This window comes from Dipodomys merriami, unplaced genomic scaffold, assembly GCF_024711535.1.
Source record: "Dipodomys merriami isolate MVZ:Mamm:240054 unplaced genomic scaffold, mDipMer1.0.p SCAF_1294, whole genome shotgun sequence".
In the NCBI taxonomy this organism is placed as follows: Eukaryota; Metazoa; Chordata; class Mammalia; order Rodentia; family Heteromyidae; genus Dipodomys; species Dipodomys merriami.
In genome coordinates, this window is record NW_027202598.1 from 118249 (window position 1) to 190337 (window position 72089).

A 72089-nucleotide genomic window follows, 5' to 3' on the forward strand; every position below is an offset into this window, starting at 1 on the left:
GGCTGTGTACCCGTGAGGCGAGGTGGCCGTGTGTTCCAGCTTCGTGCCAAGAGGTTGCCTTATCTCGGCCTATCTTCCTTCCCAGAATTGAACACAGAGGCAAGCAGGATAATTTCCAGGGGGAAATGAGGCCTGGGAAAGCACCACCAGGAATTCAGAGACAAGACAGCCGGACAGCTTCCTAATGAATGGCTCCACACATCCTATTTTCTTCACTTTTCAGTCCCTCATAAACGAACAGTTATTAGGAAAGAAAACTAATAGGTGGGGGTGGGTGGTGGAAGGGAAAAGAGCAGCTCCCTTCCTCTGAGCTTTTGCACAAACAATGAGTATACTGCGGGAACGGAGCCAAGAGTTTCCTCAAAGAAAGGAGGAAACTTACACCGGGGAGGGAAGTAAATTTTAAAAAGAAACAGAGCATGGGTCAAAGCACCCCCCCTCCCCCCCATGCATGCATGGGAAACCAACAGAATCATCTCTTAAACCCTACTACAGGCTCAAGGTAGAGAGTTTACTTTGTTTCTTTTTCCTCTGTGTGTTTTCAAGGTTTCACTTTCATTTCTGGGCACATAACCATTGGGCCTTGCCTCGGTGGGTGTTTCTCCCCCTAAAAGTATCTATCCTGTCTTTTGGGTCTTACTGTGTGTGAGTGTGTGAGTGTGTGAGTGAGCGAGTGAGTGAGTGAGTGAGTGAGTGAGTGAGTGAGTGAGGCAGCCAGGCAGCCAGGCAGCCAGGCAGCCAGGCAGCCAGGCAGCCAGCCAAGCAGCCAGCCAAGCAGCCAGCCAGGCAGTCAGTCCAGAGATCTAATGTCTCCCCTATTTTAAACGTACCTTTTGCATATGTGAGAGAAAACACACGAAACTGGTTTTCTATAGGAACATATATGTGAATACATTCACCATGGAGTGAAAAGATAGAGTCGCTTCCAAATGATATGTACAGCAGAACACCAACACATCGAGATGACTTCTGCAAGAAGCCAAGGCCCACTTTTGAAATCCCATAATGAGGAAGCCTCAGTCAGTGGCCTGGTTTGAGTCCAGGCCTCCACTTAAAAACGACCTTTACTTTGTGTTTTTATTTTTCCCTGTTTTCTTTTCCTTTCTATGACCTCTCCCCCCAACGCCCCAACCCCTTCCCTCCATAGGTCTCTCTTTCTCCTTTTCTTTCTCTGTAGTTTGAGCCCGAGAGTTACTTAATTCTCGAACTTCTGGGTTTTCCTTAGATCTGGTAACCTGTTGGACATAAAAATTTGGGAAAGCCTCAAAACAGTCACCCCCACCCCACGAAAAATAATCATGCTTGTCGCCAAAAGCTGTTAAATGAGAAAACAGTGGTCAAGTGAAGCAACAAATGAAGGCTGTAATAGCAACCATGTTTCTAGACTACTGTACCAAGTTTTTTTTTAAATATATATTTTTTAAATATATTTTTATTGTGAAAATACTGTACAGAGGGGTTACAATTACATGGGTAAGATAATGAGCACATTTCTTATAAGCATTGTAGCCTCCTGCTTTTTTTCCCCTTCCCATCCCTTCGTATCCTCCCCCCCCCCCCGCCGTCCCCCCACCAAAGTTGTAAAGTTCGTTTTTCGACATAACGACTTGTATATCTCATTGTTTCAATGGGTCCTCCTGTAACCCTGTTTTAACAATTTGTTTTTTCCCTTCCCCTCCACATATATCAACACCAGGATTTTTTTTTTTATTAAGCAAAACAACTCAGTTATTCAGCTGTGAGTATGTCCATACAAACAAGATGCAGGAGCCTTCCATGCTGGACTGGCCAAAAAAGGGGGGAGAGCTAGGAAGGTGGCTTAGTGGTAGAGTGCTCGCTCCCCTTGCAAGCATGAGGCCCTGGGTTCGATTCCTCAGCACTATATAAACAGAAAAGGGGAGCAGTGGCACCCTGTGGCTCAAGTGGCAGAACAGTAGTGAGCCTTCAGATGAAGAGCAGAGAGACAGCACCCAGACCCAGAGTCCAAGCCTCACACCCGACGACAAAAAAACTGAAAATAATAAATATATATATGTTTGTATCACACTACATATAAGCATAGATAGATATATATGTATGTATGTGTATAAATATATGTGTATATGTATGTATATGCATGTGTGTGTCTGTGTGTGTGTGTCTGGAGAGAGAGAGAGAGAGAGAGAGAGAGAGAGAGAGAGAGAGAGAGAGAGAGAGAGAGAGAGAGAGAGAGAGAGAAAGCCAGAAGTGGTGATGTGGTTCAAATGATACAGTGCTAGACGTGAGCAAAAGAAGTTGAGTGTGATTCCTAGAAATGTTGTTTGATGATACTTTTTGTCCTATTCATGACAGATAAAACTTTCACTAACTTATGTTATGTGTTAGTATAATTACTTCATTTGATGAAATAGCTAATATATATTTTTTACCTTTCTGAGAATATAATTTTAATGAAATAAACTGTAAAATTATTCATATGTGAAAAAAAAGAAGAAGTTGAGTGACAGTGCTGAGGCCCTGACTTCAAGTCTCAGTATTGCCCACCCACCCAAAAAAATAAAGAAAAAGGAGAGAGAGGGGGGTGGGGAGAAGAAAGAGAGAAAGTAAAAAAAGGAAGGAAGGAAGGAAGGAAGGAAGGAAGGAAGGAAGGAAGGAAGGAAGGAAGGAAGGAAGGAATGGTCAATGACCTGTTTTTCTTACCTGTAGAGAAATGCCCCAAACATCTAGAAATTCAGGTTGGGGCAAAGATAAAACAGCTATCTGTACATAACTCAGCTGCCACATCTCCCCCCCCCCCCGCCTGTCTAACCCTGAAAACACCCATGAAGTCAAGGAGCTGTGTAGGTCTCTCTCCCTTCAAGAGCACCCACACTGTATTAGAGTATGTCCTTGTCTGTCTGTCTGTCTGTGTGTCTGTGTGTCTGTCTGTCTGTCTGTCTGTCTGTCTGTGCCTTTTTTGGGGGTCTGGTTGTCTCTGCTTGCCTGCTTGCTTACTTACTCCATAAAAACTCCACCAGAGTGACTCCTCCAGAAATTCTTATTCAATGATCGAAATCAAGGGTCCTAAGGGAAGAGTCCCTACATGGAAGGGTAAAAAGTCACTAACCCTCACCTGTGTTTGGTGACAAGAAGAACTCCATACCAAGAGTCTACCTTAATACATGAGGGCAGGGCAGGGAAGGAATAATTTATTCAGGTGATCTAGTCAGTCACAGTAATGGGTCTCTGGTTCCCCGTCCATGTCTCCCTCTGTGTGTGTGTGTGTGTGTGTGTGTGTGTGTGTGTGTGTGTGTGTGTGTGTGTGTGTGTGTGTGTGTGTGTGTGTGTGTGTGTGTGTGTGTGTGTGTGTGTGTGTGTGTGTGTGTGTGTGTGTGTGTGTGTGTGTGTGTGTGTGTGTGTGTCTCAGATCTAGTTGGACTTGTGGATCTCTCACTTGCTCTCCCTTCCATCTCTTACTCTGTGTGTGATTCTAGAGAAGACAGAGAAAAGAGAATAGAGGGGAATTTTACCTTGCTATTGGGTGTGAGGTGGGGTGGAAAAAAAAAGGATTAAGAAGGCCACAGATTGGATTCTTAGAGTGAAAAACCATGGTGAAAATGGAATCGGAAGGAAATTTACTCACCAATCATGTAATCATTGTCCTAGTTCTCCAGACAGGTTGTAATCTTCTTTTCAGTACTGGTGCTCCAGCCACTCTAGAAAGCATACATGTAAGCTTCCACTGGCGCTAGACTTTACGTACTAATTGTAGTCTTGCGCGTCTTTTCACAACCCAGCCTCTCAATGCCATAATAACAGATAACTGGGGAGCCACTTTAAAAAAAAATAGCTTCCCATGGGCTGGGAAGGCGGCTCACTGGTAGAGCTCTTGCCTTGCATACCTGAGGCCCTCGGTTGGAATCCGCAGCACCACATAAGCAAAAAGAAAAAAGCTGGGAGTGGCGCTGTGGCTCAAGTGGTACAGTGCTTGCCTTGAGTTGAAGAGCTGAGGGACAGCATCCAGGACCAGAGTTCAGGTCCCCTGACCGGACCCTCCCCGCCCACAAAAAAAAAATAGCCTCCCAGGAAACACAGGAGCCATTTAGTCAGCTTGCCCCGCCCACACCCAGAAGGGAAGATAGAGGGTGGGTGTTGCTAGTAGTGAGGCAGAGTTCCACAGGTAACTGAGGTAACTTTTGTCTTGTAAATGTAGTCATGGCAACGAGTTACAGTGTTGCTTAGGACCTTTTAGAAGAAACTGGAATTCCAAGGACTGTTATCAGGAAATCTAGGCAGGAAGCCTCTCAGAGAACTACCTTTTGCAAAGGCCAAGGCCTAAGTTAATGAGTGGGTAAGATAAGAACACTGCAAGAAAGCAATCTTACGGTACTGTTCTATACATAATATATTAATAGACTTGAAAAATACAAGAAATATCACATGGAAATGATTCATACAAAACAAAAAATTGAAATGAATTCTTTATTTCTTCTTTTCTTCCTTACCTTTTTTTTTTTGGATGTGAGGATTGAGCTCAGTGCCTGGGTGTTGATATTTACATTTTCACTATTTTATTTTTTCCCCAAGGCAGCTACTAGTATACATTTTTGGGCAACAGCTCCACATGTGGTTTCCTGGGAAATCCTTAATCTCACAGTAGACTTAAATACTACCCTGTTAGGCCAGCTTGGAAACGACCTTTACATTTCTCTCAGCCTTCTAAGTAGCTGTGGGTTACAGAGATGCGCCAGCTGCATAAGGCTAATGGGGCTCATTTTGTACAGGGGAAATTGTCTTTGATTTGGAACTGGAAAGCTGTGCTATGTATCTATAACAACTGCAGTTTCAGGTCTGTTGAAGGTTTCCTCAGGGCTGATTAGTACTGTGTAATGCAGGACCACAAGGCGGGCAGAATCACATGAGGTGGCACTGTATGGTGCCAGTAAAATCAAGAAGCTCTCACTACCCACCAAGTGTGATGGGTATTCCTTCCTTCCCCTGCCCTCGCCCAGAACAAGAGAACGACGGTGAGCAAACTCCATCTAGTGTCCACTTTCTGAAAATACCATGGTTGTGAATTCCAGTTTCCTCTCATGAAATGAATGAATCAAGGAAGGGTGGGGGTGGGTCAGTGTAGGAATTGAGATTAAAAATAATCATTGCAGGCACCATGAGACCAAAGTTTGAATTATAAGATTCTAAGGTATTGTATGAGAAAGACAAGAGTTTTGGGTCAAGGAATTATAAATAGAAACGAAAATGCAATCTGTGACTAAACAGGAGAGAAAATGACAAAATATTGCTTTGAGTTTTGAATGTGATTGGTTAATTCTATTTTGAATGGTGAAGGCCAATACTCCATTTTAACTCCAGCTAAACTATTGTATTGTAATTTTTTTTTCTTTTTTGTCGGTCGTGGGGCTTGAACTCTGGGCCTGGGCGCTGTCCCTCAGCTCTTCAGCTCAAGGCGAGCGCTCTACCACCTGAGCTACAGCGCCACTTCCGGTTTTCTGGTGGTTTATTGCAGATAGGAGTCTCATGGTCTCTCCTGCTCAGGCTGGCTTTGAACTGCGATTCTCAGATCTCAGCCTCCTGAGTAGCTAGGATTACAGGCGTGAGCCACCAGCTCCCGGCTTGTAAATCTTTTAACTTATGATTCTGTAAAAATTACAAACAGATGCTAACCCTCACAAAGGACACATTGTTAATTCCTCCAAGGGACAATCTGTCTTTATCTCTTTCTTTACTGTGTGGCTACACCTAAGCGTTTGGGGCACTATCACAGAATGTTTTATTTATATACGACTAGTTTTCTACCAGTTTTGAGCCACAGCACCATTTATGGGTGTCTCCCGCCAATGGTGGCTTTGAATCTTGATACTCCGATGTCTCTAAGCCATCACTGTACCTAGGATTATAGGCTTAAGCCATAAGCACCCAGCTCAGAGACTAATTATGTTTACAGCAAAAATGTACATTTGGAACTGAGAAGCTACAGTATATAAATGACTGAGGTAGCAGCTCTACTACAGATTTCCTCAGGGTGAATTAGTATTATATCATGCAAGAGTGAAAACTGGCAGATATCAGTACTGTCATGCGTGCCTCAGTCAGGCAGAACACGGTGCAACCAAGGTATGGTACCAGGATAATCACTGATATGCCAGAGTCCAGCCATCACCAACGTTCTTCTCCCTCTCTAGGCAATGTTATGGTGAGCGCTCGCCACCTACTGTCCATTTTCTGCAACTACCCAGGTTAGGAATTCCAGTTGTCTGACAGGAAATAAGCCAGAGAATTCTTGTCGGTCCAAAGGTGGGGTAAAAGGCAGGGCACTGTAGGAATGCAACAGAGTTCCACAGAGGTGGAACCACAGAACTCAGTCCAAGATTTGATTTGTCTTCTGGGCTGCCTGACACTCTCCACAGATTATTCAAAGCAGTGGTATTGGTACCAAGCTAGGTAGCAGAGCCAGGAAAATAAGCAATTCCCTCTCCCCCTTAGCCAACCTCCCCTCACACTTCACAGAGAATAGGAAATGGAGGAAATAAAGGGAAAGAGGGGGCAATATGGGTTATAGATTGAGGTATGAAAAGCCACTTCATTTAGCTGATAACTGACATTTAATATGCCTAAATAATAGCAATGATCTTCACATAGTGATGACATATGATTTCAAATTAATTTATTGTCATATGATTTCGTGAAATTTTATCTCTTGAGAATACAGATGGAGAGAAAGGTAAGGGTAAGGAAAATCTCTCTAACCTTATCTCTTCTTGCATAAACATTTAACATGTTCTGGAAAGGGATTACTAGAAAATACAGTACATTTCCAACAGAGAAAGAATTACACTATAAGTTGAAGATATGCCATCGTTGAATACACAGCATTAGTAATGCATGCATGATGCCTAGGTTTGAGATAAAGACATACTAATGACATGTTAAACATACTCACAAACTGTATACACCTAATAATAGGATATCAAAATATATACAACAAATACTGCCACAAATATGGTTTGGGGATTGATGAGGAAGGAGAGAAATAAATAGAACAAATAAGGGCTGGGAGGATGGCTCAGTGGTAGAGCGCTTGCCTTGCATGCCTGAGGCCCTGGGTTCCATTCCTCAGCACCACATAAGCAAAATGAAAAAAGACGGAAGTGGCGCTGTGGCTCAAGTGGTAGAGTGCTAGCCTTGAGCTGAAGAGCTGAGGGACAGCACTTGGCCCAGAGTTCAGTCCCCACAACCAGCCTCCCCCCCCCCGAAAAAAAGAGAAAGTCAGCCCGCCATTACATCACACCTGATCAACAATAGTACATAAGGCTGAGTAAGGCTGACCCCAAATCCCTCTTAACTTCAAATCACATAACTTTTCTTCACTCATTGCCTTTGCAATAAAACACAGGCCAAAGGATCCATGGTAGTCCAGACTCTGTCATCAGGTCACAAGAAGACAGACAGGTAGAGAAATCCGAATCCCACCTTGCTTTTGTATCATTCCTTTTGACTGTGAAAGGGCCTTACATGCCTTCTCCTGGCTCTAGCTACAATCCTTTTCTCCCTCTCAAGGACCAACTGCAAGAGCACACTGAAAAGGCTGTGGGTCTTTCCTCAACATGACCTCCTCAACAGGACCATTAATTGACCCCTACTAAGCATGCTGTGATTTTCAAAATCAATGACTACTTAGATAAATTTAAAGTGCCAATAAGATAGTAAAGAATTTCTAAATATAGTGATACAATACTTAGTAGTTCATGACTTATGACAAAGCAAACCAAAATCTGTTTTTATTTAATTGACATGTTTGTGTTTGGCTTTGCCACTCATGCTTTAAGTTGACCTTGAAGTATGGGATGTCTACAATTATAATTGTTTTTAAGGTGGAGGTATAGCTCATCAGTAGATAATCTAAGTTTCTGTTAGCAAAATGAGTCCCTTCCCATAGCTTTAGTCCATTCCCTCCCTTCTCCATAGCTTAACATACTCCCTTCCTAAGCAACACTAGGCCCACATAGTAAAGGCAGTACATAATCAACTTCCAACCCCCTTTACCTTGGGTTGGCACTTCTCTGGGACCAATACCACCATATAAGGCAACAAGAAACCCTTAGGGTGACCTTCAGATTTGGGCAGTTGCAGGACCCTTATCTACTAGGTGGATAGGAGGCATAAATCCTAGTCTGACATGATGAAGCCCCTGGCCCACACGTGGACACCAGGGTCTCCACCTCCTAGCACCTTCTAGCACCTCCTACACCTCCTAGGTTATATAGGTCACCCCAAAAAATAACCGGTGCTTCTTCTCATTCCTCCCTTGGGAGAAGGAGTCTTGCAGGCACTCTTTCCCCACAAATAAACCTTTCTTTGTTCTCTGTACCTTGCTGTCTGCATGGTTATCTGGCAAAGTATACTTAATATTAATTTTGCCATCAGTTCCTTTCCAAACACTGGAAAACCAAAAAACCAGACATCTATTTCTATATATGTGTACATATATATGAAGGCGTGAAAAGGTCAACAAGTGTATTATCAATCGTTACTTCATTTACAAAGAAATGAAAGCACAGCACAAATACATCCACGACTCTCTCTTTTAAAACAGCTTTGATGTTCTACATAATCCATGCAGATTAATGAAAAATACATATTTTAACATGTACCCTTTCATGTTCCTGTCCACAAACGAATCTATTTGTCAGCGTAAGAATGACATGTACTATCTGACCGGGCACTAGGCAACCTAATTTTTATTTCCTATATATCCCAAACTTAAATCTACCAGGAAGTTATATTGCACCACCACCACCACCACCACAAAAGCTTAGATTTTCTCAGAAACACAGAATCACATTAAAAATTACCTTACAATTTTTCCAAACTTCAGTAGGTGGTATAAATGCTGCATGACTAACAAGCTGGCTATACATAAACTGAGGCCCCGGTGGGGCTTTTGTGTATTTCCTTCAACACTAGTTCCTGAAACCCAGGGATTCCATTCAATGGTAATGCCTGCAGGTTCTGGTCTCCATGGTGATTGGGCCCTGCATTCCCTCACATCTGGGTTTGCATTCCTGGTGAGCCAATCTGTGCGACCAAGCCACATCTACTGACCCAAGGAGAAGCCGTTTCGCTGAAAAGCCTCGGCTCACGCAGGCTGCATGAACCTGTACTGAATAAAGCCTCACGCCATCGTGCTCTCGCTTGCACACTGGCGGCACGGGGGGCGGAGCCCGGCCTGGTGCTCGCGGGGAAGGGTGGCCTCGGGGCTCTGGCTCCGGGTAGCGGGGTCGTGAACGTGGCTGGCTCATGTCTGGGCACGGATCCTGGTCTAAACTTGTGGTAGAGAATCAGAAGCGCTGAGCAGCAGGCACAACTCTGGCCAAGGCCTTGGTGGCACCATCCCAGGAGCTGGATCCGGTGAGTCCAGCACGCCATGCCTTATGGAAACATCTGGTGGGAGGTGGCGGATCCTCCACTGCCCCGTAAGCCCCACTGCACATGCGCAGCCCTGCCTCCTTCCGCGCGCCGCCCCCCCCCCCCCCCCCCCCCCGCATTGCCGGAGGTCAGGGTCCGGAATCGGTCCCCTAGTCAGGGTTGTCAGTGGCCGGTGCAGGGTGTGGTCGATAGGACCCGCTGGGGGAGCCGCCGGGCAGAGAACTGGGTCCTTCCGGGGCTCTGTGTGGACCGGCTCCGGGGGCGTTCGTGGGTCATGGGAACCAGGGTTCGGACCGCAGCACCTAGCAGCAAAGCGGGACAGCGAACAGCATCAGGAGATGGAACGGCCCCCAAGTGTGCTGGACACCCACACATTGTCAAGCCGCCTTCGTTGAGGGAAAGGCAGGGAGAGGCAGAGCGGCTCGGGGACAATCTTTCAAGAAATACCCGACTCGGTATCTCAACCGTCATGGGAAAAGCTGCGTAGATGAAATCGGAGGCAGGGGCTGGGCCACCGCACCCGCACCGGACCGCGGTGCCCGCAGCTTCTACGTCCCTCCTGGCCACCTCCTTCCGCTGCACCCTCCTCCTCTCCTTTGCCCTTTTATTAAGGGATGATAAGGATCACTCTTAGTGGAGAAGGACTGTCCTGAGAGCAGCCCAGGTCTCCAGGGCCAGGCCATTCCACGGGCTGGAGCTGAAACTACTGCGGTGCTCAGAGCTTGGGTGCAGTGAGCGCTGCTTCCCTCCAGAGGGCGCGCTCAGCGCGTGGGTATCATGGGGCCCAGGGTGTAGTGAGCGCCGCTTCCCGCTAGAGGGTGCTCTGGGAGCGTGCACATGCTAGGTTGTTCTGTCAGACTCCCTTCTCAGATAATGATTAGGAGAGTCACAATTAGGCTTGCTTCACATAAAACCTAAAATGAAATAAGTTCCATGCATGTATTGTAATGATAGGACTTGAAAAACAATTAGTATTTACCTGTTTTCTGTATGTTAATGGCTGCTTGGATAGGTGAGGTGAACTAATGTAGGAAAAGTCAGGGTGATAGGGTTAGAATGGGGTAAAGAGAAAAATGAAAAGTAGTGAAAGTAATTTTCATGATAGCGAGTACATATGAACAGACATTCCATGCTAATAAGTAGGTGATGAATGGTTGAATTAATTCAGATCATTACTGTGACTTTAGGAATATCAAGGTATAGAGATGAATATGGTTCTGGGGGGAATAATTTTCAGCATTGTCAGAGACTAAGGCTTTGCAGGTAATGAGTATAGTTATTTTACACTACAAGAGTAATACCAAACCCACAGCAGCTTCACAGGCTATCAATGTGAGAATATTATTACGCATTGTAAAACACAGAGTAAAATGTGTGTTCAAGATTATTACAGTGAGCCAGGAACCGGTGGCTCATGCCTGTAATCCTAGCTACTCAGGAGACTGAGATCTGAGAATCGCTGTTCAAACCAGCCCTGGCAGGAAAGTCTGTGAGACTCTTGATCTCCAATAAACCACTAGAAAACCGGACGTGGTGCTGTGGCTCAAGCGGTAGAGTGCTCACCTTGAGCTGAAGAGCACAAGGACAGTGCCTAAGCACAGAGTTCAAGCCCCAGGACCAAAAAAAAAAAAGATTTCTAAAGTAGGCGATCATAAATAATGATGATATTATACTGTCAAAGCAGAGAGGAAGAATGTGAGACCGGAAACATCAGAGCTCAACATACAGAGTAGCTACCATTACAGGCATGAAACACCAATGCCCAGCTTAATAAGGAATTTATTATTATAGAAATACTTAAGTAATTGTACAAAGAACTTCAGTTCAACATATCAGTTTGTGAGTGCAATGTATCATTACATTTACTAATAGTATTTTATGAAGTTGATGTACAAAGGGTTTTAATTTCCATACTTGAGATCATGAGTACAATGCATGTGATAGATGTCACCCGTTTTATCATTCTTGTCATCCCTTCCCCAGCCCCCATCACCTCAGTTTGTCTAGTTCCATTTTCACACATTCACATTGACTATCATGGCTACATTCATCTACCCTTCCTGTCTTCACTTGTCTACCCCAGTTTCCTTGACATTATCCTTCCTGAATATACTACACTGTAGTTCATGGTTTTGTGCAGGGTCCTATTTTCCTTAGAAACAGCTATTATTCCAAGATCCATGACTTAGTGTGTGGTCAGGGTCAACATTTCACTAGTGTTAGGTTTTTAAAAAGAGGTGACCGAGTAAGAACTGAAACTGCACCACGCACGTGGTATTCAGATAAGGGGTAGGTTTATTTAGTAGACCTGCTTGGACCAGGCAAGGGTGGCACTCCACGTGGCTGGGAAAGGCCTGGGAATGAGAGAGAGCTGGGAAGAGAGGAAAGAGAGAGAAAAGAGCAGAGAGAGGGGTAAGAACAGTAGCACTCACGTGGTATTCAGGTAAGGGGTAGATCTGCTGGGACCAGGCAAGGTTGGCACTCCACGTGGCTGGGAAAGAGAGAGAGCAAGAGAGCAAGAAAAGAGCAGCAAGAGCTAGAAACGAACAGAGAGAAAAAAGAGAGGAGAGAGAAAAAGAGAGAGAGGTCTGGGCCTGGGCTAGCCCTTATCTAGGGTATGGGCGGGGAAAGGTGTGGCCAGGTAAGGGGAAGTGGGATCAGGTGGGAGAAAGGTGTGGCCACATCAGGTTAGGATGTGACCTCAGCAGATGCGGACGTGACCTCTTCCAGGTATCCCAGTTGCCTAGGTAACACAGGTACTGGGTGGAGACTTTGCTGCGAGGAGGGTGGAGTCTGCTGGCCATCCAGGAGCGGACCTTACATTCCAGCCTTTTAATAATCATGAAATAGGGCGCGGATTCTCTCTGGCTACTTCCTGCTGACAAGGGGCGTCGACAATAGGGGTAAAAGGCTGGAATTTGGTCTCCTCCCAGAGAAGGCAGTGAGCAGCAGCTGTCCCTTGGTGGCGTGAGTCCTTAGATGAAATCTGGAGAAGTCTCATGAGCATTGAGGGGCTGGAAAAAAAATACTAGAGAGCAAATAAATGGCAAGAGGAAGGACTTGGGGCTGAAAATGTTGGTAGAAATGTCCCTAGTTACTTCTGACATCTGGCGACTAGGTAGAGAATTCAGGTGACAAAGGCAAGAATATAAATCCCTGTTCAGTTAATAGGTAGACAGGTATAGACATTGGATGGGCAGGCTTCTTACTTCTACTGACCTCCCGGCTCAGGTTAATTTTGAAAGGGCAGGCACAAAGTAGCTGATGTGACATCATCTCCCCTTACTCCTTTCCACGTTCCCTTGTTCCCTAGACTGGCTGAGTCTAGGTGCTCGTTGCTGGGATGGCTTGTCCCAGTTGGTATTCAAGATTTGAACTCAAGGCCTGGGCACTGTCCCTGAGCGCTTCCGCTCAAGGCTAGCACTGAACCACGTTGAGTTACAATAGCACTTCCAGTGTTCAAGGAGGTTTGAACTCAAGGCTTGGGCACTGTCCTTGAGCACTTCTGCTCAAGGCTAGCACTCTACCACACTGAGTTATAGTATCACTTGCAGAGTTTAGCTGGGAGACAGAGTCTTAGCGATTTTTTAGCCCGAGCTGGCTTTGAACTGAAATCTTTGCCACAAAAGCCCTTTATTATTTTCAATTAAAGCAACAAGGAGATCAAGTAGAATAAGTAGAGCTTACCTGGTTCTTATCAAGAATTGCCAACAAATATTCTGAAATGACAAAACTCATTAGATGTGATGAAAATTTTAGCATAGATATGCCCAGTATTTTAGAACCATGTAGTCAGTAGTATAATACACAACACAAAACAAAACAAAAAAGGCAAAACTCAAAACCTAAAATTTTGACAACATTTAGACATCTTTGCTAACAAAGCACATCAGATGGTTGGGCCTCAGTTACTAGGGCCTGTGAAAACAGCAACTTGTTAGCAAGGCACCTTAGAATAGATGGAGTAGTAAACTTAGTGGAAGGTTAAGGGTCAGATGGGGCCAAACCCTTAACCCACCACGTGGCCAAGATGGCGGATTCAAGATGGCGAATTTCTGAAAGAATGCAAAGAAAGCCTGAATAGATTAAGCCTACATTGGCTAGCCTTTGAGAGGGAACCTAGAGGGGGGTCCCTGGGACCCAGCCTGCGTCACACTCTTCAAGGCACAAGCCAAAAAGTTGTAGAAAAAAAGGGTAGAAAGTTGCCCATGAATGGCAGAGAGAGAGCAAAAAGCCTGAAATTAAACTTCTGACCATTTACCATTGCAGTAGCAAAAACTGTGCTTCTGAGAATGGCATAAAAATGAGGCTCTCTGGCTTTCCAGGGAGCGTGGGAGACATTTCAAAGGGGTTTCACGGCTCAGGCGTGATTCGTAGCACCCCATTAAATGAGTAGAAGAGTCAGTCTGGTGAGTGAAGGAGAGCTGACCAGGCAGAAGCGGCGTCCCGACTTCCCCCAGAGCCCTCTAGAGAGAAATGGCCAAGCCCCCAAAGCCAAGCGTCCTCGGCTTCAGAGGTGACCGCCTTTCAGCTAAAGGCCGTAGGAGCTCTCTGGCGTGGCGCCACGTCTGGACAGAGACTGAGTGACAGAGAGCCGTAGAGTAGTTTCACTCACCAGAGTAGAGAAGTGTGGACGTGGATGTGAAGGCAGCAATGGTATCGATGCGTTGATTCCGCCGCAGACAGACTGGTTCGCAAAAGGCCGTCAGAACTGCGGGTATTCCTCAGAGCAAAAAGGGAAGAACAAAAAAAAAGAAAAAAGAAAAACGAGGGAAAAAAAAAAAACAGAGAAATCCCAGCTATCCTGACTTTAAGCCTTTATCCGAGTCACGGCACCATTTATGTTAGGTTTTTAAAAAGAGGTGACCGAGTAAGAACTGAAACTGCACCACGCACGTGGTATTCAGATAAGGGGTAGGTTTATTTAGTAGACCTGCTTGGACCAGGCAAGGGTGGCACTCCACGTGGCTGGGAAAGGCCTGGGAATGAGAGAGAGCTGGGAAGAGAGGAAAGAGAGAGAAAAGAGCAGAGAGAGGGGTAAGAACAGTAGCACTCACGTGGTATTCAGGTAAGGGGTAGATCTGCTGGGACCAGGCAAGGTTGGCACTCCACGTGGCTGGGAAAGAGAGAGAGCAAGAGAGCAAGAAAAGAGCAGCAAGAGCTAGAAACGAACAGAGAGAAAAAAGAGAGGAGAGAGAAAAAGAGAGAGAGGTCTGGGCCTGGGCTAGCCCTTATCTAGGGTATGGGCGGGGAAAGGTGTGGCCAGGTAAGGGGAAGTGGGATCAGGTGGGAGAAAGGTGTGGCCACATCAGGTTAGGATGTGACCTCAGCAGATGCGGACGTGACCTCTTCCAGGTATCCCAGTTGCCTAGGTAACGCAGGTACTGGGTGGAGACTTTGCTGCGAGGAGGGTGGAGTCTGCTGGCCATCCAGGAGCGGACCTTACAACTAGTATGTTTTCCTAGGTGGTCAGCTTTCTACCCAAGATAGAAGTCCTGTGGGTTTTGTTGTTGTTTTTGTTGTTTCCCCAAATCTTTGCATTTTCTTTTTATTTATTTCTTGCTCTTTCTTTTTCCTTTTCTTTTGTCGGTCATGGAAAAACACTCTGGGCCTGGACCCTGTCCCTCAGAATTTTAGCTCAAGGTTAACGCTGTACCACTTGAACCACACTGCCATTTCCAGTTTTCTGAGTGGTTTATTGGAGACAAAAGTCTCACGGCCTTTCCTGCAGGGGCTGGCTTTGAAGCACGATCCTCAGATTGCAACATCCTGAGTTAGGATTACAGGCAGGAGCCACCTATGACCAGTGTGTGTGTGTGTGTGTGTGACCAGTGTGTGTGTGTGTGTGTGTGTGCGTGTATGTGTGTGTGTGCCCCAGTCCTGAGTATTGAATACTGACGCTTGAATTCAGGGCCTGTGTTGTCTTTGAGCTTCTTTTTTTTTTTTGCACTCTGCCACTGGAGCCACACCTCCACTTCTGGATTTGTTTGGGGCAAGTTTCTGGAGTATCACAGATTTCCTGCCTAGCCTGGCTTTCACCCTTAATCTTCATATTTCAGCATCTCTAACACAAAGATGAAACTTTAATAATAGCAAGCTATCATGTGACAGATGCCAATATATTAGGTTTCCTACACAGACTACTGAGTTCTCAGTATCTCTAATGTGAGTTCAGACCTCCAAAACAGCAAGCAATAAACCATCATGACTGTCTCTGGGAATATACAATTTTTAAAAATATTCAATTACCAGCTGGGTGCCAGTTACTCACATCTGTAATTATTGATACTCATGAAGCTGAGATCTGGGGATTGCAGTTTTAAGCCAACCTGGGTAGGAGTCACTTATCTACAATAAGCTAATCAGAAAAAACTGTGTAGTGGCTCCAGTGTTTCAATGTGGCTCAAGTGGTAGAGTGCTACCCTTGAGCACAAAGAGGCTCAGGGACAGTGCCTAGGCTCAGATTTCAAGACTTGGGACTGGAAAAACATTCTTACCAGAGCTCCCACAAATAACTACCTTCCTTTATGATGAAGGTTTACATTAACTATATTTATTCTCTGTACCAATAGCAAATGCCACCTTATCTTCATAAATCAAGACTTGCTTCAAAAATTCTATTTTGTAAAAATAGAAAAATGAAAAATTCATAAATCAAAAGTGGCTTACATTAAACAAACAAGTTTCTGCCGGTCGCTGGTGGCTCACGCCTGTAATCCTAGCTACTAAGGAGGCTGAGATCTGAGGATCTCGGTTCAAAGCCCGCCCGGGCAGGAGAGACCATGAGACTCCTATCTCCAATAAACCACCAGAAAACCAGAAGTGGCACTGTAGCTCAAGTGGTAGAGCGCTCGACTTGAGCTGAAGAACTGAGGGACAGCGCCCAGGCTCAGAGTTCAAGCCCCACGACCGACAAACAAACAAACAAACAAACAAGTTTCCAGAGCTCAGAATTCAGGGCTCAGCAGGAGACTTTGCTCCCACAGACCTAGGACTCACCTGACCAGTGCCTTCTCATATCCAGGAAGTCCAGAAGGATGTTGTAAATGATCATGAGGTTCATTAGGAATGTTACCAGGTAGGGAATAGTGCACTTGATTAAAGTCAGTAGAATTGGATGGGGTGATAAGCTGGGCTCAGAGCTCCTTCACTGACCTGAGAGTCACCTCGGTGTGGTGTGACTGACATAAATGGTCAAATGTAAGCTGTCTCTAGTAAATCAGAAATCTTGACAAAAAATCATTTATCAGAGGTGCAGGTAAGGGAACTACGATATTTTTCTATCAGTGCAGGACAGAAGCAATGGTGTTTTTTAAACATTTATTATTATTGTTGTTATTGTTATTGTTATCTTTAGGTAATTATACAAAGAAGTTCCCATTCTACAAGACACTATATAAATACAAGGTGTCTGACAACATTGTCACTCATCCCTCCTAGCAATGGTGTTTTGAACAAGAAAAAATAATGAGTCAGCAGTGGAAGAATGCTTGCCTTGCAGGCATGAGGCATGAGTGGGGAGGTGCTGGTAGGAGGCAGATAGTGCTGGGCTTGGAACCAGAGTGAGGAGGGGCAGCTGCTAATCATGACAAATCTGGGAACAGCCAGCCAGCGGGGCGACCTAAGGACATTCACCTACCAGGGCCCACGAGAGGGCCACATCCAGGGCACTTGAAAGCAGGCAGGAGGGACCAGGACACTGCAGTCCTGGAGAGAGCCACTATGGACTCCCACTAGTGTGTCCTGTCCCTACAGACTGTCCAACAATGCAGTCTCACTTTATTCAGAAGGAACTGGGGAACCAGCTCAGGCCCCGATGCCCTGCCAGTCCCCACTGCCTTCTCAGGCCACCTCCCTTCTCTATCCTTTCTTCTCCCTCCCTCCTCAACCCACACCAGAATGGAAAACAGAAAACATTATTTTCAAGTCTTGTTTGTTATAAGATTCTTGAACATAAAATAAAGAACACTTGCAATAATATAAAGGGATAGCCCAATTTAAAAATGCTCAGTGCTGAACACCAGAAGTGCTGAGCTCAGAGCTGCTGATGGCTGTTGTACACCTGCCTGAATAGACTAACCAACACTCAATATTGCACAGTAAACTACAATCGTTTATGGGGATTTTCATCTCCATTGTTTCAAAGAAGTTCCTCAGCAATGTGTCATCCCACGATGGATCATGCTGTCATCTTATTTAGTGAGCATGCTGAGAGCTGGAGAATAACAGTTCAAAAGCAGCCTAGGCAGAAAAGTCTAGGAGATTCCAACTGCAAAACAACCAGCTAAAGGCCAAGCCAAAGGCATTTTTCAGGAGTTAGAATACCTCATGCTCTGCTATTGTAATTATGCAATCAAAGGTGTGCACATGTGCATCCTGCCTGGGAACACTGCAGTTTCTAGCTTCTGGGCAGCAGGACAGGGAGTTCATCTCTTCTTTACTTATTTGGTAGAATCTGGCTTTTTGTATATTTCCCTATATTCTCTATGTTTTATTTACTGATCATAGTGATGAAACTCGGGGCTGGGCACTGTCCCTGAGCAATTTGGTTCAAGGATAGTGCTCTGCCACTTGAGTCACAACATCACTTTCTGCATTTTGGTGATTAATTGGAGGTACCAGCCTCATGGACTTTCCTGGGCTGAGTTTGAACCATGGTGCTCAGATCTCAGCAGCTAGCATTACAGAACCATGGGCATAAAACTTTTGTTAGAGGTTAGTCCTTATTGTCTTAGTCAAGATTTTAGCTGAGATGGAGTCAGAGGAGAAGGAGCAAATTCATCTTGACTGTCTGCTTTCAGAAAAACAACTTATTGCATTTAATTTTTCTATAAACTCTGCTCTGTTTCTAAAGAAACTGAAAACTTTTTATTTTTTACTTAATAAGCTGTGTCCCTGAGCTCTTTTGGTTGAGGAGTAGCATTCTGCCATTGGATCCATAGCTCCACTTCTGGAGCTATTTTGGTGTTTTTTTTTTTGTCGGTCGTGGGGCTTGAACTCTGGGCCTGGGCACTGTCCCTCAGTTCTTCAGCTCAAGGCGAATGCTTACCACTTGAGCTACAGCGCCACTTCCGGTTTTCTGGTGGTTTATTGGAGATAGGAGTCTCACGGTCTCTCCTGCCTGGGCTGGCTTTGAACTGCGATCCTCAGATCTCAGCCTCCTGAGTAGCTAGGATTACAGGCGTGAGCCCACAGCGCCCGGCTTCTGGAGCTATTTTGGAAATTAAAAAATAAATTAAACTCGGTGGGGAAGGTGGCTCAGTGGTAAGTGCTTGACTTGCATGCATGAGGCCCTAGATTCGATTCCTCAGCACAAACCACATAAGCAGAAAAAGCTGAAAGTGGCACTCATTTGATATGGATGAGTTGGTGTCCCACAAAGTTTTTGCCCAGGATGGCTTCAAACCACAAATCTACTTCCTAGGTTTACAGGTGTGACCCACTATGCCATGGTTGTGGTTACTATCAATTGTCAACTAGAAAAGGCTAAGAAATGCATTAGAGGTTACTAATGCACAACTCTTGGTGTTTAATAGAGGCTATTTCATGAGAGCAATTATGTGCACTTTGCACATAATGTTAACTTGTAACACCCTGGAAAAAGCATTTGTAGACAAACATTTAAAAATACATGTAGGTGGTACCTTGTAGGACCCAGATTTAAGCAAGATGACAGGCTCCATGGAATGAAAATCGGTGTGCCTAGAAGTGGACTTTAAAAGCAGTTTCCTTTGCAATATCTTTTCTCTTCCTGCTTGATAAGCATCATGATACACTATTATAGCAGCAGAAGTGGATAAGAGCAGAGAGAACTATCTTGAAACATTTACTTCCAATCTAAAGTGGACCTTCCTCTGACATCTGATGACAGGACAATGGTAGGCTTCCACACTTCTGTGGTTACTCAGTAGGAATACACTAAAGCCATCCCTCAATCAGATCCTGTGCTTCGTAATGAAGAAACATGCGATGACCATCTTGCACTCCATTCACCATTTGAGAAAATGAAATCTGGTGCATTTACTAATAGAATGTGTAGTATAATAAAGTTTTTTAAACTGCAACAAATAAAAAATAAATTTATAAATTAAATTGAACAAAAAACACCCTAGAAAGTAGTGGTTTTGAGAAGAATTTGAGAGCTTGGCAGCAGTGGCACATGCTTGTAATCCCACCTTATCATATTACTGGGAGCTGGATCAATGCCTACCAAGGCAGAAAAGTGTTGTCCCCATCTCCAAGAAAACAAACAAACAAACAAAAAAAGAGTCCATGTGTCCTGGATGAAATCCCCAAAGGCTGCTCCTCAGAGGGTGATGTGTGATGCTGTGAGGATGAAATCTAACCTGTAGTGGAGCCCTCAGGGTATTGGTCATGTCAGGAATATGAAATGCCTGTTAAGGAGAATGCCTGAGGCTGGGAAGGTGGCTCAGTGGTACAGTGCTTGCTTTGCATGCATGAGGCCCTGGGTTTGATTTCTCAGCACTATATAAGCAGAAAAAGCCAGAAGTGAAGCTGTGGTTCAAGTGGTAGACTGCTAGCCTTGAGCTGAAGATCTGAGGACAGTGCCCAGGCCCAGAGTTCAGGCCCCACGACTGAAAAAAAAAAAAAAAGGTAAATGTCCTGTGGCCTGCAAGTAAAAATACCATAAGGTGGGAATTTTCCTTTCTGATTGAGTGGAAATCTATAATCTGTGCCATTTTCCCTCTAGTGTATATGAGTTGTTTTTCACTTCATAGTGACTCATGCCTAAGAGTTTTCCTAGAATCGCATAAGAAAATTTAGTCTTAAAATTTTGAAGACTTTTCGATTGTTTACAGCCATGGGGAATTCTGGGAAATGGATGGACAAAAACCTACAAGAGCAAAGGTGGAATCTTAGGGTTATGAAGAACTATTTGGGTTCCAGGTTAATAAAGGTGGACTTGTGATGGATATGTTGAGTATTATTAGCATGAGTGGATTAAGAAGTAGCTAGGAGATTAGGAAAGCACTCCTTGGGTTACATTGTGTTACTGCAAGGAGGATTAACAGTGTGGATAGATCTTCACTCAATGTTGATGAACATTACCATCCCATTCTGGGAGCCTGAGAGAATAAATATCCTAAAAGGAGAATGCCAGGTACATCGATATGTTCTCATTCTCATTCTCTCCTCCATCTACTTCCAAGGAATCACTCAGTATGTGAGAAGGTTTTCTTATAAAAACTTACGTGTACTGAAAAATCCTGAAATTATAGGCAAAATAAGCCTGTCCTGCTTTAATTTGTCTGTATCAGATCTTCTGTCACAACAATGGGAACTCATTAAGACACTGCCACTCTCTGCCTTTTACTGGGAACCCTTTCCCCAGGAGAAGAACCATGACCATGAAGAGACTTGCTCTGGTCAGTTGACAGTATGTCACAGAGGCTGGTAGCCACACCAATGGTTCCCATCATTTCGCCAAGCCTAAGTGGCAAGTTGTAGGTTGAAACAGCATTGATGCTCCCCATAGCCTGGACTATTCCAGCTGCATCAAGCTGTCAGTGGTACTCGGGTCAGTGCTATGAGCCTTATGGCTGACTAGATGTGTTGCTCAGTGAGGATATCTTAGAATCCCCCATCTTGCTCCCATGTCTCACTTCTGGTCCACATGCTTACTCCTTCCAGTCATTCACACTGCCTATGTGCTTGTTTGGTTGAAAGCCTTTACTATTAGTTTGGGTCCAGAACTCTGGTGTACATGACAGGTCATAGTTAAGGCAAGGGCTGTCCAACATGAATAAGTACCATGCTTGGGCCCCTTGCAGAATCTGCTTGGTTCAGACTCCACCATGCCCTATGTAGTGCCACAATGGCACTCTGAACATAGGCTCTCTGAACACACACAAGAGACAGACCATTCTTGCTGCTCTAATGCCTCCCAACCCACCCAGCATTCTTGCTGAGCTGCTCCATGGCCCCAAACCTACCAACAAAGTGCTTCTCTAGTATGATCTTGTCATAGCTGCAGGTCACACAGTGTCACCTCCAGCTATTTCTAAGTAGTTTATTGGAGATAACAGTCTCCTGGACTTTGAGCTTCTTTTAGCTATCATTCTACAATTCCCTTTTCTGATCTTATTATATCTTTCCTGAGTATCCAGTATGCTTATTATGTAATTTGCCTACACTTGAGCTGTTGTCATGACTAACAAAGCCAGGTTCACAAGTCTCCAGTGCATCAGGAATAGATTAGCTGGAAAAGCAAAGTGTTCAGAAATCCAAGGCTAGCTTGATTTCTTCATGGCATGAGAAAAGAAATAGAAATCTGCATTCCTTGAGCTCAGAGAGACTATTTTCTGTCTTTCACATAGAATTAAGTTTGTTTAGTCACTAACTTGCAATTTTTTTTTGTCTATTACCATATTTTATATTCTTGGATTTGGAAATCAGGGAGCAATCTAGCACTGAAGGCATCCCTCCAGCCCCATTGGTTAATGTTATATTTTTTTCAGATAAGAGAGGATCCCACATACTTTCCCCAAGTCCTTCCTGACACTTAGAGCTTCCCAATCCTTGTCTCTCACTGTGCCTTACATGGACTAAACAAATTTAAATAGGACAACTCTATACTTCATGAAGAATACTTACTAGAACTTAACGTTGAGACTTTTATTTTTATTTTATTTGTGAACATACTGTACAGCGGGGTTACAATTACATGGGCAGGATAATGCATACATTTCTTACCAAGCATTGCAGCCTCCTCCTTTGTTTACCCTTCACATCCCTTCTGTTAATTGAGACTTTGTTTTTGAAGCACCTTCTTAAAATTTATATTATTTCATTTTAATATATTTTTATTTTTAATTTTTCATTATACAGTTGATATATAGAGGGATTACAGTTACATAAGTTAAGCATACATTTCTTTTTGGACAATGTCATCCTTTCCCCAATCCCAATTTTCCCTTCCAATCCCCACCCGCAAGTTGAATAGTGCATCTTCAGCATAGTGTCTATTGAATACCATTGCTGCATTTGTTCACCCATTGTCTTATTTCATTCTTAAGCCAATACCAAATTCTGTCATTCCTGGCTATTAAGTGAAGGAACTGAAGTTCAAAGAAACTCAAGATCACATTGCTAAAAGAGCTAAAGTTTACAATTGAATAGATTTAGCTGTGCATGATGGTGTGACTGTTATCTCAGCTGCTAGAAGCAGAGGCAGGATATTGTCAGCACGTTGCCTGTCTAGGCTGCATAGTAACACTGTTGCAAAACATCAAAACCAAATGAAAAAAAAAAACAAGGATCTACCAATGCTAGAGATTATGTGGAGATTTACAGCATTAGTCTTTAAGGAAGGAGACTAAGGACACAGAAATGTAGTTTAACTTGGCTGGGATAATGGTATCCTGATCATGGTATCAGGCTGCTGTTCTTCTTTTTCTTCTTTGTTTTTTTGGTTGGTTGTCCTGAACTCTGGGCCTGAGCACTCTCCCTCAGCTCTTGACCAAAAGGTAAGCCCCTTACCAATTGAGCCACAGCACCACTTCCAGCTTTTTTCTGCTTATGTGGTGCTGAGGAATCGAACCCAGGGCCTCATGCATGCAAGGCAAGCACTCTACCACTGAGCCAATTTCTCAGCCCAGGCTGGTATTCTTCAGCAGATACTTTATGAGTAGGATTTCAGTGATGATGGAACTTTAGTCTATATTTCTATTGTCTATATGTGTATAGCTGGTACTTATATGTATGTATTAAACATGTGAAATATGGTTTAGGATAACTGAAGGCTGACTTTAAATTGTATATACTTTTACTTACATTGCAATAAGATGGAACACTCTATTATTCCTTGTCTAATGTTCAATTTTAATGCAAGCCAAAGCTGGTACTGTGACTTTACTTTCAACTACTTCATGGTGGAGACAAAAATAAAACAGGATTTCAGGTGTCAATAACAGCTTGACAGGTGTCAATAACGGCTTGAGTGTCTCTTAATGTGCCAATCCCTATTGAAGACAGATATTCACTTTGTAAATTCTTCAATTATTCAGCAAGAATCTAGGAAAGCACTCTAGAAGTCTAGGGAAAAAAAAGGCAGTGTGACTAAGGCCCTGCTAAAATCAGTAGCCACTCTGGAGGGACAGGAAGTGTCTTGGGAAAGTGTCTGTTATCTGTTGCACTACCTTAGACTATAGCACTGGGATGCTGTGGCACAAAAGCCATGTTCACATGAACTGTCTAATGCTGTTCAATCTTATTTTATCTGTGGCAATCCTTTTCATATGAAATTTGTTACAAAAATGGGGAGCTCTATAATTTGCAGCAAGTGTGGGGATAGAACCATGGCCTTATTTCCTGAAGTAAGTTGCTGTTGGTGGCTCTGGAGGTGCCTCTGTGATGCCAGGATGGCATGCATAGAATACAGGTGGAGCCTAGATAATTCTCAAGGGTCAGCTGCAGATGAGTTGATAGGCTTGTGAAGGAAGGAAATATTTGGAGGTGAGGTGTGATGCCGCCATGACAGCATCTCTAATTAAGTAGTTTGAAATACATTTCAAAAGAGCTCAAGGCCCTGAGTTAAAGCCCCTCAACTGAAAAAAAAATCACTGATTTTTCTGCCCAAGGTGGCTTTAAACCATGATCCTCTTATCTCAAGCTCCTCATTTGCTAGGATTACAGGCATGAGACACCAGCATCGGCTTTGCCTTTCCTTTTCATATTATGCTATAAAAATTTGTATCATCATTTTATTTTTTTTTTGATTTTTTTTTTTTTTTTTTTGGCCAGCCATGGTGCCTGAACTCTGGGCCTAGGCGCTGTCCTTCAGCTCTTCAGCTCAAGGCTAGCACTCTACCACTTGAGCCACAGCACCACTTTCAGCTTTTTCTGCTTATGTGGTGCTGAGGAATTGAACCCAGGGCCTCATGCATGCAAGGCAGGCCACCGTCCAGCCCTGTATCATCATTTTATTATTGTATCATTATTGAGCTATATTTTTAGTGCAATTGTTTGCATTTTCCTCCTCTTTAATTTTCTCTCCCCTCCTCTCATCCTTCCACTTCTCCTTCACTTGTACTTTACTTTTACCATTCTAAGCTTGAACTCCTTACTGAAGTTTATTGCTCAAGGCTAGCAATATACCACTTGAGCCACTGCTCTGCTTTTGCCGGTTAATAGACAATAACAGTTTCACAGACTTTCCTGCCAGGGCTGGCTTTGAACAACCATCCTCAGATCTCAGCTTTCTAAGCAACTATGTTTATGGCAGCATTATTTACCATAGTCAAGATATGGAACCAACCCAGATGCTCCTCAGTAGATGAATGGATTGGAAAAATGTGCTGTGTGTGTGTGTGTGTGTGTGTGTGTGTGTGTGTGTGTGTGTGTGTGTGTGTGTGTGTGTGTGTGTGTGTGTAATGGAATTCTATGCCTCCATCAGAAAGAATGGCATCTCACCACTCATTAGGAAATGGAAAGACTTGGAAAAAAATTATATTAAGTGAAGTAAGCCTGGCCCAAAGAAACATAGGTCCCATGGTTTCTGCTGTCTCTTTTGCTGCTAACACGCCGGAGTTTAGGAATTGTTTATTTCTCAGTGCTAATAAGAGAGAGGGAGCCAAGCACAGGAGGCTTATGCCTGCAATTCTAACTACTTAGGAAGCCGAGATCTGAGGATTGTGGTTCAAAGCCAGCCCAGGCAGGAAAGTCCCTAAAACTCTTTTCTTCAATTGACTAAATGAAAAGCAGAAGTGGGGTTGAGGCTTAAAGCAGCAAAGTGCTAGCCTTGAACATAAGAGCTCAGGGATGGTGTCCAGGCCCCAAGTTCATGCCCCATGAACATCCAAAATAGAGAAAAAAGAAACTGAAAGAGGAGAGAGAAGAGAGAGAGGGGGAGGGAGGGGTTGGGAGAGGGTTGGAGAGAGGAGGGAAAGGGAGGGAGGGAAGGATGGAGAGGTACTTGGTTTTCTAAGTCAGAGCACCACGTCCAGTTTTCTAGTGGTTTACTGGAGATAAGAGTCTCCTGGACTTTCCTGCCTAGGCTGGCTTTGAACCATGATCCTCAGATCTCAGCCTCCTGAGTAGCTAGGATTACAGGCATGAGCCACTGGTGCCTGGCTGCTTGTGATATATGATTTGGCCATATTGAGTCCCCAGAGTGTTCACCTTCCCCATCTTTCCCTTCGTCACCTTCATCTTCTCTGGAAGTCTTTTTACTTTCATTTCCCCTTTATTTAAAAAATGTATTTCCTTTGGATTCTAGTTGGGTAACAGGTATTTTTTTCTGCATCTCATTTATTTCTCTTACTATGAAAGTATGAAGATTTTTTAATAGCCTTTTTAGCTGTGTTCCTGTGGCTCATACTTGTAACCCTAGCTGCTCAGGAGGCTGAGGTCTGAGAATCAGTTTGAATCTATCCCCGGGCAGACAAATCCAAGAACCTAATCTCCACTTAACTAGCAACAAGATAGAGGTGAGTTGTGACTACAATGGTAGAGTGCCAGACTCAAGTTAAAGATCTAAGGGACAGTACTCAACTCTAGTACTGTAACAAACATAACGGCAAACAAATCCCTTTTTAATAAAGAGACATTCACAGTAAGCTCAAAAACAGAACATCAGAATCTGCTGTGACAATCTCCTGTGGGAAAATGTTACACAGAGAGGAAGCCCCAGATGCTGACAGATGGCCATAGCTTCTCCTCTGTACCTGCAGATCCTGAAAATCAATGTGTGATGAGCATCCCCGTGGTGGCACAGAGCGTCCCATGCTGGTGCTGAGTACACTTGCTGGTCTTGAGCAACCATCAGGGAGGTTAATGTCTGGGGTCACACTTGGGTCCCCTGTGTCTCATACAGTAGTACAAAGCTATGTCCTATCTTCTCAGACTGTCCATCTGCAGAAACAGCGTGCTCCTTGAGTTGTCTCTGGAGATGGTGAATTGACCTTTCACAGAGTCTGCATAGTTTTTGTCACTGCTATCACCACTAATGTATAAGAGCCACTCAGACCTCTTTCCTGGAGGCTGGTAGAGCCAGTTCATGTAGTAACTACTGAAGCCAAATCCAGAGGCTGCACAGGAGAGTCTCAGGGAACAATCAGGCTACACCAAGCCTCCTCCAGATCCCACCAGCTGCACTTCACACTGCACACTTGCGAACACAGAGCATCCTGGCCAGGAAATTTCACAAAGACCTACTGTCTCCTCACTCACACCCAGTCATATATTTAGTATCTCTTAGTTTTCATAAATTACCTTGTAATGCTGCCATAAGGAAAGTCCATCTTAGCACAAACCCCAGAGACATTTCTCAGATTACAGTCCTGAACACTAAATGGAGTTTTTATCAGCAGAAGGAGCTGATATATTTTTTTAATTGTAAAAATACTGTACAGAGGGGTTACAATTACATGGGCAAGATAATGAGTATATTTCTTATCAAGCATTGTAGGCTCCTCCTTTGTTTCCCCTTCCCATCCCTTCCCATCCTTCCCCTGCCCCACACCTAATCCTCCCTGCCTCCCTCCCCCACCACCAAAGTTGTAAAGTTCGTTTTCGACATAATGACTTGTACATCTCATTGTTGCAATGGGTCCACCTGTATCCCTATTTAAATGATTTGTTTTTCCCCTTCCCCTCCACAAAATATACCGACATCAAATACAGTGAAAGCAGGGGTTATACTGTGGGGGAGGGACATACATAGCAACAAAGAAATAATCTTATAAATGCGTTAGAAACAATCGCATGAAAGAAAAAAAAAACATCTGAATACATATCTTAGGGTTCATTTCTGTAACATCACCTTATCTGACCTTTTCTGCTTGGCTCAGACATATAATAGATATTGCAAATAAGGGAAACCATGGGACCTATGTTTCTTTGGGCCTGGCTTACTTCACTTAATATAATTTTTTCCAAGTCTTTCCATTTCCTAACAAATGGGGCAATGTCATTCTTTCTGATGGAGGCATTGAATTCCATTGTGCATATATACCACATTTTCTAGATCCATTCATCTACTGAGGGGCATCTGGGTTGGTTCCATATCTTACCTATAGTAAATAGCAATGAACATAGTTGTGCTGGTAGCTTTAGTGTGGTCTTGTTTGTAAACATTTGGGTAAATGCCCAAAAGTGGAATTGCTGGGTCATAGAGGAGCTCTATGTGGAGTCTTTTTTTTGGGGGGGGTCCAGTGGTGGGTCCTGAACTCTGGGCCTGGGCGCTGTCCCTCAGCTCTTCAGCTCAAAGCTAGCACTCTACTGCTTGAGCCACAGCACCACTTTCGGCTTTTTTCTTTTTGGTTATGTGGTTCTGAGGAATCGAACCCAGGGGCTCATGCATGCAAGGCAAGTGCTATATCACTGAGCCACCTTCCCAGCCCTATGTGGAGTCTTTTGAAGAACCTCCATACTGCTTTCCAAAGTGGTTGAACAAGTTTACACTCCCACCAACAATGCAGTAAGGTTCCCTTCTGTCTACATCCCCTCCAGCATCTGTTGTTACTAGAGTTCTTGATTTGTGCCATTCTAACTGGAGTGAGGTGGTATCTCAATGTTGTTTTGATTTGCATTTCTTTTATGGCTAGGTAGGTTGAGCATTTCTTCATGTGTCTATTGGCCATCCTTCTTTCCTCTTCAGAGAAGTTTCTCTTTAAGTCTTCAGCACACTTATTTATTGGACAGTTGTTTCATTGAAGATTTGTTGTTGGGGGATTTAATTTTTTGAGTTCGTGGTATATTTTAGCTATGAGACCCTTGTCCGTTGTATGGCTAGTGAAGATCTTCTCCCAATCTGTGGGCTTTCTATTGATCTTGCTAGCTATGTCCTTTGCCATGCAGAAACTCTGCAATTTCATGCAATCCCATTTGTCCAACCTCTCTTTGATTTGTTGTGCTTCTGGGTCTCTATTAAGAAAATTTCGGCCTGTGCAAAGGAGACCTAGGGTTTCTCCTATCCATCCTGTAATGTTTTCAGAGTGTCTGCTTTGACTCCGAGGTCTTTGATCCATTTGGAGTTGATTCTGGTGCAGGGTGATATATAAGGATCTAGCTTTAGTTTTCTACAAGTCATTAACCAATTTTGCCAGCACCATTTACTGAAGAGGCTATCTTTCTACCATTCTGTTTTTTTTAGAGGGAGCTGATATTTGCCTGTCCTTCTGCTATAGAATAAGCTCTGTACTGCAAGTCTCAGGTAGGACAGTGCTCAGAGCAGATGAGTGTGCTGAGGGAGTCAACAATAAATCAGTAAATACAGGGAATTGGAGCATTTCACTATATTTACAAGCAGTGACTTTTGGGAAGATTTAGCCCACTGTGAAAGCCTCAACAGTAGGATCAAGGGGCCTATTATCATCACAGAGAAATCTGATGTGGATTATAATTCCTACCTTAAATGCAAACATTATGTTTAGCTGTATTCCATCATTCCCACAAGTCTGGGTTGGTTCCCAAAACATGTTCATCTATGTGTCTTTCTGTTTGTGCTATCTTCATATATTTGTGTATTTTAAACCATCTTACTGAGAAATCATTGGCATATAATGATAATTATATAAATATTGAGATATGTATGTGAACACAAGTGAAATAACCATGAAAATATTCCACAACCTGTGGAATCATTGCTCCTTGAGACCCAGGTCCTCTCAGGCATTACAGATTGGATGCAGGCTGCCATAGAAGTCAATGCAAATGGATCATTCGAAAATCTGATCTCTCCTCTAGAGAAGGCTATCTTCTTGTTCTTTTGAAATGTCATCCAGCAATGATGTTTCTCTTATGGGACAATATAATGTTTCTAACTGTTGAACCTGAGTCGACTTGTGTATAGGGCTGGGAAGGTGGCTCAGTGGTAGAGCGCATTGCCTTGCATGCATGAGGCCCTGGGTTCGATTCCTCAGCACCACATAAGCAAAAAAAGAAAAAAGCCGGAAGTGGCGCTGTGGCTCAAGTGGTAGAGCGCTAGCCTTGAGCTGAAGAGCTGAGGGACAGTGCTCAGGTCCATAGTTCAGGCCCCACAACTGGACCGCCCCCCCAAAAAAAAACAAAAAAAAAAAGACTTGTGTATATCCAAGTCTGTTGGCAATCTGCCACATGAACAGTGGCTAGATCTCACAGAATTTGCTAATCACCAAAATGTTCCTTAATGCTGTTCCCCCCCCCACACACACACTTTGGGTGCAAGCAACTCCACTTCCTGCTTTTCCGTGGAACATTCATCTTTCCCTGGCTGGCAGAGGAGTATGCACTCAGTAAGCATTAGTTTTACTTTTATTTTCTTAATTATTTCATAATTAATGGATTAGGTGGAGTTTATGTTTGATATCTTCCTTTAACCTACTTTTCTTGTTTTTCTTTCATTTATTCTGAACATTTCTCTTAGGTGCCTGTTCTCAGTCAATTTTTGGTTATTGATGCCTGTATGATGTAGGACAGGGGTTAGCAAACTTTCTCTGTACAAGGTTAGAGTTTGTGGGGCATTGTCGTTGTAGCTATTACTCAGCTTTGCCCTAATAACACATAGGATGTCACAGAAAGTATATGAATGGATGAACGAATGTAATTGTCTGTGTTCCAATTAAATTTATTTACAAAAACAAGGTTGGAATTGGCTTATAGTCCTATAATGTCTGTCTCTGATTTCATTTATTTCTATCTATTTATGTATGTATGTATGTATGTATGTATGTATGTATGTATGTATGTATGTATGTATGTATGTATGTATGTATGTATGTATTTGGTGGTCCTGGGGCTTGAACTCAGGGCCTGGGTGCTATCCCTGAGCCTCTTTGTACTCACGATTAATGTTCTCCCACTTGAGCCACAGTGCTACTTCTGGCTTTTTTGGAGAAGTTTATTGGAGCTAAGAGTCTCACAAACTTTTCTTACCAGGCTAGCTTTGAACTATGATCCTCAGATCTCAGCCTCCTGAGTAGCTAGGATTACAGACATGAGCCCTCAGCACCAGGTTAACTGTCCATGATTGTATGTTAAGTAATAAGAGCTTACAGGTTAGTTTACCATGTCACTATTTTCTTTCCCTTTGATGAGAAGGATAGGTAGATGGGTGAAGATTTGCTCTATTAGCAAATTACTAATATATCTTTTCACTATAAATGTTTACTTTTACTATGCTGATAATTTTCTCTTTTTAGGCAGGAAACAGCAAAACTTCTGGTTTACATGAAGTTTGGAAGTTAATGAATATATTCTAAACTTTCAGAGACTGACAAATTCATTTCCTTTCCTGTCATTGGATCTACTGAGTCTTGTAGGAGATTCTACAATGAGGAAAAACACATAAATTTAAAACTATATAATAATTTAAATCTTAAGTTATACCATGAGTTATTATGAACGTGTTTTGAAATGATCCAAAGGTCCTGTGACCAGAGCTTTGTCCATTGCATAGCAATGTTGTGGGACAGAATCTTTGGAGAGATGAGGCTTGTGCAGGGCATCTGTGGCTCATGCTTGTAATCCTAGCTACTCAGGAGGCTTTGATCGATAAAAGTCAGACAGGGCAGAAAAAGACATGTGACTTACCTTCAATTGACAACTGAAACAAAAGCTGGATGTGGAGTTGAAGTGGTAGTGTGCAAGGCTTGTGTGAAAAAGCTAAGAGACAGCACCTAAACTCTGAGTTCAAGGCCTAGTCGTGTGTCCCTCATTGAATTATTTTTTTCAGCTAGGCCCCATCTCTCCAAGTTTCTAGAATCCTTGAAAATAGCACTGCCCTCTGGAGAGCAAATATTCAACAAATGAGCCTGTGGAGGACATTTCTTATTCAAAACATAACGTTAGTGAACTAGGAACAATAAGAAAATAAAGTTATTTCTCTCAAAAGGAGTGAAGAGTGTATAGCTTAATGGGGATAATTAAAACACATAAGTTGCTAGTGATTTGTGCTATAGAAATTAAAAAGAAGCTGGGATCCCTTCTTTAGTGGAAGTCTTGAGGCTGTAGAGCGGGTTAGGGGTTAGGGTAGTCCATATATACAAAAAACATAGTCAAAAGGACAGCTGAGAAAGTCAATACTCAGAGGTCACAGAAATCCACAAATCTCACTTCCTTATACCAAGGATCTAAATGGTGACAGTTAAGGAGGTGGTTCTAGGATATTGAAGGTTTCAAAGTAGAACTTTGGAAACAGTTCTGTATTCATATAATAGCTGTGGAAGAGGTCCAGAAAAAAAGAATGCTTAGTTGTGTTTTGGTACAACTCATCTGTAGGGAGCTGGAGAAAAGGATGGTGGTGAGGAAAAAAGGACATCCACAGTTACCAGAGCTGTTTTGGAAGAAAAATGGATATAGGTGGAGTAAGGGATTTAAGGACAGCCCAATAACAACCTGTGAGATGTGTTGACATCACACCAGGCCCACTGCTCTCACGCCACGCCCCTCCCTCCTCAAGTGCAGAATTCCTCACAGCCCTGTTCCTTCACAGCTCCGCTCTCTCCGAGCCCTCCCTTAGTCCCGCCCATCCCATCGCCCCATCCCCTGCACACACGCCCCCATGTTCTCCGTCCCTCCCCAGCCCCACTCCTCACCTTGTGGCTCTTGCTGCCTCCTGGCTGCCCAGTGCAACCTGCATGTATTGCTCCTCACAGTGCTCACACATGCCACCCTGCCCCTTGCAAGCGCTCCCCTATCCTTGGCCCCCACGTGCTCCCACCTAGTCCTGACACTTGCCCTTGCCCTTGCCCCTGGGTGTCAGCAGTGAGGGGGGCCCTCTCCCCGTGCCCTAGTGGTGTCAGGTGAGGGTGGCTCCCACTCTTGTGCCGGTAGGTGAGTATGGTCTGCGCCCTGCTCCCCGTTTTCGGGCCTCTGTGCAGGGAGGCAAGGATGGCCCACGTCCTCTCCCCACTTTGGCCTGCTGTGCCGGCAAGTGAGGGCTGCCTGTGCCCAGCTCCAAGTCCCTGTGTCAGCAGGAAAGGTGGCCTGCGCCTCTCCCTCCCTGCTGAGGGCCACTGTGCCAGAAAGTGGGGGCAGTCTGCTCCCTGCTTCCCCTCTCCGCTCTCCGAGGCCCTGTGGTGGTAGGAGAGGGTGACGGAGGCCTGCGAGGCCTGCAGTGCCTTATCGGACCAAGACACTATGGAGCGATAAAGCCAGCACTCCCCCACGGAGAAGGACTTGCAGGCATCTCCAACTCTCTGTGGCGCCAGGCCTCCCCGAGAACAACCTGACCTATGGGAGACTATTCCATTCAGGTTTATCCACACAAACCCTATATCACCCCTGCATCCCATTAGCAGCCTCTCTTAGGGGTTGGGCTTCTAAAGGACATGGGGAAAGGAGGCCAGGCGCTGGACAATGTGGGTAGGGGCTGCCAAGGTAGGTGGCCAGGGAGAACTTATAGAGGTTTACAAGAAGCAGGATAACTTATGGAAACTGAGGCCTTTTGTTGACAACTCTGAAATATGGCACCTAAAATCTTAGAAATGCTATCTTTGCTTCAAAGAGAGGCAACTGAATGCATTCTTTCCTGAGGGATGCATTTCTCACCCAAGAATTCACAACTACCTGACAGGATGCCCCAAAATGCAGACAGCAGGGTGTCTCCTTGTTTCAAGGATAAGGATCTGCTTTATGGCAGGATGCATTCTTTCCTGGAAACTCAGAGTATAACACCAGGTGTAGTAAAAGCAAAGACAAAGCACCCAGCTTTGCATAACTCAATGCCAAACCCCCTGCCTAAATACTCAACAGCTCAAGGACCTGTGTGTCTTTCTGGGTGTCTCCTTGTGTGTGTGTCTCTGTGCTTTGTATCCCTATGAGACCAGCAACACTTTGCTAGAGTGTGCCCCTACCCTTCTGTTTGCTCTTTTGTCTGTCTGTTTCCTTGTTGTTTACTTAACAAAGCTCTGCCAAGTTTTTTGACTTGTCCAGAAATTCTGTGATCAAAAGTCAAGAACCCTAAGTGAAGAGTTACTATATTTAAAGGGGAGCTTCACTAAACCTTACCTCTGTCTGGTGACATACACAGGAGTGAATTTCCCAGATGGCATCCTGTGCTGACAGAAAATTACAGGGGTTCAGGTGTGGACATGCATGAAAAGAAATGGAAGCAGAGTGTGCGAGAACCTGTGTAGGAGGGGAGAGAGAGAGACTGAGGAGACTCTCCCACCGATGTAAGGAAATTTGTCAGAGTTGGTGAGATGTTAATTTTGTGCCTCTGGAATGAGGGGTACCTGTGGCTAGGACTCAGTCGTCTCAGGCATACCGAATCCAATCGTTTGTAGAGACTAGAGAGTCACCTGCCTCTTGTGCTAGGACCCCTAAGTGCTTGTCCCTAGGAACTAGTGAGGAAGGGGAAGAAGTTTCGATGGTTGGGAAGGCCTAGGGATGAAGCTCATGGAAGCATGGCTTTCAAGGCCTTAAGAGGACATGTAAGGGCTATAATCTTCTGAAGAGGTTCCTAAAGATCCCCTCATGAAACTGTTTTGCTAGGATTGAGTAATTAGCAACCCAAATTATCAAATATCTGGTCATGGCCAAGAATAAGAGAAGATGCTTCTTAATGTAAACAAAAGGAAGGCCTTATATAGCATACTTTAAATTGGCATGAATTTTTTTTTTTTTCTGGCTTCGAACCATAATCTTTAGATCTCAGACTCCTGAGTAGCTGAGATTACAGGCCTGAACCACTGGAACCTGGATGTTGGCTTTTTTTTTTTTTAATTTTTTTATTGTAAAGATACTATACAGAGGGTTACAGTTACATGAGTGAGGTAATGAGTACACTTCCTCTTGAACATTGTTACCCCCTCCATTGTTTTCCCCCCACCATCCCCTCCCTCCCTCCCTTCCCCAAGGTTCTTTTTTTTTTTTTTTTGATTGTGATTAAGTGATTACTTAATTTCCGGAAATTCACAGTATTGTGGAATAATGATGCTCATTTAAAGTCACAAGTTCATTCTAACTTTCCTGGAGCAAATTGTCTATCACAGTCTGTAATATATAACGGTGCTCATATGTTATATACCATATATGTGATCAGCAGCATGGGGATATTTAGTAGTGGTTCAACCAGATGAGTGGGAGTTCTTTGTTTCTTAAGTCCTGTTAGTTTTGTCATATCACCTAACATTTTGGATTCATCATCCACTTATCAGGGAGACCATGTACTGTTTGTCTCTTCGTTCTTGGCTTACCTCGCTCAACATGATTCCTTCTAGCTCCATCCATTTCCCTGCAAATGCCATTATTTTGTCATTTCTAATGGCTGCATAATATTCCATTGTGTATAGATACCACAATTTTTGGATCCATTCATCTGTGGTGGGGCATCTAGGTTGTTTCCATATCCTAGCTATTGCGAACAGTGCTGCAATAAACATGGAGGTGCACGTGTCCTTGTATATTGGTTCCTGTTGTTCAGGGTAGATGCCTAGAAGTGGTATGACTGGGTCGTAAGGGAGGTCAATCTTTAGCTTTCTAAGGACCCTCCAGACTGCTTTCCAAAGTGGTTGTATGAGTGTACATTCCCACCAGCAGTGTAATAGCGTTCCTCGTTCTCCACATCCCCTCCAGCATTTGTCGTTGGCTGATTTGTGGATGTGGGACATTCTGACTGGGGTAAGGTGGTATCTCAGGGTTGTCTTTATTTGCATTTCCTTCACCACCAGGGATGATGAACATTTCCTCATGTGTTTCTTTGCCATTTTTATTTCTTCATTTGAGAAGTCCCTCTTTAGTTCCCTTGCCCATTTAGTAATTGGTTTGTTAGGTTTGGGAGGGATTAATTTCTTGAGTTCCCTGTATATACAGGATGTTAACCCCTTGTCTGATATATTGCTGGTAAATATTTTTTTCCCAATTAGTTGGTTGTCTTTCTAGGTTGGTTGCGATAGCTTTATCTGTGCAGAAGCTTTTTATTTTAAGGTAGTCCCATTTGTCGAGTCTCTCTCCAATTTGTTGTGACCCTGGGACTCTGTTCAGGAAGTTCCTTCCTGTGCCTATTAGTTCAAGTGTCTCTCCTACTCTGTCCTGCAGTAGTTTCAGAGATTCAGGTTTAATGTTAAGGTCTTTAATCCATTTTGAGTTGATGTTGGTGCATGATGATAGGCAATTGGCATGAATTTTGCAGGAAGAGTGAGAGAGAAGTAAACCAAGGTAGGTGACTGAAGGAGATATTTGTTCTATCTATGATTATGGCATCTATGACTATGAAGCTAGTCCTAAAGCCATGCATGTTCATCTTCAACCCAACAGATTTTGGACTTGGAAGGCGTGTGTGTGTGTGTGTGTGTGTGTGTGTGTGTGTGTGTGTGTGTGTGTGTGTGTGTGTGTGTGTGTGTGTGTAGTGTTTTTACAAGGAAGGGAATCATAATAACCAGGCTGAGATGAGTATCTAACACAGGAGCCTGACACATTAGGTATCCCTAGAAGTGCTCATAAGGAGGGAAAGCCATGTGCAACAAAGCTATTTTCATTTCAGGATAAGCTGAGAAAAGGTAGCTCATTGTTCTGAAGGTGGCTTATAGTGGGCTTTATCTTTCTCCTCTGGGAGGCACCTGCAACAATTTCTTTATAGAGTTCTTCATCTTCCAGGGATAGGAAGGATACTGGTTTGGACAGAGCATCCCAGAGTCCTGAATCTTGACTGGCCCAAGAAGAGACCACAAGACCTAGACAGGTTGGGTTGGGGCTTGTGGCTCCATCAGAGCCCACCCCTCCCCCTTCCATGGACTGTAGAGAAAGCAGAAGACATTAGACACTGAACATGCAGGGCACTGCAACAATGCTGCCTGCACACCTGGATACAGCTGAGCCTGAAGCTGCACCTCAGCTTCTCATTCTCAGGTAGAAGTACATTACCTTTTCTTTTGCTCAGTTTTGTGTTTTCTGTCATTTACAGTTGATATTGTTCTAATCAACACAAAGTGATTACTAATTCTCTTGGTTAGGGATTCTGAGATTTTAATTTGATGACCTAAAACACACAGTGAAGAACAAGAATTACAGTTGATAGTTTGGTAGTAGCCTGGGAAACACAGGGATTCCTCTGCTGGTCCTGCAGCTTTAGGTTTGGCTCTGACAGTCATTGCAGCAGTGAATCAACATCTTACCTGGCAGTTCTGCAATTCCCAGGCCTTCCCAGCAGTGCCACCTTTTACTTTTAGGTGGTACCGTTGGTATCTAGGCTGCCCATGAAGACAAATGTGTCTGGAGGGTAGTAATGGATTGTTCTGGCAGGTGATATCCCCATAGGGTACTCTGTATTCAGGCAGGTGATGCCCCTCTAGGATGCTCTGTGTTCAGGTAGGTGATACCCCAATAGGGTACTCCTTGCCCTTGGAGGGATCCCAGAGGAAAGAATATCTGGGGTGATTTCTAAGGTGTAAAGATGAATGTGCATAGTAGCAAAATTTCATAAATTCAGCAAACACGTACCCAGTGTTAAGAAAAAGAGCCCACCTTGGTCTTCTAGGCATACCCAATGTAGAGACACAGCCAGAGGCAGACAATCTCTGGCCCCATACTTGTCGTTCCTGAGGAGCAGAGAAGCTTCTCAGAGGAGGGACCTTTTGAATTGGGCATTTGATGTCAGAGTAGAAGCTGGTCTCATTTCCTTTTTCTCAGAAAAACTGAGGCTCAAGAGATGTAGGTGTCCAGCTTGATACACACAGCTAATTCAGGGCTGGGCTAGGAAGGGGTTGCAGAGCCTGGGAATGTGAGGAGAGATTTTTGTTTTTGGAAGAGGTCATAGCAAGGATGAAAGCAGAAGAGCTTCAATACAAGTTACTTCTACATTATTCCTCTAAATTATTAATTGCACATATGAAGCATATAGGTCTTATACACATATACACATTTCATTAGTCCTACTAAGTGATTTCATTTTGTTTTTAGTGAATACAACCCTGTGCCGAGTCTGGCCCTCCCTGGAGTCCAAACCTCCTTAGAGTCCGAGTCCAGGCCTTTTGTAGTCTGGGCCTGCTCGGAAATCTGCACCAGTTCTGGTTACAGGCATATTTCTAGCCTGGACCTCCTTTAAGTCTGCAGCACATAGTCCAAGTCAAAGTCCGTTTCTTGTGCTTACTCTGAGTCCAGGTGTCCTTTGAGTCTGAGTCCAAGACTGTTCCTAGTCTAGGCCCCTCAGACTCTGTGCCCACTCTGAGTCTATGCTGGTTCCAATTCCAGACCTGTTCCTGGGCCTCCTTGTAGTCCAGCCTATGCCCAATATCTTTTCTTTTTTTTCCTTTTTTTTGGGGGGGGGGTCCAGTTGTGGGGCCTGAACTCTGGGCCTAGGCCCTGTCCCTCAGCTCTTCAGCTCAAGGCTAGCATTCTACTACTTGAGCACAACTTCCCACTTTTTTCTTTTTGCTTATTTGGTGCTGAGGAATTGAACCCAGGGCTTCACGCATGCAAGGCAAGCACTCTACCACTGAGCCACCTTCCCAGACAGTATGTCCACATCTTTTCTATGCCTGCTCTGAGTCTGAGCTGCTCTGAGTCCTGGCTGCTTGGAGTCCTGGTTGCTTTGAGTCTGGGTCTGCACCTGGCCTGCTTCAACTCTGGACCTGCTCAGGTCTGGGCCATGTTCATTGTCTGGGCCTGCTTCATGTTCTGGCCAATTCCTAGTCTGATTAACTCAGAATCTGCATCTATTATCAGCCTGTTCAGAGTTTTCATGTCCTTAGCAAAGCCTAGGGGTTGGGGAAATTGTATAAGACATTCATTTTCCAGTATCTAGGTTTTATTTCCATTGTACTAGGCATATGAAAGTATTTTGTCTAGAGTTAAGAACATGAAAATGATACTGTGTTCCATGGCTTCCTTCAAGCTAGGTAGGCACCTTTACACTGAGTCATGTCCCTTACCATCACTGTGTCAGGCCTGACCTGAGATCTGTCTCATTAGAAGCTGGGCGGTGGTATCAGAAGGTGAGAGCAGAAAGTGTGTTCTAGATGGCTTTTTCTTTTTGTTCTCAGCCATACTCCAGATCACTCTCAGCATAAAAGAGGCTCCAGGATGCTGAACCCTTGTTCTACAGAGACTTCCTTTCACTTCAGGTGCTGGGTGTTGAGAAAATGCAAAGGGTTCAGAAGCCTGGAATTATGAGTGTAGGATCTGGGTATAAGGCCTAATGTAGTATGGTTTGGCTGGACCTCAACAAATCTTGCTTTGGAGAAGATAGTGAGTTAGGGCATAAGGGGATCTGTGGAAAACATTTCTGCCAGGTGCTAGTGGTTCATGTCTGCTTTCCTAGCTACTCAAGAGGCGAAGCTCTGAAGATTGCAGTTTGAACCCAGTCCAGGTAGAAAAGTCCTTTTTCTTCAATAATCACCAACCATTCCCTTCCTTTTCCCCCCTTCCCCCAAAAGGGAAACAAAACCTCAAGAAAAGCACCTAGGCTGAGTTCAAGCCCCAGGACCAACACAAAAAGATTTTTGTTTTCATCATATAGGTTTGATACACATTTTATTAGGCATTCAAAATTATTTCTATTTCTTTTTGGTAAATTCCAGTGGTATTGTGTCCCATGACCTCTCATAAGCTAGGCAAGCACCTCAGCTCTTAGCCTGGCCATCAAGATTTTGATGCATGTTGTCTTCTTCTGACTGTAGGATAAAATGTGGAGAGTATGGAAGCTTGGTGTCTTTAATAGAGGTTCATGGTATATGGCCCAATGTGGGATGGTCTAGAAAGACCCCATCAGAACTTGCTCTCGCAAACTCATATCTTGCCCAGGTCACTCGCCTTTCTCCAAGTCTGCATCAAATTTTCATCTATACTTTCATGTTCATTCTGCGGCCTGGAGAAGGAGGTGAAGGTGTATGTGAGAAAGGACATCCAGTCCCTTCCTGCTCGGTGCGTTGGTGATAACCAGAACAACTTTGGTGACTCTAGGTTCCTACCCAGGCCTCTGAGTCTTCAGTGCACTTTAAGTTTGCATTTTGGTCATATTATATTCAGTAGTTGTGGGGTTGGGAGCTCAGGATATGTGTGGAAAAAAATGTTACTTAATTAATTTGTCAGTTCTGGGGCTGGAATTCAGGGCCTGGGTGCTGTCCCTGAGCTCTTCAGCTCAAGGCACACATTCTACCATCTGAGCCACAGTGCCACATCCAGTTTTCTGGTGGCTAATTGGAGATAAGTGTCACCTAGACTTTCTTTCTCAGGCTGGCTTTGAACCACAATCCTCAGATTTCAGCATCCTGAGTAGCTAGGATTATAGGCGTGAGGCAGTACCAAGTTTGGTACATGGCAGTACCAAGTTTTTTTTTAAAAATTATTATTGTTTTTGGTTTTGCCAACCCTGGGGCTTGAATTCAGGGCCTGGGCACTGTTCCTGAGCCTATTTTTGCTCAAGGCTAGCATTCTACCACTTGAGCCACATTGCAATTTCTACCTTTCTTTTGTTTGTTTTGTTTATATGGTACTGGGGAATCGAACCCAGACTTTCATGCATGCTAGGCAAGCATTCTATCACTAAACCATATTCCCAGCTGCATAGCACATTTTTATCTGTGCTTTCAGACATGTTCATCCCGTAGCCTGGAGAAGGCAATGAACACATGTGTGAGGAAGGACAACCTATGCATTCTTGCTTGGTAACTTGTACCTGTCAGAGCAACTCTGGCCACACTAGGCCCATCCCAGGCCTGTATCCTTAGCACCAAGTCTTTACTGAGCTTTCAGCTCTGTCCTGCATAGGATATGAGGACTAGGGGGTGAGGGGATGTGTGACACGTTTATATTTTCATTATTTATTACAGACATTTTATCAGGCATTCTGAGGTATTTCAATTTGCTTTGGTGAATTCCAGTGGTATTATGTTCAGGGCTCTCCACAAGTTAGGGCAGCACCTCAACATTACCACTGTAGCCACGCTTCCAGTCCTTTTGCTTCTTCCCATTTTCTTTCACATTGGTTTGGCTGTGGTCTGCTATTCTCCTTCTGTCCATAAATAGGTAAACAGGCATGCACCCCTATACTAATCCCTATTTATTTGCAGATTAAAAAACCCCAAGGATTGAAGTTATACAGCTTGTCCAACATGACATAGCTAGGTCTCCATGCAAACATCATTTCAACTTAGGCAGTTATGTGGTCACCTTAGACCTTTCTAGTTTGAAACACGAAACACTGGAAGGTGTAGAAAGAACAGTGGCAACTCAATCCCTTCAACACTGATGAGTTTGTCTTGGAATAACTTGTATAATAGCATAAGTTTTGGGGAGAGGCAGATGGCCAGAATGCTAAAGACTCTTTAGTGTGGTGGTGGTAGTGGTAATGGTGGTAAGGGTAGTGGTGGTGTGTGTGTATTGAGAAGTAAGCTTGACCCTGCTGTATTTCAACCTCACATAGAATCAGCTCTTCCTCTGGTGTCTGGAACTGCCTTCACCCTAGTATTGCACAGAGACATTGCTGTCCAGGGGCTTGGGGTTAGGAGCCCATCTGCTGTGTTTACATTGGAACAGACCAATAAGAACATCCCTGCATTTTGTGCTAAGGACTTGGTTTCCACCAAAGGACTCTGAACACCATTTACCCTTTTCTGACCCTTTGCATCAGGGAAAACCATCTGTTTCTTTTTTTTTTTTTTTTTTCGGTCATGGGGCTTGAACTCTGGGCCTGGGCACTGTCCCTCAGCTCTTCAGCTCAAGGCGAGCACTCTACCACTTGAGCTACAGTGCCACTTCCGGTTTTCTGGTGGTTTTTATTGGAGATAGGAGTCTCACGGTCTCTCCTGCCCTGGCTGGCTTTGAACCGAGATCCTCAGATCTCAGCATCCTGAGTAGCTAGGATTACAGGCGTGAGCCACCAGTGCCCGGCATCCATCTGTTTCTTAAAATAACTAAACAGGTTGTGATGTGGTGAACACCATAATCCTGGACCTAGGGAGTAAAGAAGATAAGGCAGGAGTTCATGGGACTGATGTGCTTTGCCTTAGGTCTTGGTGTGTCAAACACATTTGAGTCATACTCCAATCCTCCTGCCAAAACCTTCTGAGTAAAGGGATTACAGTTGTGTGTCCATCTGTTTATCTCAATGAGATCTTTTATGTTGTGGGTTTTAGAAGTAATTAGAAGGGAACCTGAAAGTTTTGCCTTGTCTGCATGTATTTTTTCTTCTTCTTTTTTTGCTGATGTGGTGCTGAGGAATCCAACCCAGGGTCTCAGGCATGCAAGGCAAGCGCTCTACCACTGAGCGACCTTCCCAGCGCACTTTCATCTCTTAAAACTTTGATTACCAATGTAATTTGGTAACATCGTGACTCTACTTGTTATTTTGGAATATACCATAAACATCCATAAATTGATAATGTTCACTAAAGGATTGGAAGTGGATAGGGATAGAGACATGTTAGATTATAGGTAGTAGATATATCTTTATTTATTGCTGCTTTGTAAAGCATTACCATATATCCACCATGACAATACCAGAGAATAATTTTCCTGCAGTATACAATTTTCCTTTACTTATTCTGCCATCCACTATCCCCTATAAATATGAATATTTTCCCTTTTTAATTATTTTCACAATTAAATTATTATAAGATGGATTTTTTTTTAAATTGCCTCATTTTGTTTGGTTTTGTGATGGTAGATATTGAGACCAGAGTATGATGTAAGTTATGCTAGTATACTATCCCCCTAATTTACCCTCATTCCATCATATTCCATCATGTAGGGATTTAGAGTTGCTGGATATTGTGTTTTGTGAAGCTTGACTGAAACTTGCAACCTTCGTGATCTCTCAGCAGATTCTGGTGGCTCTTACCTGTAATCCCAGCAACACAGGACATTGAAAACTGAAGATTCAGTTCCAATCCAGATTGGGCAAGAAACTCTGTGAGTCTCTCATCTCCAATTAATTACAATAAGCTGGAAGTGGAGTTTTGGCTTAGGTAGTAGAGCACTAGTTTTGAGCAGAAGATACTCAAGGTAACCGTGAGCACAAGCCTAAAACATTCATGTGAGTGTGTGAGCATGCACACATACACATACACACACACACACATATTCTCTCTCTCTCTCACTCTCTCTCTCTCTCTCTCTCTCTAAAGCAACATTGTATTTTACATTCACATCCAGAGATTGGACAACATCTCTGCAATTTGTGAAATTCATTTTTGTATTTCTTGAAGGAAAAGGATAGATCATGGCACACAGAAGCCAAGACTTCAGAGGCAAGTACTGTATAAACAAATAGCTTGTAAAAAAAAACTAAATAGCAGTTTTCTATCTAGCTTTACATATAACATTCCTTAAATGCTGTAGTATTCTTAAAATAATAGTTATCATAACAATAAAAACAATGCAGCACCTTTTCCTTCTCCCCTTCCCTACTTCATAAAATATTTGGCAACAGAATAAAAAAAGTCTTTTTTCTTACAAGAATGGACACCTGTAAAAATATCTATGTGTGTAATGTTTGTTTACCAATGCTTCTTTGATCTTCCCACCTCTAGGTACTTGCATATTTTGCTGATGATTGCCCTTAAGGGCAAACAGAAGATTAGGATACAGAAACAAAATAATGTCCTAAGATATAGATGTAAAAAACATGTGCAGGAAGCACATAGCAGGCTGAGAGTGCCCTGAGAAGTAAAATGATTTGTGCCGAGTGATAGGAATAGTGACTAATAAGGCATGGATCTGACCTAAGAATGGCTCCTTGAAGCTGAGACCATGCCAGTACCTAGGGGATTCGACAAACAAGGTATGCTGTTTACTATGTCCATATGTGTATATTGTGATGTTGAAGTGGTGATTTCAGACTCGTTTGTTTTGGGGAAGGTCTTACGTGAGCAAGCAGCTTAGATTATTGGAACCTGAGAGGTGACCTTGCCTCCCTCACAGTGGATTAGAACATGGAACTGTGATAGCAAACTATGAAAGTTTGCTCAAGTCAGCTCATTTGGCCTGTGGCTCTGGAACAAGAAAGATGTTCTTATTCTGTGTTCAAAAGTCAGGAGACTTGGGGCTGGGAAGGTGGCTCAGTGGTAGAGTGCTTGCCTTGCATGCGTGAGGCCCTGGGTTCAATTCTTCAGCACCACATAAGCAAAAAGAAAAAAGCTGGAAGTTGTGCTGTGGCTCAAATGGTAGAGCACTAGCCTTGAGCTGAAGAGCTGAGGGACAGCGCCCAGGCCCAGAGTTCAGGCCCCATGATGCCCCCCCCCCAAAAAAGTCAGGAGACTCTGGTCTCAGGCAAGAGTGAGTGCATCACTCAAAGCTTCAGACATTGGATCAGTGCCAAGAACCAAATCTAGTTTCTCAGGCCTTTGTCCAAGTAGAAACCAAGAGAAATACAGAGCAACTCAGGCGAGGTGTAATCATGATAGGAAACCTATTTGATCTCATCCTACTCAGACTAGAACCATCTTCTTGTGTGCTTTTAAGTGTCTATATTGAAATAATTCTTTCTACGTAGTTTTCAATCCACTCTATTACAGTTACTCAATTTGAAGTGTGCTCCCAATTCCATGTTTGAAAGATCCATTCTTTTTACCACCTTAGTGTGAAAAGGAGTCGGCTCCAACCTGGGATATACCCTGTAAATTATGGAGCTTGGAGGCAGGCCTGGAGATGCTTGTGATTAACCTAGTCCCTGCCCACCAGAAAGGAGATCTCTTCTTTATTCAAAACTTCCTATACAACCATAGGCTGTGGGAAAATGGAGCAAGTGCTGGCTGTTATGTTTAAAAAGTGAGTGCTCCTCTTTCAATCTGGGGCTTCTCAGCCAGCCCTCATGGATGAGTCTTGGGAGTACTGGCTCCAATCTGAGACTGTTTGTTTCACTGGGGTCTTCTCACAAGAACTTGGCATAAGACAAAGAAAAACACACCATGACTAATTTCTTAAGACTGGCCAGCCAGGACATTTCATTTCCCTCAGAAGCTACTGGAGCTTTAGAAATCTGTGACAAACCAGGATTACAGGCATGAGCCAGTAGCTCTCACCTAGCTGAGGCTCCAGGAAATCACATTTACCATTTGTAAATAAGTTTTCAGTAGTAATCGTGGAGGCCTGTGAAATAATGTAATCAGAGAAAGGGCTAGGGTGTCAAAGGTGGATAAATGACTTCTGAGCCAGTAGGGATGCCTTCCATTTGTAAGCCCTGAACCATTTACTTTTTATGTCTTGCTACTTGAACTCAGGGTCTAAGTACCAATATTTTGGTGCTCACAGCTAGCACTCTACCATTTGAGTCACAGGGTCATTTCTGCCTTTTAGATAAGGGTCTTCAAATTTTTCTGCCAGACTTGCTTCAAACGGTGATTCTCAGATCTCTGCATCCTGATTAGCTAAGATTGGAGGTGAACCATTGGCACATTTACTTTGAACAGACTTCTATAAGCCTCTTAGCAGAATTTTCACAGGACTGAATAGACATACTTCACTGTTGTCTCTCAGTTTCACATTCCCATCTGGGACTTAGCCAGATCCTTAGGTGTCCTGTTAGTTCTGAAAAGAGGAGCCATTAAAGTGATGTTCTCCTGTCCTCCCATAGGTACAGATCCCTCTGCCCTAACTGTAAGGAAGATGAACAAGAAGTAAGTGAACTCTGGCACAAAGAGAAGGCCTCTCCTAGCAAACTGGGTATCTTTGAGGCTTCTGATTCAAAGTACACATTTCTCCTTTGCACACTATTTATGATTTCCACCAGGGAGTTAAGGCTTGGGACTTTAGTAGTTGGCAGATGGCATAGGTGTGGGTGTGGTTGTGGTCTCTCATCAATGACAGGGAATATTGTGTGCAGAGAATCATATCCTGGGGGGAACAACCCACAGTGAGAAATTTGGAGAATTGTCTTGCAGCAGCTTCTTAGAACTGGGTTGTGAGAAGCATCCTAATCCTAGGAATCTCCTCCCACTTCCTAATAAATGCACCTCTGCATAGAGGATGGACAGCCTCTGCATGGGGTTTGTAAGAAAGGGGCTATGGGAGGCAGAGAAGGGGGAGGGCAGGTTCTCACCTTGCCACCAATCTGCTCCCAGAACCCTTTATTCCATCTTCACTTTGCGGATGGACTTTTCCACTGATGACTTCTATGAGCCCAGGAACCAAGACACCCTGAATAAACTCATATACTATGTCATATTCAACTTGCATTCTTGGACTTGCTCTTCCTCTTACACATCCTTCTTGACCAATGGAGTGACACATGATTTATCAGAGCTAGAAAAAAGAGGAGTCCTTGTATAGGTGCCAAGACTTTGTGAGTAGTGATCGAAACTAGGCCCCTAGGGATGGGCTTCTCAGGATGGTGATTGGCCAGGAGCCCTTAGTACTACCCAGCTTGACAAAATGTCCTTTTATGGATATTCTCTGCCAGGTAATGCCTGTTTCTTTTTGAAAATATTCAGGCATCGGTGCTGATTAGAAACTCCCTACCTTCTCACCACTGTTCAGTCCAAACTCAAGTTCAATAGCTTTCTTCATTAAAACCTCATGGCAGTTTAATTACACCTGAACTTATAGACTCCACTCTAAGAATCCTTTACTTATTTACATTCTCAGGTTTCGATCACCATAGAGCAGCTTTCTCTGAATTCGAAATAAAGAACCCTCAGTGGCGTCACCAATGGTGATGATGGAGATCTGGAGTCATCACTGGACTCCAGAAAGAATGTGAATGTAGAGCAGATAAGGCCATTTACAGAAAAGACCAAGCAGATTTCGAGTCCTGTGGATGTCCCACTTGTTCTGAACCCTACACATGACGCAGATGAACCTGCAGGTACTCCAGTGGAAGAAGATCCAGAATTTATTCACTTGACTTTCACAGTCTGCCTAGATCAGCTCCAGGTGAGTCAAATCAGGACATGTCTTGGCAAGAAGGATAAACCAGCACTTGTGGGGTTTGAGGAAAATTTCCCCAGTCTGTGTTCAGAAGCACCAATAAGTGATGTCTCAAAGCTTGATTCGGTTGAGGAAAGGGAGTCTGTCCTCACAGAGTATCTGCTGCAGGAAAACCAGTCTCCAATGGAGAAATTTGAATATGTCCCTCCCTCAACTCAGGAAGAGAAGCCTTTCTGTAATGAGGTGGTAGATCCCTTTGACTAGCCTGACCTAGCATTTCTGCTTATAGGCAACTTATAGGAAGATCTAGTGTTATAGGTTCCTTCTCCCCTCCCTGGGAAAATATCTATTTTACTTTTTGTCATGATTGATGTAAAATGTTTATTTTATTTACTCTTCTAACTCTATTAAAATGTCAATATTTATGTTGTACAATTCTTGAATCCTATATAGTGTGGATTTTTTCTTCCTATTATCTGATGACCCAGGCACATGGGTCCTGAGTGGGTTGAAATACCTGTAGCTGTACAAGAGAATCTACTGAATATAGAGGCAACTATTAAATGCATAGGCAGTGGCAAAAGTCCAGGCCATGCCTCTAGCTCTAGGACATAGCAGACATAGCAGACCAGACATCCTAGAGAGGTGTTCCTCCTTGATCCTCAAGCTCATAATCTGTCAATTGGGACAAATTCCAGAGTAAATGTAGTGGTACATGGGACTCTCTTCCAACAGTGAATTCAAGTATCATTACACATCCATTGTGCTTCATGCAAACATCTAAGAAAATTTCACCCTAAATAACATCAAAAACCTAGTTTGGGGAGAAAATATTTAACAAGATACATAGGATCCCACAATTCAATGAAAATGAATACACATCAAGAAACCTGTGGGACACAGCAAAAGCATTCCTGAGGGGGCAAATTTATTGCCCTCAGTGTCCACATCAAGAAAATAGAGATGGACTAAGTAAATAATCCCATGTTGTAAACTACTAGAAAAACATGAAAAAAGTGGAACCTAAAGTTACTAGACGGAACCAGATTACCAAATTAAGAGCTGAAATTAATGAGCTAGAGATTAAGAAAATTATAAATAAAATTAATAAAACAAAAAGCTGTTTTTTTAAAAAAAATACATAAAATTGATGGACCTTTGGCAAGATTACTTAAGAGAGGAAACCCAAATTAACAAGATCAGGGATGCCACGGGAAAAATCACAACAAATACCCAAGACATCCAAGCAATTCTACAGAACTATATCCAGAATCCATACTCTCTAAAGAAAGAAAACCTATCAGAAATGGAAGCATTTTTAGAGAAATACAAGTTACCCAATCTGAGCAAAGAACGAATCAATTAAAAAAGCCAATATCTTACAATGAGATAAAGGAAGCAATCAGAAGTTTTCCAACAAGGAAAAGCCCAGGACAAGATGCATTCACTACGGAATTATGTAAGACTTTTAATGAGGAACTAACACCATACTCCTCAGCCTCTTCTATGAAATAGAAAAAGAGGGAGCTATCCAAAACTCATTCTACGATGCCAATATCACACTCATCCCCAACCCAAGCAAAGACCCAACAACAGCAACAACAAAAAACTACAGACCAATCTTCTTGATGAACACAGACAAAGATCATTAACAAAATTCTATCCAACAGAATCCAGAAACATATAAAAAAAACATACATCATGACCAAGTAGGCTTCATCTCAGAGATGCATGGATGGTTTAACCTACATAATTTAATAAATGTAATCCATCATATCAACAGACCCAAGGTCAAGAGCCACATGATTATCTCCATTGATGCAGAAAAAAAGCTTTTGATATGAGACAATATTCATGTTAAAAGCTCTGGGAAAAATAGGAATAGAAGGAACATTCCTTAAAACAATAAATGCCATATACGACAGACCAACAGCCAATATTATACTTAATGGGGAAAACAACCAATTCTCCTAAAATCAGGAACAAGGCAAGGATTCCCACTTTCTCCACTCTTCTTCAATATACTTCTGGAAACCTTAGCCAGAGCAATAAGGCAAGAAAAAGACATTAAAGGGATCCGCATAGGGAAGGAAGAAGTTAAATTATCTCTTTGGGCAGATGACAGGATACTATACCTCCATGATCCCAAAAACTTCACCCTCAAGCTCTTGGAACTTATAAACTAATTCAGCAAAGTAGCAGGATACAAAATCAACCCACAAAAATCAGTTGCCTTCCTGTACACAAAGGGAAATCAAGGAAACGGCCTCATTCACAATACCCCCCCCCCAAATAAAATATTTAGGAATTAGCCTAACCAAAGATGCAAAAGAACTGTTTAATGAAAACTATAAAAACTTAAAGAAAGAAATTATAGAGGACACCAGAAAGTGGAAAGACCTTCCCTGTTCTTGGATAGGCAGACAATGTAGTGAAAATGCCAAAATTAATATACAAATTTAATGCAATTCCTATTAAAATCCCAATGATGTACATTGCTGAAATACAGAAAGAAAACAGTCCAAAAATTCATATGGACATCAAAAGAACTAGAATAGCTAAAATAATTCTAGGCAAAAAAGAAAACATGGGAGGGATCTCGATGCCTGACTTCAAACTCTATTATAGAGCCATAATGACAAAGACAGCATGGTACTGGCACAAAAACAGACCCCTGAGGGGCTGGGAAGGTGGCAAGGCACTTGCCTTGCATGCCTGAGACCCTGAGTTCGATTCCTCAGCACCACATAAGCAAAAAGAAAAAAGCCGGAAGTGGCGCTATGGCTCAAGTGGTAGAGCACTAGCCTTGAGCTGAAGAGCTGAGGGACAGCACCCAGGCCCAGAGTTCAGGCCCCATGACCAGACCCCCCCAAAAAAGAAACAGACCCCCAAAGACCAAGGGAATAGAATAGAAGATCCAGAAATAAAACTACATGCCTATAATCAGCTGATAATTGACAAAGGAGCCAAACACATACAGTGGAAGAAGCACAGCCTCTTCAACTACTGGTGCTGGGAAAACTGGGCGGCCACATGCAGAAAACTAAAAGTGGACTCCAGCCTGTCACCATGCACTAACCACTCTTAGGCATCTATCCTGAACAACAGGAACCAGGATACAAGGACATATGCACCTACATGTTTATTGCAGCACTGTTCACAATAGCCAGGATATGGAAAAAACCCAGATGCTCTCACTACAGATGAATGGATCAAAAATTGTATTTATATCCAATGGAATATTATGCTGACATTAGAAAGAATAAAATAATGGCATTCACAGGGAAATGGATAGAACTAGAAGAAATCATGTTGAGTGAGGTAAGCCAAGAGGAAAGAGACAAATGGCACATGGTCTCCCTGATAAGTGGATGTTAAATCCAGAACATAAGGTGATACAACACAGTAAACAAGACTCGAGAAACAAAAGACCCCCACTCATCTAGTCCAATGATTACTAAATGACCCCATGCCGCTGACCACATATGGTATATATGTGCACATCGGAGGGAAACTAGGAGGAGGACACAGAACTAGAGGGAAACGGGAAAACATACAACAGTGGGACCCATCGGCTGCACCGGACATTGATCAAAACAAACCAAGCAACTTAAAGGCAGCGATGGGAGGGAGGAAATGAGTGGGAAAGAGAAAACAGCTGACACTATGCAATATCACTCAATATGGAAGAAATAACTGTATAGTCAAAGCCCATAGAAATCATACACTTCATGGACCATGATAGGCAATTTGTCCCATGAGTGTTAGAATGTGTTTGTGACTTTAACTAAGCATCATTATCCCAAAATACTTTGAAATTTATGAAATTATGTAATCAATCACAATAAAAAATTTGGAAAAAAGATACATAAGAAATATGAACACTGACATAAAATACATCATAAATAGGAGAAAGAAGACTTGTGTAAATGGAAAATGACTTGCCAGGTGTCATGGACCATCTCACTAATTGTAGCTTCTAAAGTGGCATATTCTAAAGATGGAGGTTCAAAGCAGCACCTGCAGACAAATCTTAAAGACCCTTATTCAATGAATCAGTAAAAGTCAGGAACTAGAGGTGTAGCTAAAGTTCTATGTACAAGCGTTGAACAAAAAATAAGCAAGAGAGCAAGGTCCTGAGTTCAAATTCCAAGGTGGCATGAAAGATAAATATATCAGAGAAACAAAATTTGGGCAATGGCAATTTTAAACTAAAGAAAAACAGGAAAAAGGAAAAGTACATGTTAATACTGTCCTTGAACAGTTTTTTCTCATGTCCATAGCTCCAATTTTGGATATTTGTTGTTGTTTTTTTGGAAATAATTTTTGGAAAGGTTTTTCTTCCTCAGGTGGGTTTTGAATTACCGTCCTCAGATCTCTTCTTTCTGTGTAGCGAAGATCACAGATGTGAGTCATCCTCCCCTACTTAACTTCCTCTTGTTTTTGCAGTATCCAATTAGTTTGTTTAGGATTTCTTATAGTCCCTTACACATTTTAGAATGAATTTTGCAATTAATTTAAACCCAGGTCACAATCTTGTAAGGGGTATTTTGAATGCAAAGGCAATTTGAAAAGTACTGCTCTTTTAGAAATATTTTATTTTTTTGGGTCCGGTTGTGGGGCCTGAACTCTGGGCCTGGGCGCTGTCCCTCAGCAATTCAGCTCAAGGCTAGCGCTCTACCACTTGAGCCATAGCGCCACTTCTGGCTTTTTTCTTTTTGCTTATGTGGTGCTGAGGAATTGAACCCAGGGCCTCAGGCATGCAATGCAAGTGCTCTACCACTGAGCCAACTTCCCAGCCCTCTTTTAGAAATATTAAGTCCTAGCTGGGCACTGGTGACTCACATTTGTTATCCTAGCTTCTAGGAGGCTGAGATCTGAGGATCACAATTCAAAGCCAGCCTGAGCAAGAAAGTCTGTGATATTCTTATTCTAATTAACCACCCCCAAAACCAGATGTGTAGCTGTTGCTTAAAGAAGTAGAGTGCTAGTCTTGAGCAAAAAAGTTCTGGGACGTTGCCCAGGCCATGACTAAAGCTCCACAACTGATAAAAAGTAAAATAAAGTACAATATTGAGTCCTTTAGTCATAGGACAGGGTTATTTTTTCCATTTCAGTGGATCTACTTGAATTTAAAGGCCTTTTTCCATTTCCAAATCACTCATCTTTTTATTGTTGATGTTCTGTGGTGGTCTTGGTGCTTGAATTCAGGATAGGAGCTATCCTTGAGCTTCATTTAGCATGAAGCTAGTACTGTACCACTTGAAATACAGGTCACTTCCAGGTTTTTTGGTGATTAATTGGATCTAGGATGTGGTGCAGGAGGAAGGGGAGTAGAAGGAATGGATTGGGGGTGTCCCTCCTTACCCTGGTGCTTTAGTCATATGAGATGGACAGTTTTCTGAAAATGGGCAGGTCTCCTGAATTGTCCAAGATGGGGGAATCTGACCTAGCATGGCTCCTGCTGTACTGCACAGGTAGCCTTGACCCAAGAGAGAATTCTGAGGGGTGGCATGAGAATCAAACATGTGAGAGAACTCAGACATGGATCAGAATAGGAAGGTGATGGGGTAGACATGAAAGGCAGCCCCATGAAAGAGGTAAAGAACAAATACCTGACTCTAGAAGGTGAAGGGGTTATTGGTGCCATCAGGAAGGTTGGGTGAGCCCAGGAGGTCATCGGCAATCAGGATGGGTGTTGGGATGATCGACGTGGGGCTATCTAGCAGCCTTGTGGTGGCAGCAGTCTCATTGGCACTGGAAAATCCAGCAAAGCTAAAGCTATGCTGGAGATAGGGAAGGTCTGCAGAAAGGTCCTGGCCAGGGCTCTGTGTTCCTTGGCTTTGTGGATGAAGTGGCAGCAGGGCACATAGAGGCAAAGGTTGGTGACATGGAAGGTACTAGATCTTGCACTTGGGATGGCAGGCTAGGCTGTGGAGCTTGTGGATGCTGTGCATGAAGTGACACTTGTCTCTATATTTATAGGTGTTTTCTTCAAATTGGAGGAACAGCTAGTTCTTATAGAGACTGGAGTTGACCTGCCTCTTTTGGTCTGCTTCTGATTGGGCAGCAGCTGCTCAGCACCTGTGAGAAAGAGCAGTCTCTGAAGCTGCTGTCCCTAGAGTACAAGACTGGGACTGGCTCACCCTTCAGGTTGCTGATGACCTAGCTCTGGTGGAACTTGGTGCTGGGCAGGGTGTTGGCCAAGTGCCTCCAAGGGAAACACCTCAGCAGCAGGAGAGACCACTGCCTTCCTGTCCAGCAAGCAGCCCCTTCTCTGGGAGCTCTGTCATTGAGCATCTTGGCAACCAAAAGCTTCTCTCAAGTTGAAAATGGTGGCAGATATGAGTGGGGTAGTCATTGTGGACACTGACAGAGGACAAAGGTGCAGATTTGGTGTCATGAAGGTCCTGATGTGGGGAAGGTGCTTACTCTGCCACTTAGGTCAGGAGTTCCACATGTCTAATCCCAGGGCCCCTCACCTTTCTCACTCTGCCCTCATAGAACTTTAAGTGGATTTTTTTGTTTTCTTTTTAGATTATAAAATGTCAGTGCATCAAATACAAGGGATTGCTGCATATTAATTGGGTTGCATGTAGTCAGGTTTTTTGTTTGTTTTTCGTAAGTCGTGGGGCTTGAACTCTGGACTTGGGCACTATCCCTGTGCTCTTCAGCTCAAGGCGAACATTCTACTGCTTGAGCCACAGCACCACTTCCGGTATTCTAGTGGTTAATTTGAGATAAGAGTCTCACTGACTTTTCTGCTGGGCTGGCTTTGAACTGTGATCCTTAGATCTCAGCCTCCTGAGTAGCTAGAATTACAGGCGTGAGCCACTAGCACCCGGCAAGTAGTCAGTTTTTCATCAGAACAAATACCTGAGAAAAGTATCTTCTGAAGTGAGATTATGTGTGTGGAAGATAGGAAGAAAAATGAGAAAAACTGGAAATGTTGGCAGAGGCTGTAATTTGGGCTTTTGGGGAACAGTGCAAGGATATTATACATTCAGTGGCACTTTGAAGCAAGGTAGTAAGACCCTCTCAAAAATATTAAATAAAAAAGGGATAGAAGCACAGTTCAAATGTTAGAGCATTGCCTAGTGTGTGTCTGGCCTGGAGTTCACTCCCTAACCCCAGAGATTTGACTTGGAAGGGGCTAATCTGAGTGTTACATGTAATCAATAGCAGGTTCTCTAGCACTGATCTTTTGATTAAATTGAATTAATGTGTGTGTGTGTGTGTGTGTGTGTGTGTGTGTGTGTGTGTGTGTGTGTGTGTGTGTGTGTGTGTGTGTGTGTAGAGAGCTGCGAGAGGCCGCACCTGGAAGATGGTGCCGGTTTCTGCCCTCCGCCTTCCCGATGGTGAGTGCTCTCGTGGTAAACAACTCCTGATATGGCTAAGGCAAAGAATCTGGCTTGCTTCCATGCACCTGAACCTATTGGTGGTTCCCACGTGGCGTATCAGGGTTGGCTACCCAGCGGGTACTTAAGGCTGTGGGGAATTCTCCCCGGGGTTGGGATCACAAGATTAAAAAAAAAAGGTCCTGAATAAACGGCAGAGAGAAGAGTCCAGTGTCGCGTCTCCTTGCTGGTCGAGGCGGTAGCAACATGTGTGTGTGTGTGTGTGTGTGTAGGTGGTATGGTGTAAGAGATAGCAACTGAGTTTCAATCTTCTCAAGGTGAATATCTAGTTTTCCCAGCACCATTTTCAGATCCAATTTTTTCTCTGGTAAAAATGAAACAGTACTGATTCAGTTCACTCTAGAAAGATAGAAGTTAGACAGGGACACAAAAGAAATAGTTTGGTCCAGTATTCTGTTTAAATACAGGGCTCAAGCTTTTTGTTTTAGCTTTTAGTTTTGTGGCGGGCACTCTGCCACTTGAGCAACACTTTCACTCCCAGCTTTTTCCTGGTGAATTGATGAGAAGTGTCTCTTGAGTAAGTAGTATTATAGGCCTGAGCTTCTGGTACTGAGCTACAAAAGAAAACAAATTTAAATTTTCTAATAGGTTTATTTTTACAGCATAGTTATGGTATAATACAGGTATATCCATATGTCGCTACCGCCTCGACCAGCAAGGAGACTCGACACTGGACTCTTCTCTCTGCCGTTTATTCAGGACCTTTTTTTTTAATCTTGTGACCCCAACCCCGGGGAGAATTCCCCACAGCCTTAAGTACCCGCTGGGTAGCCAACCCTGATACGCCACGTGGGAACCGCCAATAGGTTCAGGTGCGCGGAAGCAAGCCAGATTCTTTGCCTTAGCCATATCAGGAGTTGTTTACCACGAGAGCACTTGCCATCGGGAAGGGGGAGGGCGGAAGCCGGCGCCATCTTCCAGGTGCGGCCTCTCGCAGCTCTCTACAGTTCCCCCTTTTTTGTTTAAAGAACACAGATGAGAACAAAGGTCTGATCCCTGTTGTGCAATGCAAGGACTGCATACAAGCCTTCTCCCAGAGGGTACCTTCTCTAGGGATGACTCAGCCTGTCCATTGATTCGTTTTTCACAAGGACGGGAAAAGGCGAATCGAACCCGTGTGCAATCAAACATGCTCTCCTCGAGGGCAAAACTCATGCCTCTCGACTGCAGTACTTTGGCTTTGCAATCTGTGTTCATTGTTTTAGGGTGGCAAGCCACGCTTAGGGGGACTGACCTGCTCCAATGACTGTAAAGGCTTGGATAATCATGGCTGCACTGCGATGCTGAGAACCTCTAATTTGGCAAATGCACCACAGACATACCAAGGAGGCTAACACCAGAAGGCCTATCAGGGCTCCCAAACCCGCCCCCTCCTTGAGATGATTCATAGCAGCGGAGATACATGAAGATAACCCCTCCGCCAATCCAGCATCCACTCAGGTCGAGTTCACCATGACGATGGCAACCGTGAGCTGTTCCATCAGGCTGTCGAACTCCCCAGTTCAATTACCTAAAAGATAACTAGACAACTGTTTAGACAAATTTGCAGCATTTTTTAAATAGGTTTTTTCCTGGGCCTGAACTCTGGGTCTGGGTGCTGTCCCTCAGCTCTTCAGCTCAAGGCCAGCACTCTACCACTTGAGTCACAGCGTCACGTCCGGCTTTTTTCATTGTGCTTATATGGTGCTGAGGAATCGAACCCAGGGCCTCAGGCATGCAAGGCAAGTGCTCTACCACTGAGCCACCTTCCCAGCCCTTCTCCTTAAGATGATTAGGTCAATAGCATTAGGAGCATCCTCAGGCACAGACACCCAACGAGGCATTCGGGTAACTAAAGCATATTTAAACTTTGAGGCATTCCAGCATTGGGTTAATGTACAAGGTAAGTTCTTCCATACTCACAATGAACAAAAATGGGGGATACACGCACAGAGGTAGGCCTGTGAGTAATAGAAGATTTAGGTTTAACACTTTGGCCGCCGCAACCCGTAGCAGTTGCCACAACACCAGTCACGGTACCAGAACCCGAAGAGGCTGTAATCAAGGAAACAGTTATGCATCATGTCGTATGGGCATCGGTCTCGGGAACACAGACAGGGTTCCCCATCTTGGTACTGGTCTTCCCAGTTGCACCATCGCAAGGATGAGCAGGAGGACCATCACCCCCCGCATCTCGTGCCTCTTCACACTGGGCTTTTCTAGTGAGGCGTTCAGGCACCCACACCGGATCTTGTTGGTCCTGAGGAAAAACACAAACAGAGCCTCGTGCCCATGTCAGTACGGGATCGGGCCCACGCCAGAGCCCTGTCAAGACATCCTTCCATTTTACCATCCCTTTTGCTGGGCCATAAGGTTCATTATGTCTATCTGCTGCGGATTGACTCTGAGCATCCAAATTTAAAAAATTAATAGTAAATAAAGCAAGAGAAAGTCTTTCCTTTGGGGTACGGCCATGGCCAATTCCCCCCTTTTGTTATTGTAGGCACTCTTTTATCTTGCGGTGAGCACGTTCCACAATGCCTTGGCCTTGGGGATTGTAAGGCAAACCATGTATAAGTTGCACCTCCATTTGATGACAAAAGGAGGCAAACTGTTGTCCTGTGTACGCAGGTCCATTGTCAGTCTTAAGTTGATAAGGTTTTCCCCAGGCTGCCCAGGCCTCCAAACAATGGGCAATAACATTGCGTGCCTTTTCTCCAGCCGAGGACGTGGCATGTATAACACCTGAACAGGTGTCCACAGACACATGTACATATTTTTGGTGTCCAAACTCAGAGATGTGAGTCACATCCATCTGCCAAACTTTTAGCGGGAGCAAACCCCGGGGATTAACCCCAACACTAGGCGGATGCTGATAAATTACACATCGAGGACAGTCTAATATCACCTGTCTCGCATCGGCTCGAGAAATTTGAAATTTTTGTTGTAGTGCTTTTGCATTAACATGAAATGTTTTATGAAAGGTTTTGGCTCTGTCTAAGGCAGAGCTAATAAATACCCATTCTTGTCTGGTCCATTGATCCACTACATCATTTCCTTTGCCCAGGGGTCCTGGCAGGCCCGTATGAGCCCGAATATGCAAGGGATAAAAGCATGATTTTCTCTGCCAAATCAACTGTTGTAATTGTTGAAACAATGGACCAACCGGACTGGAACTCTTAATAGGTCCGGCAACCTCTAAAACCTTGAGAGCATTAATAACATAAGCAGAATCAGATATTAAATTAAAAGAAAACGGGCATGCTTCAAAAACTTTTATAACAATTTTTAACTCTACCATCTGAGGAGCACCGGGCTGAAACTGGTGTTGTACCGGTCGCTGTGCCTCAACCATGTATACACCACATCCCGTTTTTGAGCCATCAGTAAATACATTAGGGGCACTTACAATAGGTTGAGAAGTCGTTACCTTAGGAAAGATAATTGGGTGTTCCTTAAAAAACCCCAAAAGGGGATGTTTTGGAAAGTGGTTGTCTATTTGTCCAGTAAAGCTACATTGTAAAATAGCCCAAACATCTATAGTAGCACACAAAGTTTGAACTTGATGGCTGGTGTAAGGAACTATAATGATAGACGGGGCAATTCCAAAATACTGTAAGCATTGTTGAATTCCAGAGAGTGCAACACCAGCCACAGCAGTAGGGTAATATTCAATAGACTTGGCTGGTGATATTTTCGGGTGAATCCAAAACAACGGGCCTTCTTGCCACAACAACCCAGTAGGTTGAGACAAGGTAGGGAGTATACACAGGGTAATACTCTTGTCTTCCTGTATTCTCTGTAAGCAGGCATTTTGTAATCTCTTCTTCTATCTTATGTAAAGTCTCTCTTGCCTCTTTGGTTAACTGTCTAGGAGAATCCAAAGCAGAGTCTCCTTGTAATATAACATAAAGGGGTCTCAACTCATAATTTGGTAGCTTTAAATAGCTTCTAACCCAATTAATATCTCCTAACAATTTTTGAAAATCATTTAAGGTTTTTAGATTATCTTTTCTCAACTCTACCTTTTGTGGAGTAACGCAATTTTTTTTTTTAAATTTTTTTTATTGTAGAGATACTATACAGAGGGTTACAGTTACATGAGTGAGGTAATGAGTACACTTCCACTTCCTCTTGAACATTGTTACCCCCTCCATTGTTTTCCCCCTACCATCCCCTCCCTCCCTCCCTTCCCCAAGGTTCTTTTTTTTTTTTTTTTTTTTTGATCGTGATTAAGTGATTACTTAATTTCCGGAAATTCACAGTATTGTGGAATAATGATGCTCATTTAAAGTCACAAGTTCATTCTAACTTTCCTGGAGCAAATTGTCTATCACAGTCTGTAATATATAACGGTGCTCATATGTTATATACCATATATGTGATCAGCAGCATGGGGATATTTAGTAGTGGTTCAGCCAGATGAGTGGGAGTTCTTTGTTTCTTAAGTCCTGTTAGTTTTGTCATATCACCTAACATTTTGGATTCATCATCCACTTATCAGGGAGACCATGTACTGTTTGTCTCTTCGTTCTTGGCTTACCTCGCTCAACATGATTCCTTCTAGCTCCATCCATTTCCCTGCAAATGCCATTATTTTGTCATTTCTAATGGCTGCATAATATTCCATTGTGTATAGATACCACAATTTTTGGATCCATTCATCTGTGGTGGGGCATCTAGGTTGTTTCCATATCCTAGCTATTGCGAACAGTGCTGCAATAAACATGGAGGTGCACGTGTCCTTGTATATTGGTTCCTGTTGTTCAGGGTAGATGCCTAGAAGTGGTATGACTGGGTCGTAAGGGAGGTCAATCTTTAGCTTTCTAAGGACCCTCCAGACTGCTTTCCAAAGTGGTTGTATGAGTGTACATTCCCACCAGCAGTGTAATAGCGTTCCTCGTTCTCCACATCCCCTCCAGCATTTGTCGTTGGCTGATTTGTGGATGTGGGACATTGTGACTGGGGTAAGGTGGTATCTCAGGGTTGTCTTTATTTGCATTTCCTTCACCACCAGGGATGATGAACATTTCCTCATGTGTTTCTTTGCCATTTTTATTTCTTCATTTGAGAAGTCCCTCTTTAGTTCCCTTGCCCATTTAGTAATTGGTGTGTTGGGTTTGGGAGGGATTAGTTTCTTGAGTTCCCTGTATATACAGGATGTTAACCCCTTGTCTGATATATTGCTGGTAAATATTTTTTCCCAATTAGTTGGTTGTCTTTCTAGCTTGGTTGCGATAGCTTTATCTGTGCAGAAGCTTTTTATTTTAAGGTAGTCCCATTTGTCGAGTCTCTCTCCAATTTGTTGTGACCCTGGGACTCTGTTCAGGAAGTTCCTTCCTGTGCCTATTAGTTCAAGTGTCTCTCCTACTCTGTCCTGCAGTAGTTTCAGAGATTCAGGTTTAATGTTAAGGTCTTTAATCCATTTTGAGTTGATGTTGGTGCATGGTGATAGGCTGGGGTCCACTTTTAGTTTTCTGCATGTGGCTGCCCAGTTTTCCCAGCACCAGCGGTTGAAGAGGCTGTGTTTCTTCCATTGTATGTCTTTGGCTCCTTTGTCGAATATCAGCTGGCTGTAGGCCTGTGGATTTATTTCTGGATCTTCTATTCTGTTCCATTGGTCTTCGGGTCTGTTTTTGTGCCAGTACCATGCTGTCTTTGTTATTATAGCTCTGTAGTAGAGTTTGAAGTTCGGCATGGATAGCCCTCCCATATTGTCTTTATCCCCTAGAATTGTTTTGGCTATTCTAGGTCTTTTGTTGTTCCATATGAATTTTTGGACTGTTTTCTGTATTTCAGTGATGTACGTCATTGGGATTTTAATAGGAATTGCGTTGAATTTGTATATTAGTTTTGGAAGTATTACCATCTTTACTATATTAAGTCGGCCTATCCAGGAGCATGGGAGGTCTTTCCATTTCCTAGTGTCTTCTGCAATTTCTTTCTTTAACTTTTTATAGTTCTCATTAAATAGTTCTTTTACATCTTTGGTTAGGTTAATTCCTAAATATTTTATTTTTCGGGAGGTTATTGTGAATGGGGTTGCTCCCTTTATTTCCCTCTCTTCCTGTACATTATCAGTGTATAGGAAGGCAACTGATTTTTGTGGGTTTATTTTGTATCCTGCTATTTTGCCAAAGTGATTTATGATTTCTAAGAGTTTGGGGATGGAGTTTTTGGGATCGTGGAGGTATAGTATCATGTCGTCTGCAAAAAGGGATAGTTTAACTTCTTCTTTTCCTATGCGGATCCCTTTAATGTCTTTTTCTTGCCTTATTGCCCTGGCTAAGGGTTCTAGGACTATATTGAAGAGGAGTGGAGACAGTGGGCATCCTTGCCTTGTTCCTGATTTTAGGAGAATTGGTTGCAGCTTTTCCCCATTAAGTATAATATTGGCTATTGGTCTGTCATAAATGGCTTTTATTGTTTTTAGAAATGTTCCTTCTATTCCTATTTTCTCCAGAGCTTTTAGCATGAATGAATGTTGAATTTTGTCAAAGGCCTTTTCTGCATCTGTAGCGATAATCATGTGATTCTTGACCTTGGCTCTGTTGATATGTTGGATTACATTTATTGACTTACGTATGTTAAACCATCCCTGTGTCTCTGGGATGAAGCCTACCTGGTCATAGTGAATTATTTTTTTTATGTGTTTCTGGATTCTGTTAGCTAGAATCTTGTTAAGGATCTTTGCATCTGTGTTCATCAAGGAGATTGGCCTGTAATTCTCCTTTTTGGTTGGGTCTTTGCCTGGTTTGGGGATGAGTGTGATATTGGCTTCGTAGAATGAGTTTGGGATAGCTCCTTCCTTCTCTGTTTCTCTGAAGAGCTTGAGGAGTATGGGTATTAGTTCTTGTTTAAAGGTCTTATAGAATTCTGCTGTGAATCCATCTGGTCCTGGGCTTTTTTTTGTTGGAAGACTTTTGATAGCTTCCTGTATCTCATTATAGGATATTGGCTTATTTAATTGGTTAACTTCTTCTTTGCTCAGTTTGGGCAACTTGTATTTCTCTAAAAATGCATCCATTTCTGCCCGATTTTCTTCCTTTAGAGAGTATAGCTTTTGAAAGTAGTCTGTTAGAATTGTTTGGATATCTTGGGTACGTGTGGTGATGTTTCCCGTGGCATCCCTAATCCTATTAATATGGGTTTCCTCTCTTCTTTTTTTAATTAATCTAGCCAATGGGCCATCAATTTTGTTTATTTTTTCAAAGAACCAGCTTTTTGTTTGGTTTATTTTGGTTATGGTTTTCTGATTTTCTAATTGGTTAATCTCTGCTTTTAATTTGGTTATCTGGCTTCTTCTAGTAGCTTTAGGTTCCATTTTTTCCTGTTTTTCTAGCTGTTTTAATTGCAACATGAGATTATTTACTTGGTCTGTCTCCATTCTCTTGATGTGGGCACTGAGGGCAATAAATTTGCCCCTCAGGACTGCTTTTGCTGTGTCCCACAAGTTTCTTTGTGAGGTGTTTTCATTTTCATTGAGTTGTAGGAAATGCTTTATTTCTTCTCTGATCTCTTCTGTTATCCAGGCATTGTTAAGGAGTGTGCTGTTCAATTTCCATGTATTGGAGAAATTTCTGCGGTATGCTTTGTTATTGAGAGCTAGCTTGATTCCACTGTGGTCAGATAGGATACAGGGGATTATGTCGATCCCTTTGTATTTGCTTAAGTTCCTTGCATGAACTATGATATGGTCTATTTTGGAGAAAGTTCCATGAGCTGCTGAGAAGAATGTGTACTGTGTTGTTTTAGGGTGAAATACTCGGTAGATGTCAGTTAATTCCGCTTGCAGTATGGCCTCTCTTAATTCGGTAGCTTCTTTGCCAATCCTCTGGTTGGTAGACCTGTCCTTTGGTGAGAGTGGTGTGTTAAAGTCTCCTAGTATTATCGTATTGGGATCTATTTTATTCTGTAAGTTTGAGAGCATTTGTTTGACATATCTGGGTGCACCAATATTTGGGGCATATAAGTTGATGATGGTTATATCCTCCTCTTGGATTGTTCCCTTTATTAATATGTAGTGTCCGTCCTTGTCTTTCTGTACTGATTTTAATGAAAAGTTTATTTTGTCAGATATCAGGATAGCTACACCTGCTTTCTTACTGGGGGCGTTTGATTGGTAGATCCTTTTCCACCCCTTCACTCTGAGTTTGTTTGTATGTTTGGCTGAGAGGTGGGTCTCCTGAAGGCAACAGATGGATGGGTCTTGTTTTCTTATCCAGTCCTCAGTTCGTTTTCTTTTAATTGGCGAATTCAGCCCATTTATATTAAGAGAAAGTATAGAGAGATGCATTGTTGTCCCTGCCATTCCGTTTTCCTAAGTTTTTCTTTTTTCCTTTCCTCCTGTGCTTGCTCAGTTAGACTTTGAGTAATGCCTGTTTGGGGCAGGCCCCAGTTCCTGGCTGCTTTCTTCAGGTTGTGTCCCCCCTCTTAGAATTCTTTGTAATGCTGGCTTAATGTTTATGTATTCATTTAGTTTTTCTTTGCTATTAAAAGTTTTCAGTTCTCCATCAAATGTGAATGCTAGCTTTGCCGGGTAGATCAGTCTGGGTTGGCAGTTATTGGCTCTCAGGGCTCGTATGGTGCTTTCCCAGGCTTTTCTTGCATTCATTGTTTGTGTGGAGAGATCTGCAGTAATTCTTATTTTTTTCCCATTGTAGTATAGCTCCTTCTTCATTTTTGCTGCATGCAGGATTGTTTCCTTATTATTCAGATCTATCATTTTTACTATAATGTGTCTAGAAGTGTTTCTCCTGGGGTCTTGCTTGTTGGGTGTTCGATAAGCTTTTGTGATGTAGTTAAGATGGTCGTTTTTGAGGTGGGGAAAATTTTCATTGATTATCTTGTTAAATAGGTGTTGCATTCCCTTGCTCTGGAATTCCTCACCTTCGTCCACTCCAATTATGCGAAGGTTAAATTTTTTAGCATTATCTGCTTGCTCTTGAATATCCCTTTGGTTTAATTTGAGTAATTTTTCCATATCTGTCACTTTTTGGTCCAGTTGGTGTATTCTGTCTTCTGTATCTGACACTCGACCTTCCATTTCATTCACTCTGTTGACAGTGGCTTCTATTGTGGTTTGCATGGAGGAAATGGATCCCTTTATGGATTCAATGTTGGTTCTCAGAGTACTGATCTCACCTCTCAATGAGGTATGCATTACCTCTAATTTGGCGTTTATCTCACTTCTTATTGAGGTTTGTGCAGCTTCTATTTTTGCATGCATCTCTTGTTTGATACCCTGTATCTCTTTGGATTGTTCATCCTTGTGCTCTTTCAATTTCTGATAAATTTCTCGCTTTATTTCTTGAGTCATTGCCTCCAGCAACCCTTGGAAGTAGCCTTTGTCTTCCATTCCTGCTTTGCTCCCACTGGGGCTCTCCCCTGTGTGGCTGCTGGCTTTTGAGGTGAGCTTGCTGTCCTGGGTGGTAGTAAACCTTGTGATTTTTCTCTGTGATTTTCGCATGGAGGTTCAGGAGACTGCTCTTCAATTTTGTTTTGGTGTGTCTGTCTTTGCTTGGTTGCTGATTCTGTATTGGTAGAGAGAGTCTGTGCCTGATCTGGGTTCTGTTGGGAGCCTATTTCCAGCTGCTATTCTGACTTACTTAGGATTCTCAGCTCTCTGCTGTAGATTGCTGACAGTTCCCGCCTTTGGAAGGGTTGAGCAGCCTAGACTGCTTGTGTTTGCTCCTACGGGTGCTCTTGTGAAGAACAGATGCTCTGGATGCACTCTCCCAAATGCTGGAGTCTGCTATGGGCTCCTGATGTGTTTTTGTTTATTTGTTTTGGGCTGGTTGTGGGCTTGAACTCTAGGTTTGGGTGCTGTCCCTCAGCTTTTCAGCTCAAGGCTGGCACCCTACCGTTTGAGCCACAGCACCACTTCTGACCCTTTTTGCTTTTGTGATGCTGAGGAATCAGATGCAGGGCCTCATACATCCAAGACTATCACTCTATTGCTGAGCCGCCTTAACAGTCTGAGCTCCTGCTTACTATCAGGTGCTGGCAGCCTGTGTTGCCCAATTCCCAGTCTAGGGTATATGGGTGGAGTTTTGGTGGGGTTTGGGCTTCTCTTGTCCTGGGCCTCCAGGTCTTTTGTTGTCACAGGCGTGCTTCCCGGGGGAGTGTTGTTTCCTGGTTTTCTCCCCTCTGTTGAGGCGTATGCTCAGCTTTTTACTTCAATTGGGAGGAGTTGGTTGTGTTGTTCAGGCGCCGGATCCCCGGGCTTGGTTCCGGCCCCAGCCTGGAGCGCGCTTGTTAGGCCTGTGCTGATGTGTATACCCCCTAGGTTATACAGCCTGGGGGACACAGTTCAAATTTCTCCTACTGTTGGTAGTCTTGACCCAGGGGCGCTGTTCCTGGCTTGGGCATTTAAGCTCCCTTCCAGGGGTGCTCTTGCTCTAGCCTGGCCAGCTGAGTGTGCTCCACGGGCTGGTGGAGCTCTCAAACAGTTCCCAGTTTTAGTGGGTCCTGTGGTCTGGGTGTTGGGGTAGGGAGTCTAGGTCAGGGTCTGGGGATTCCCTCCAGCTCTGGTCTCCCTTGAGGGATACACTTCCCCTGTGGGGTACTCACCCTGGAGCTGGTTGTTTCTGTGTGGTGTAGGTCGTCAGTTGTTGTTGCAATCCGGGCTGGGTTGGGCGGTGGTGGCTCTGTGTGATTCTTTTCTGTCTCTGCCTCTGTCGAAGCTGTCAGGTCAAGAGTGTCCACGCTCAGGCAGCTTCTTCTCGGTACCTCTGGGGCCCAAGTGACCCCGCCGGGTTGTTGCGATCGTGATCGGGCGGGCGGGTGGTCTGCAGACAGTGGGGGTGGGATCCTCGTGGAGACTCCCGGCTGGTAGGTTTCTCTGTTCCTGGCGATCTGCTGTTCTGCAAACCAGTACCTGATGTTCTGAAAGTGGCCCCCTGTGTCTCTTTCTCTGGGGCTCCCACAGCCCCCGCCGGGCCGGCTGGCCGGCGGCTTGGCGCGCTGCCGCGCGGCCAGTAAAGGTTGGGGGAGGGGTCTTCGCTTTTTTCTGTTTTGAAATTCTTTTCCTCTTTCTTTTTTGTTATTCTCCGCCTCTGGTTTTTCTCTGAGTGTTCGTCTTTTTGTTGTTGTCGGTCTCTTGGGGAGATTAAGCGTTGGAACTCGAACTCTCTTTTTGGTTGGAGAGAGCTGTGGCGTTTCCCTACTGCCCCGTCGCCATCTTGGTCCCCCCTCAGTAACGCAATTTTTACATATTTTCGCTCCTAAGTAATCTATAACCTGGTCCTGCTGTACCTTTTCAGGAGCTATAAACAGTCCTCTGTGCTTTAGCATCTCAATCAAATCCACATACGCCTTTTCCAGCATATGTTTACTCTTTGCTGTTAGTAAAATATCATCCATATAATGAATGCATCTTAATTTGGGATATTTTTGTCTAAGAGGGGCAAGAGTTTCATCCACATAAAGTTGGCACATAGTAGGACTATTGGCCATCCCCTGAGGCAAAACTACCCACTCATATCTTTTATCTGGCTCCTCATGATTGCAGGAGGGAATAGTAAAAGCAAACCTCACACTGTCTTGATCATGCAGGGGAATGGAAAAAAAACAATCCTTTATATCAATCACAATAATGGGCCAAAAGGCCGGCAGGGAAGAAAGCAAAGGTAGGCCTCGTTGTACGGGGCCCATAATTTGCATCTGGTTATTGATGGCTCGTAAATCGTGTAACAAACGCCATTTTCCAGACTTCTTTTTAATAACAAAAATGGGTGTATTCCACGGGGATACTGATGGTTTAATGTGTCCTTGGGTTAACTGTTCCTGTACTAATGTCCTGGCGGCAGTTAATTTTTCAGAGGAAAGTGGCCACTGAGGCACCCACACCAGCTCCTCTGTTTTCCAGGATATGGGGATCCCTCCCCCAGTGGCCCCTAGGAAAAACCCAAGCCCTGCCTGTGGTTTCTCTGGTACACTTTAATAGGCTCCTTGTTCCCTCGTAGAAATTTACCTAGTCCAAAACTGGGGTGATAACCCATACGCACCATCATGTCCTGTGATGCAGGGGAATAGTCATTACTTAATTTAAATCCCATTTCTTTCATAAGGTCTCTGCCCCATAAGGAAACCGGGAGCTGTAACACATAAGGCTGTATTATACCAGAATGTCCTTCTTCATCACTCCAGTGCAGCTGTCTCGCACTCATGTCAGGGGCCTTAGCATATCCCAGACCTTGTAAGGTTTGGGAGGACGCTTGTACAGGCCATCCTGATGGCCAATCTTTTCTGGCAATAATGCTCCTGTCTGCCCCAGTATCCAAAAGGCCCAAAATTTTCTTATTATCAACATTGAGTTCAAGAACTGGTCTTTGGTCCAAATCAAGAGACAGGAATGTTAAGTCTGTTCCCGTGGATCCAAAACCCCCTTTTCCTCTTAGCTTGGGCTGAGCCGCAAAATGGTCATGTAAACTGGGTAAAATCAAAAGCTGAGCAATTCTATCTCCTGGGGAGATGGCTAAAATTCCTTTAGGAGATTCAACCATAATCTTTACAATTCCAGTATAGTCTGGGTCAATCACACCAGGATGCACCTTAAGGCCCCGCAGAATTGTGGATGACCTCCCTATCAACAATCCCACCGTGCCAGGCTCAAGGGGTCCTTGGAAGTCTGTGTCAACTAACTGGACCCCCATTCGGGGAGTTAATACAAGTCTGGTGGTAGCACAGAGGTCCAGTCCTGCTGAGCCTGCAGTGGCTCTCCGTGGTCCTTGGGGTGCCGGAGGGTCGGCCACTGTTCTGGGTTCCTGTCCTGGTTCTCGACTGCCCCATATATTTGCGGGCCCTGAGGGCGGGGGCCCTGCTGCCCGTTTTTTGAATGGGCCTGCATTAAGGTTCGACCGTTGATGTCTTTCACAGATCGGCATTCAACTGCCCAGTGCTTCCCCCTTTTACATCTAGGGCACAGCCCAAGCCGCTTAGGCTGTTGTCCCTTTCCTGTTTCTATCACACTTCCTCTTTCAGGGCAATTACGCTTTATGTGTCCCATCTTGCCGCATCTAAAGCATGCACCTGAGCCTCCTCCTTTCTTCTGGGTTAATTGCACCACAGCAGCAGCTAATCCAGCATTAGTTAGTGGTCCGCCCAGCTCTCTGCATACTTTCATCCATGCTTCTAGTCCCCTATTCTTATATGGGGTTATGGCGGCTCTGCATTCCTTAGTACACTGTTCGTAAACAAGCTGTTTAATTAATGGCATGGCTGCGTCTGGGTCACCAAAAATTCTGCCAGCGGCCTCGACCATACGAGCAACAAAGTCCGAAAACGGCTCCATAGAGCCCTGCAGGATTTTGGTGAGATTGCCACTCACCTCGCCTTTATTTGGTAAGGCCTTCCATGCCTTTATGCCAATTTTATTGATTTGTTCATAAACTTGGACCGGGTAGCCTATCTGCTGATTGGCGAATCTCCCCTGTCCAAGCAGCATATCTCTGTCCCAAGCTGGGTTTCCCCCAGCCTGATTGGCCGCAGCCTCTTCACTAGCAAATTCAATCAAAAAAGCCTTCCAATCTAAATACTGACCTGGGCTCAAACAAGCTCGTGCGAGCCCACTCCAATCACCGGGTGTCATGCAGTGTCTGTTTAGGGCCTCCACCTGGGCTACAGTAAAGGAGGCCGTGATTCCGTATGTCCGCACAGACTCAGCTAAAGATTTTATCACCTTAAAATCTAAGGGTTCATGATACCGCTGTCCCTGTGGATCCTGAAATATTGGACAGGCTAGATGTAACTCGGTTCTGACCGCTTTCCACACGCCTGGGCTGAAAGAACAGCCGGGGCTGCCACTTCCAGGGTCCTCCGCATAGAGCGGAGGGGCCGAAGGTGTGGGGCGGTGCACGGAGGGCGTGCATTCGTCTTTATCTGGGTCCTCTCTCTCCTTCCCTTTCCTCCTCTTTCTTATCTTTGTTTTTTCTATTTGTTCTATGAGTGATTGTAGTTCCTCTGAGTCTGTAGACTCAGAGGTCTCTAGTTCGGCAAAATCAGGGCATGACCCCCCCCTGCTCTCCTCCTTTTCGCTGTCTGCCCTTTCTGATCTTTCTTCCTGCAGCATTTCTAAGGCGGCCTGACCATTCTCTACCGCCTCACTGCAACGCTGGTCCTCGAGACAGCCTCTTATCAGTTTCCATATTGGTCTCACTCCGCTCTTAAGCGTTCCTTGTTCAGAGGCAAAATCTAGGTCCCTCCCTAGTTTCTCCCAAGAGGCCACCGTGAGGCTTCCAGAGACAGCGAACCATGGGGCAACGGTGTCACATTCATTCAAAAATCTCTCTAAAGTACTCTTTTTTATTTTTAACTTTTTTGAGTGCAGTAGCTCATTGAGAGCCAAAAAAATTGGGTGCGAAAAAGAAGCGCCCATGTTTTAAACATTTAAAGCTGGTAAACAAACTTTTACTTTCACTTTTGGCTACTCTATTGACTAGCCCCGGGTTCTCACTCTCTATCTACCGAGAAGAGCAAAAATCCCTCCCGCTCTTGTGGCGGATTCCCCTTTTACCTGGGAACTTACTCCCCACTCTTGTGGCGGATTCCCCTTTTACCTGGGGACTTACCCCCGCTTTTGTCGCGGATTCCCCTTTTACCTGGGGACTTACCGGTGCACCACCCTGACCGCAGAGAGTTCTGAGTCCTCGTTGGGGTTATGGCTGAGTCCCCGTACGGGCCGCCACGTGTCGCTACCGCCTCGACCAGCAAGGAGACGCGACACTGGACTCTTCTCTCTGCCGTTTATTCAGGACCTTTTTTTTTAATCTTGTGACCCCAACCCCGGGGAGAATTCCCCACAGCCTTAAGTACCCGCTGGGTAGCCAACCCTGATACGCCACGTGGGAACCGCCAATAGGTTCAGGTGCGCGGAAGCAAGCCAGATTCTTTGCCTTAGCCATATCAGGAGTTGTTTACCACGAGAGCACTTGCCATCGGGAAGGCGGAGGGCGGAAGCCAGCGCCATCTTCCAGGTGCGGCCTCTCGCAGCTCTCTACATCCATATATCCCATACATATTGTGGATTGTTTTCTTTTGCTTTTGTTTTGTTCCAAGGGCTTGAACTTAGGGTCTAGGTGTTATCCCTGAGCTTTTTTGGTCAAGACTGTTGCTCTACCACACTTTGTTCCACACTTTGGATCCACACTTTGATCCACACTTTGAATCCACACTTTGTGTTCACACATGGATCAAAGAGAAGAGTTACAAAAATATTTTCTTTTCTTTCTTGCATCTTCTTGAAGGTGTTGGAGAAGAGAAGACCTTTGACAAATGGGGCTATTGGGTATTTGACTTATTGTGAGATGTCTGCTTATCAAATTAAGACATTGTTCAAAGAGCACATTTGAACCAGTCTGTGTTTACATATACAGCATCCAGAAATAATGAAAAACAAAACCAATCAAAAAAGAGAATAATCACTCATTTTCCTGAGTATGAAAACCCAGAAAAATGTTTCTATGCCCTATGAACTTTGACCCCACATGCTATAGCAGGATTATTTTGGTATAGATTTTCTGGCCCCCTTCATCACACATAGCATGAGGAGTGCAGGAGGAGCAGCTTAGCAGGAAAGCAGCTAGGCAGTGTTGAGATGCAATGCAGGCCCCTTATGGACCCTCTTGATCTAGGTTCTGAAGAGCATGCTTCAAGGTAGGAGCAGTGGGAGTCAACCCCAGAATGGTCAAGCTGAAATCCTGAAAGCCTGTGAACAGCTTTCTATGCCCTGGATTGAGTGAGTTTGCTGATTCTTACATTCATATTCTTCACCCAATAAACAAACATGGCACCTCAAAGCAGAGTCCTGGGCCTGCCCTAGTCCTTGTGAGTGAAAGGTGCTGGAAGCATAGGAAGCACAGTGATCTAGCAGGCAAATCTGGAAGCCTGAAAGGCCATGGAACGCCAGCCCTGATTACTCAGAACCAACAGATATCCCTTGCATTGGCCCTGAATTCCAGGAGACTTGGCAGTTACCTCTCAATTCTGTGACAAGTAGGCTAAAGGCAATTCTGTCTGATGAATGGTGACAAGATGCCTAGAATTACCAACTCAGGCCCTAGGAAAGGCTGGAGTTCCAACTCCAATCTCCACTAATCATAAACGAAGGCCAACCAGCTGTATCAATAAAGCCATGTGTCTCCTTGGATAGTAGTTGAAGCTGGCAACAAGTGTCTCACACCTATAATTCTAGATACTCAGAAGGCTCAGATCTAGGGTTTGCAGAAAAATCTGGGCAGAAAAGTTCTGAGACTCATATTTCCAGTTAACTAACAAAAAAATCTCAGTGAAACTTTGGCCTAAGAAGTATAGCGCCAAGTGCTATACTTGAGTGAAAAAGCTGAGTGAGAGTGTGAGACTCTGAGTTTAAATCCCAATACTGCTGTTCACACAAGGTGTGTACTTACACACACATGCACATATCTCTGTGCATCACCTCCTTCTGGGATGCAATAATAGATGCTGAGAGTTAGCTCTAGTATCAATATTAACTCATTTCCAGTTTGATGACTGTATTCTACACACAGCAGTAGTGTGAAAGCTTCTCAGAAAATGAGTCCCACCACGCTTACAGTGACTGAGGATGGGCATAGGTGCATCCCTTCTGCTAGCTTTTGAGGGACCTCACTGTGCATCTGTGGACATTGTCTGTTCAGAAAAAAATCCTCTTCCCACAGTCACCAACAGCCACCAGAATGTGGGGAGAACTGGTCTGAGTAATGATCATAGGATCTTTATTTCATCTTTGTTAGATGTTTTTGCCTCATGTGGAGTCAGGATGTATGGCAAAGATGATTTTAATAGTTTGATGCACAAAGAGATCATTGAACAATTACTGATATTTACCATGTAAGCACAGGGTACCAACAACAACAGTGATTGCATATTCTATTGATGATTCTTTGTTTTTGTTGTTGTTGTTCATGGGAATTGAACTTGAGGCCTGGGTACTATCCCTTGAGATTTTTTCACTGAAGGCTGGAGTTCAATCACTTGAGCCACATTTGGCATTTTTGTGGTTATTTGGAGATAATAGTCACTTGGAAGCCTGGAGCTGGAGGTTTACCCCTGTAACCCTAATTACTTAGAAGTCTGAGATCTGAGTGTCAAGATTCAAACCACCTGGGCCAGAAAGTCCATGAGAGTCTTACGTCAAGTTACCATCCCCCAAAAGTCAACTGGGATCATCATGTCTCAGCTTCCTGACTATCTTGGATTGCAAGTGTGAGCCATCAGCAGTTTATTTGTAACAAATAAGCAAATAATAAAATAAATAATAATTGTAAAATAAATAATAAATACTATCTCTTTAAATAATTTTAAAGAGATTTTCATTTTATTTCATGTGGACAATGCATGTTGATCAGTGTTACCCTTTCCATTATTGTCCACCCTCCTTTTGTTTGAACACAGAGTCTCTGTATATTCCATGTGATCTTCTTGTTTCAGTTTCTTGAGTGTTGAGATTATAGGCATGCACCACAATGCTTAGCTTTGTAAGTCTTATTCTCAAACCAAAGCAGAATGCCAAGCAATATTTTCCTAGTTTCTGCTGCACTACATTACAAATATGCATTAATAATGTCAGACTTTTCTTTTTTTTTTTTGGGTCCGGTCATGGGGCCTGAACTCCAGGTCTGGGCACTGTCCCTTAGCTCTTCAGCTCAAGGCTAGCGCTCTACCACTTGAGCCACAGCGCCACTTCTGGCTTTTTTCTTTTTTTGCTTATGTGGTGCTGAGGAATCGAACCCAGGGCCTCATGCATGCAAGGCAAGCACTCTACCACTGAGCCACCTTCCCAGACCAAGAATGTCAGACTTTTCACACCCTGAAAATGTGGTCCACTGACATCACACTGCATACAATATGCATGGTACATGGGGAAGTTAGCCAAGTGGTCTAGGCTCACCTGACACTGAGTCCCATGTAAACCCAGGTGTATTCTGATGCTGCTGGGTGAAATATTCAGTAGATGTCTGTTAAATCTGGTTGATCTATGCAGTTGTTCAGATCTGCGGTTTCTCTATTGAGTTTTTGCCGAGTTGATCTATCTAGTGGAGAGAGTGGTGTGTTAAAGTCCCCAACAATTAATGTCTTTGGATCTATGTGGGATTTGAGTTAAAGTAGTGTTTCTTGGATAAATTTGTGTGCTCTGTTGTTTGGCGTATGGAGATTTAGAATTGTAATATCCTCCTGAAGGAGCAATCCCTTAATTAGTATGTAGCGACCTTCTTTATCTCTTCTCACTAATTTTAATTTGAAGTCTATTTTATCTGATATTAGGATTGCAACTCCTGCCTGTTTATGGGGGCCGTTTGCTTGGTAGATTTTGTTCCAGCCTTTCACATTGAAAATGTGTTTGTTTTTAAGGGCAAGATGTGACTTCTGAAGGCAGCAGATAGAAGGATCTTGCTTTTTAATCCAACTAGACAGTCTATGTCACTTAATTGGTGAGTTAAGTCCATTAATGTTGAGAGATAGGACTGAGAGGTATTTGGGAGTTCCTGCCATTTTATCCACCTCCTTGGGGGCTGCGGCAACTAG

General features: G+C 43.7%; 2 long non-coding RNA genes across 3 annotated transcripts in view; one reads left to right on the forward strand and one right to left on the reverse strand.

Annotated features, from left to right (window-relative positions):
- LOC138824477 (uncharacterized) overlaps window positions 1–4001 on the reverse strand; it is a 28414-nt gene extending 24413 nt beyond the window's left edge. Inside the window, exons 1-2 of the long non-coding RNA XR_011371097.1 lie at window positions 3861–4001; window positions 3602–3674 (exon numbers count right to left, since the gene is read on the reverse strand). This is a non-coding gene — a long non-coding RNA (uncharacterized lncRNA). The remainder of the gene's footprint in view (window positions 1–3601; window positions 3675–3860) is intronic.
- A 5096-nt stretch (window positions 4002–9097) lies between these two features.
- LOC138824478 (uncharacterized) lies at window positions 9098–46481 on the forward strand. 2 transcript variants are annotated; one of them, XR_011371098.1, is made up of 3 exons: window positions 9098–9387; window positions 42105–42195; window positions 45868–46481. It is a non-coding gene; the product is annotated as an uncharacterized lncRNA (long non-coding RNA). The 2 variants fall into 2 exon arrangements; XR_011371099.1 differs by lacking the exon at window positions 45868–46481 and adding an exon at window positions 42816–43055.
- Window positions 46482–72089: the final 25608 nt, after the last annotated feature.